This window comes from Panicum hallii, chromosome 2 (genome assembly GCF_002211085.1).
Source record: "Panicum hallii strain FIL2 chromosome 2, PHallii_v3.1, whole genome shotgun sequence".
Lineage (NCBI taxonomy): Eukaryota > Viridiplantae > Streptophyta > Magnoliopsida > Poales > Poaceae > Panicum > Panicum hallii.
Window position 1 is genome coordinate 44,152,275 of NC_038043.1, and position 69,407 is coordinate 44,221,681.

General features: G+C 47.7%; 5 protein-coding genes, 2 long non-coding RNA genes and 1 pseudogene across 9 annotated transcripts; 5 read left to right on the plus strand and 3 right to left on the minus strand.

The window, feature by feature from the left end:
- Window positions 1-12,496: 12,496 nt before the first annotated feature.
- Window positions 12,497-13,840, minus strand: LOC112881103 (annotated as a pseudogene).
- Window positions 13,841-18,165: 4,325 nt separating this feature from the next.
- On the plus strand, window positions 18,166-22,777 carry LOC112880300 (cysteine proteinase 2). The gene is made up of 8 exons (XM_025944850.1): window positions 18,166-18,432; window positions 18,558-18,679; window positions 18,781-18,899; window positions 19,544-19,617; window positions 21,523-21,787; window positions 21,866-21,997; window positions 22,198-22,333; window positions 22,437-22,777. The coding sequence occupies exons 1-8, from the start codon at window positions 18,236-18,238 to the stop codon at window positions 22,475-22,477; spliced, it is 1,086 nt and encodes a 361-aa protein (XP_025800635.1). The 5' UTR covers window positions 18,166-18,235; the 3' UTR covers window positions 22,478-22,777.
- A 148-nt stretch (window positions 22,778-22,925) lies between these two features.
- LOC112880299 (protein GAMETE EXPRESSED 1-like) lies at window positions 22,926-27,013 on the plus strand. 3 transcript variants are annotated; one of them, XM_025944847.1, is made up of 9 exons: window positions 22,926-23,362; window positions 24,077-24,214; window positions 24,392-24,409; window positions 24,443-24,968; window positions 25,054-25,641; window positions 25,750-25,876; window positions 25,975-26,161; window positions 26,261-26,417; window positions 26,536-27,013. In XM_025944847.1, exons 4-9 carry the CDS (start codon window positions 24,478-24,480, stop codon window positions 26,840-26,842), a joined length of 1,857 nt encoding a protein of 618 aa, XP_025800632.1. In that variant the 5' UTR covers window positions 22,926-23,362; window positions 24,077-24,214; window positions 24,392-24,409; window positions 24,443-24,477; the 3' UTR covers window positions 26,843-27,013. The 3 variants fall into 3 exon arrangements, with proteins under 3 accessions (XP_025800632.1, XP_025800634.1, XP_025800633.1); XM_025944848.1 differs by lacking the exon at window positions 22,926-23,362 and adding an exon at window positions 23,829-23,940; XM_025944849.1 differs by lacking the exon at window positions 24,077-24,214.
- A 1,909-nt stretch (window positions 27,014-28,922) lies between these two features.
- Window positions 28,923-32,314, minus strand: LOC112882450. Its single transcript, XR_003226671.1, has 3 exons — window positions 31,442-32,314; window positions 31,193-31,343; window positions 28,923-29,197 (listed from the first exon to the last, which is right to left on the minus strand). It is a non-coding gene; the product is annotated as an uncharacterized LOC112882450 (long non-coding RNA).
- Window positions 32,315-35,878: 3,564 nt separating this feature from the next.
- Window positions 35,879-39,604, plus strand: LOC112881997 (probable GTP diphosphokinase RSH3, chloroplastic). The gene is made up of 6 exons (XM_025946938.1): window positions 35,879-37,034; window positions 37,136-37,321; window positions 37,800-38,260; window positions 38,362-38,520; window positions 38,599-38,950; window positions 39,045-39,604. The coding sequence occupies exons 1-6, from the start codon at window positions 36,354-36,356 to the stop codon at window positions 39,339-39,341; spliced, it is 2,136 nt and encodes a 711-aa protein (XP_025802723.1). The 5' UTR covers window positions 35,879-36,353; the 3' UTR covers window positions 39,342-39,604.
- Window positions 39,605-42,108: 2,504 nt separating this feature from the next.
- Window positions 42,109-44,036, plus strand: LOC112881411 (protein transport protein SEC13 homolog B-like). The gene is made up of 2 exons (XM_025946072.1): window positions 42,109-42,264; window positions 42,812-44,036. Exon 2 carries the CDS (start codon window positions 42,884-42,886, stop codon window positions 43,799-43,801), a length of 918 nt encoding a protein of 305 aa, XP_025801857.1. The 5' UTR covers window positions 42,109-42,264; window positions 42,812-42,883; the 3' UTR covers window positions 43,802-44,036.
- Window positions 44,037-44,580: 544 nt separating this feature from the next.
- Window positions 44,581-48,236, plus strand: LOC112881412. The gene is made up of 8 exons (XM_025946073.1): window positions 44,581-44,990; window positions 45,936-45,987; window positions 46,075-46,123; window positions 46,657-46,752; window positions 46,950-47,003; window positions 47,082-47,147; window positions 47,328-47,406; window positions 47,502-48,236. The coding sequence occupies exons 1-8, from the start codon at window positions 44,748-44,750 to the stop codon at window positions 47,577-47,579; spliced, it is 717 nt and encodes a 238-aa protein (XP_025801858.1). The 5' UTR covers window positions 44,581-44,747; the 3' UTR covers window positions 47,580-48,236.
- Window positions 48,237-49,291: 1,055 nt separating this feature from the next.
- Window positions 49,292-50,452, minus strand: LOC112882718. Its single transcript, XR_003226701.1, has 2 exons — window positions 50,245-50,452; window positions 49,292-49,703 (listed from the first exon to the last, which is right to left on the minus strand). It is a non-coding gene; the product is annotated as an uncharacterized LOC112882718 (long non-coding RNA).
- Window positions 50,453-69,407: the final 18,955 nt, after the last annotated feature.

A 69,407-nucleotide genomic window follows, 5' to 3' on the forward strand; every position in this document is an offset into this window, starting at 1 on the left:
GAGATCATGTTCTCACTGTCAGCATTACTTGGGTCTGCGAGTCGTCCCCTCTTCTCTCCGCTGCCTGCGACCTCACTCTTCCAGGAGTTACCCTCAGCAGTGCAGTCTGCCGGCCTCCCCGTCGTTCCACAGACACTACCTTCAGGGGGAGGAGGAGAGGTCTCTTTGGTTCAGCAGTCGTCACAGCCGGCAGCATCAGCACTCACTACTTCAGATGTTGTCACATCCTCTGCTGAGCCGGCTACTACTTCGACGGACCTTCCTCCAGGCAGCGCCAGCACACGAGCCTCCACGACAGCTACTCCTCCGGTCAGCTCAGCACCTGCCGGCAGCTCAGATCAGCAGCTTCCTTCTGTCACCGAGGATCCTCCGTCTGACGACGACGATGATGATGACCCGGATCGCTTCCTCGCCGTCCCTCGTCACCCGGATCAGTAGCTTTCCTTTTTGTGCTTTGATGCCAAAGGGTGAGAGGGAGTGAGAGTCAGGGGGAGGGTAGCATTAGAGAGAGCTCGATCAGGACTTTGTTGTTTCTTATTGTATTATATATTGTATCATATTTGGTTTTAGTTCATGGATATGTACATTTGTCATTTGAGCATGCTGAGCTTTTGAGACATATCTATGGATTTCGTTTGAGTCTTTGAGCTCTTTGGTTCTTTTCTTTCGAGTTTGCTTGTGTTTATTCGTGCCACATCTTTCTTGCTCTCTTGTTATCTATGTCTGTGTTGTCATCAATCACCAAAAAGGGGGAGATTGTAAGCATCTAGGCCCTCAAGGTATGTTTCGGTGATTAATGACAACCATTATTGTGACTAATGAGTTTGTGCAGCTTTACAGATTATTATCGCTCATTTGGTTATATGTCAAAAGAGGCCCCTAATTTTCATTATTCAAAAAGGCGATCTCGGCATTCAACTTAATAATGTGTCAAGACTAAGGATCTTTCTAGTCCTAAGTGTCATAAGGCTGAGAAGGACACTTAGGTTAGCATAGGTTTTATAGTTTTGTAGTGATCGCACTATTAAGAGGGGTTTAGGCTTAGTAACTTGAGCATGGACATGGTCATTTGAAAATGGATGCACACAATGGTCACTCAGGTTTCTAGAAGCTCAAATAAGTGGTTCTCAACTTATATCTCAAGAATATTTGGATTTCATTCAAGACTCAAGTCAGAAAAGGCAAAATCAGAAAAATCCTTAACACCGGTTTAACCGACGCCTAAAGTTTTCTATACGTCGGTTAAACGAGGTCAGCAGGTCTGGACAAGTCCATACACCGGTTAAACCGACGTTATTTGAAATTGGACGTCGGTGCAGTTGTCCAGAGACTCGGTTTTCAGTTGATCAGTGGACAACTACACTCACCGGTTAAACCGATGCTATTTGAAATTTGACGTCGGTGCAGTTGTCCAGGGACTTGGTTTTTTCAGCTGTTCAATGGACGATTACATTCACCGGTTAAACCGATGCAACGACGGTTAATCTTTCCAAACAGTAACGGCTAGTTTTCAAAAAGGGCAGTTTACATTCACCGGTTAAACCGACGATGACTATTGGAGGGACGTCGGATTAACCGGCGCTACGCAGTTTTCTGGCAGCTTTTTCTCCAACGGCTCTATTCGTGTGAGCTGCCCATATATACCCCTCCAATGGGTCATTCTACCACTCTTGACACCAGGCAACATCCAAACACACATACTATAGTCAAGAGCCACCTTGAGCTTCAACATTTCATACACTTGTTCATTCAATCATTCAAGAAGCAAGATTAAGGATTTGAGTAGAGAGAAGCTTGTGTGCATCCATTCTTGGTGATTGGTTCTTGCTCAAGTGAAGGCCTTAGCTTGTTACTCTTGGTGATTGGCATCACCTAGGCGATCTTGGTGATCGAGGTGATTCTCGCGGAGCTTGCCAAGGATTGTGGAAGCCCGGAGAAGAGATTTGTACGTGGCTTGATCTCCACCACACCGGGATGGTGAACGGAGACTCTTAGTGAGCGCCCTCGTCTTGGTGACTTGGGAGGTGACAATACTCTTTGTGAGTGTCACAACGTGGATTAGGGGTGTGTGCCAACACATCGATACCACGGGAAAAAATCCGGTTGTCCCTTGTCCACTTTACTTTTTCAAGCATTATCTTTCATGCAATTCATTCATGTGCTTGATTTAAGAATCACTAGTTAGCTCTACCTTGCTAGGCTTTATCTCTTTTCATCTTAACTAGCTTGTGTAGGTTGTTTAGTTATCCGGTTGGTGAATTGGAGCCTTTCTAGTTCTTGCATAGGTTAAGGTTGTTTTATCTTGTTTTAGAAATTGAAAAAGGCCCAATTCACCCCCCCTCTTGGAGGTGAACCTCCCATTCAACACTATTATTGGCAAACCGGCTCGGTACCGGCCATTGCCCATTACGGGTATTTGGTCCTCAAGATGCCGTCCCCTGCAGGAGTCCTCACCGTGCAGGTAACCGGACCGCTGCCGTAACGGCAGTAGAGAAGCTGCACGCGCTGGCAGCAGGTCTCGCCCCGGCCGCCAGCGCAGAGGGGTCCGACCCCTCACCCTCACGCGTCAGGGCACCAGCCAGGGTGCCCAAAGTTTGTCTGTCTGATACGGATGATGTCCCCGTGAAGACCATACAGGTTGGAGCGGAGCCCTCCCAGACCACCCGCATCGGGGGGAACCTGGAAGAGAAATAGGAAAGCGCGCTCGTCACCTTCCTCCGGGCAAATGTCGATGTGTTCGTTTGGGATCCATCGCAGATGCCCAGGATCCCCAAGGAGGTGATTGAGCACCATCTGAAGATCCACCCCGACGCCAGGCCGATGCGACAAAAGCCACGGAAGCAGTCCATCGAGCGGCAGAACTTCATCCGTGAAGAGGTCCGCAAGCTGCTGCAAGCTGGCGTCATCGAAGAGGTCCACTACCCTATGTGGTTGGCCAATCCGGTCGTCGTCCCAAAGGCCAACGGGAAGCTTCGGTTGTGCATCGACTACACCAACCTCAATAAGGCATGTCCAAAAGACCCCTATCCACTTTCATGTATAGATCAGATTGTAGATTCCACTTTCGGGTGTGACTTGCTATCCTTCATGGATGCCTATTCTGTTTTTTATCAAATTAAAATGGCTAAGGCAGATAGGAAGTATACAGATTTTGTAACTTTGGATGGTCTTTATTGCTATGTTGTAATGCCATATGGACTGCTTAATGCCTTGCCCACCTTTGCTTGCGTAATGAACATTACATTAGGTGATTTGGTTAGAGACATAGTTGAGGTGTATGTTGATGATATCATTGTCAAGACTAGAGAATCGAGTTTCCTTCTAGAAAATTTAGCACGGGTCTTTGACAAACTGCGCGCAATGTGCACAAAGCTTAACCCCAAGAAATGTGTCTTTGGCATTTTGGCGGGGAAGCTCCTCGGTTTCCTGGTGTCCCACCGGGGGATCGAGGCAAACCCGGATAAGATCCGGGCAATCGAAGCAATGAGGCCGGACGTACAAAAGTTGACGGGGTCCCTTGCAGCCCTCAGCCGCTTCATCTCGAGGCTGGCGGAGTGGGCTCTCCCTTTCTTCAAGTTGATGAGGGGGTCCGGTCCATTCACATGGACTGAGGAGGCAGAGCAGCCTTACAGGAGATGAAGCACTATCTCACATCCCTGCCAGTACTGGTAGCTCCGGATCCGGGTGAGATGCTGTTTCTGTACATGCAAGGGGGCCCGCGGTCCCCTCTGTAGGAAGTGGTGGTCCGACCTCCTCCAATGTGACAACCGACCCAGCTTCGGGGGGTCCAGCCGGGTCCCAGCCCGGGAAAGAGCCAGAAGACCTGGGGTCCGGTGCATCCCCAGCTCAGGGAGAAGGGCCCAGTTCCACTGCCAAAGTCAAGACCGTATAAAAGCCGGTCTACTACGTCAGCGAGGTCCTACATGAGGCAAAGACCAGTCGGAGAGCTGAAGACGCTCCGCCTCCAGCTTCTCCCACTCCCGCCGGAAGCCCGCCTCCGCCTCCTCCATCGCCCGCTGGGCCTTGACCAGGAGGCAAGGAAGAGGGACCTCCACCTGGCTCGGGAGGAGGCGCCGCCCATGCACCACCTCCGGCTCATCCCCCCGTGCGGGCTGGGGGCCGGAGCCGGGGGCGCCTGCGACCTCTGCTGTGGCTGCCCCACCGTCGCCGCCTCCACTCGCGTCTCCGCCGCAACCTCCTCAGCAACCGGCTCTGCAGAGGGTGCCCCCGCCGCGGCTCCCGATGCGGCCGCCATGGCAGACTCTCCGCTCGCCGCGGTTGGAGGGGTCACCTCCATTTGGGGAGCGGCCTCGGCCACTGGAGTTCTGGCCCTAGCCTCCGCGGCCGTGGGCAGGGACGGTGGTGCTGTCGGCGATGCTGCCGGCCTCCCAGCAGTGGTGGAAGAAGCCGGCTGGGGGCCGGACCTCCCGACCGAGGAGTCGCTGAAGGAAGCGGAGGTTGTGGCAGGGCGAGTAGTCTTGGCAAACATCATCAAGATAAGGATCCAAAAAATAAATAAATCAAGAAGACATGAGGAGTTCACCACTTATGTGGAGCTCCGCACTCCCCATCCTGCCTGGAAGACTGGGGATTCCCTCCCTCCCGAGGATGATGCCCCGGGCGACCGGTGGGGCTGCTCCGCCGTGGGCGTCTCCGGCAGCGGCGGTGGGGCCTGCTGCTGCTGCTGTGGTGGTGGTCGCGGTGGGCCCTGCTGCTGCCACTGGGGCAGTGGCGGCGCCTGGCGCTGCTGTGGAGGCGGCGGCGGCAGCGATCGCTGTTGCGGCGGAACCCGCCGCGGCTCCACAGGCCTCCCCTGCGGCTTCTGGCGACGAGGCGGCGGTGGCGGAGCCCAGGAGCTACTCTGCCCCCCCCCCTTGACTCCGTCATCCTCTAGCACTTGGGGGCCAGCTCCCCCACGAAGGATCAGTCGTCATGGCGGAGTCTCCGCGACCTGTCCTCCTCGCGGTCCCGGCTGCTCCGCGAGCTAGCCGCCTCCGGCACCTTCTCTTTCCCGGAGGGTGCTGAGCCTTCATGGCTGGACCAGACAGGGCTTGGATCGGCGTGCTGCTGGCTGAGTGAGGTGCCGGGGATCCGGATCCCGCGATTGGGGTCACCCCTCACCTGCCGGACCACCAGGCCACCCTCGTCCAGGGTCGGTAGCAACGCCAGGACCGCCATCCGCATCGCCTGGTCCTCGCACAGGGCCTTGATCCCTCTCAGGAGCACCAGCAACTCCGGGCCATACGTCTCGCCGGTCATCGCTCGAATCAGGACCTCCAGCTCCGCGCCGGACAGATCTGAGCCGGCCCCGCGCACGATCCTGCTGCAGTCGTTCCCCCCGGTGAACATGCAGGCCATCCTGGATCGTTGTTGCAGGGGAGCGATGCGGCGCCTCAGGAAGTCGCCCAGCACCATCATGGATGTTAGGCCGCCCCTCGCCAGAGCCTTGATCCGGTCCAGCACTGGGTCGAGCTCCGCCGGTAGGGACGGTCTGGCCTTCCAGCTGCTGTGATCGAGGAGGGGCCCTTCAGTCGGCAGCTCGAGGTGGTCATTGGCATCGGTCATGGAGATGACCTAGTCCATGCGCCAATCCTCCCACTTGGCGCTGGAGAAGGCGTTGATGTAGGAACTGGACATCCCGTGCCGCAGCTGGAAGTAGTAGGCGCCAATGGCGCACTTGCTACTCCCAGAACCAACCAGGGCGTAGAAGTGCCTGAAGATGTAGACGCTGGGCCGCACCCCCACGAACATCTCCACGAAGTGGACGAAGACGGACACGAGGAGGATGGAGTGGGGGGTGAGGTGCTGGAGCTGAAGACCGAACTCCTTCAGGAGTAGAACGAAGGAGGAGATCGGAGGGGCTAGCCTGCAGAAAATGTACGCGTTGAAGAGGACGAACTCCCCCGCGACCAGGTCGTTGAGGGAGCTCGATCCTGCCCGGATCTTCCCGGCGAGCTCCGGTGTGGTCCATCCCAAGAGGCGGCGCACTGAGTCGAGCTGTTCCTGATGCTGGAAGCGGCGAGGATGGCTAGGAGGAGACATGGTGGAGATTGCTGCGTATGCAAGGGAAGGATCGCAAGGATGCAGGAAAGGAAGAAGGCGCCAGGCGCAAAGAGCAGATCGCAAAAGTGCGAGTGAAGATGAAAGGGCGCTGCGGCGTCTGGAGAAGGCAAGTGCGAAAAGGTAGCCGATCCCTGCGGCACATGCCTTTAAATAAAGCTGACCCCCCTTGGACTCCACGGCGACCGAGGAGAATCTGAAGAGTCGTTCGCACCAAGCGCCTGCCTCTGACCCCCTATGATCGGTTGGCCCGGGCCCGCCGGTCAAAGGCGCGGTCGCTGGAGGCAGGAGGAAAAGGTGCAATCCGAACCGCCAGTATAGCGGGACGTGTGCGAATAAGACAGGAAGTTGAACCGCCTGGCGCGCAGAACGCGGGCAGTGGACGACGCCTCAGAGATCTCGCCGGAGGGGAAAGTCCTTCTTGCCCCTTCGCAATGGGTGCAGGCTGTCCACCCTGCGCAGCACAAGATTATGGCCCCACCTGCGGGTTCGTACCTCGCCCGAGGTGGGCCCGGAGGCCTCTGTCGGTACATATAGACAAGCGTACTCCCTACTAGTGTGTCCAGCCCGAGGGACGCGAGGTTATCCGTAACCTCGCACTAAGCCTTTGGGCGACAAGAGCGTACGGCCCGAACCTGACAACTGGGGGCATGGTCTTTGGACCTCCCCTCACGCTCTAGCAGGTCCGGCGCCTCCACGTGCCCGCGAGGACAAGATGCTTAGGAACAACTATCGCGGACCCGTACCACCGCGGGGTGGTCTTGGGCCCCTACGTGTGGAAGCCAGACCCCCAAGGGGCGTGAGCACCTGGGCCAGCCAGGGAGGCCCGGACCTCCCTTCCCACGGGGGGAGGTCCGGTGCCGCTACGTGTCTTTGAGGAAGCGGCCGCTAAACCAGCACTGCCACGTGTCCGGTGGCAGCCAGCCTTCTACGGGAAGCCAGCCCAACTACCGCATTAAATGCGGGTGGTTGGGGTGCGCGTGCCCGAGACAGTGCATGGGCTGCCCACTGACACGTTGGGCAGGTATGCTGACACCACGGTAAGCCCGCCAGTTACCGAGGCGGCGCGTCGCATCACCGCACCACGTGCGTGGACGAGAGGCGTGTAGTCACGTCCCAACGCCGCGCGCGTGAGCGTAGGGTTATTATGACCTGCTGCAGAAAGGCCACGGCGTGCGCTGTTACAGGGCACAAAGGCTACACCGCGGCGGGTCAAAATAGCCCCTTCGCCTATCAGCGGGAGCTAACTCTACAGCGACAACACGACTTCCTCAACGCATGTCATTGGTAGCAGACCCTGTGCTAGCGAGACGGCACATGACCATACCCTGAAGGAGGATACGTATGGGGGCCGAAGAGGACGATTTCCGAATCTGTGGCATTAAAGGCTCCAATGTGTACGTTATTTAATATGTCGCCGGGTCCACCTGTCGGGATTCCGCTCAGTGTACGCGCTCCCCTTGAGCTTATAAAAGGGAGAGCGCGCATGTTAGAACATAAGTTCCATGAACTCACAAGCTCTCTCAATCTTCACAAATTCACACACAAGAAAGTTGACACTCACGCGGAGTCAGTCATTTCTTACCAAAACAATCAATACATCTCACGGTGGACGTAGAGTTTTACGCTTCGGCGGCCTTAACCAACCTAAACCTCTTATGTGCTTTCTGTGTACATACGTCTTTTGATCGCATTTCTTGACTTCACCAAACTCGTTATAAACTAGAATTACGTGGGTGCACTTCGCCACCCGACTGGAGAAATCCTCCGATAATTTCTGACCACTCAAATCTATCACGCGCTCGTGATGCGAGCAGTGCTGATCGCTAGCTAGTTCTGAAAAATCAAGGATTCGAGGTACTGAAAGGATTAGGATCGGAGCTGCTCATACCTGTGGCTGCACGACCGGATACTATAGTTTACGCTGGTCAGCATCATCCCATCCGCAAGGACGCAACATGGTACAGCGGCGACCTGATCGAGCTCCGTTGGTAAACTGCCAACTGGACCTGCAGTGCGGACGAGGCGAGAGTCAGACCGTGCAAGTTGCCGAAGAAACCCCCGGGAAATCGCGTCACTCCTTGGGCAGTTTTTGCTGCGCGATGCGCACGAACGCGCCGCCGGCGCCGGTTGCGTGAGCGGCTGGGGCAGTGACACCATGCTGAGTTGATCCTCTTGTCACCGTACAGGAGCCCGCTCTTGTCCGGAACAGGGGTTGAGATCACCGGTTGCTTTCTGTGTCTTGCTCTTGCGGTTTCTTGCGGGGAGCTGGAAGGCGAAGCCGATCAGGAAGACTAACCGTATAAGGCAGAGGACGAATCAAGGCTCGGTTTGACGAAATTTATGCATGTGGGTTGCGGGATCTTTTTGGAGCAGATTTGGTGACTGGGGACACGGTGATCCTGATCAGTATGAAGAGCGCTAGTGTGTACTTGACCACTTGCTGAACAGTCACTTCGGCTTCACGAACTGGAATCCGCACAGGGATTACGCGAGTTCTGAGGATGGATTGACGACAGCCTCAACCCAAATATCTAACTCGTTTTTCTCTTAATTGTAAACACGGACCGGATTAATTGTCCCGTGGTCAATGCTGTCGATGGACTATAATCCGGACCTGGATGATGAGGCAGGTGGTCGAGGTGAAGTGAGAATGATTGGGACTTCGTTCTGAAGTCTACCACTTGGCATATAGAATGGGGGTTCGAGAAGTCCATGGGATGGAAGCCTCGTTTGGGAACTGGGATTGAGCCAGTACCTCGACAGGTCAGGACTTCAGGAGGGAGCGGGACGTTTTGTTCGTTTCCTCCGATCAATATATTAGCTCCAAGAGCTGGATGAGGAACAGAGCATGCGGGGCCATTCTTGCATCGGATCTGCCCGCAACCCGGCATGCCCTGAGAAAGACGTTCGCGCACATTAGAAATGCAGGCCGCAGCCGTAATCTGGTGAGTTTTTTAAAGTGTAGTCGCTTCGATTTCTGTGTCATTTGTCTGCTTTGATTTGTTTCTTCGCCAGCTCTGCAAGACTGCAACGCTGTGCAATTTCTTGTGTTTCACACGCCAGTTTATGCTATCACCTCGTCCAGTCGTCCGGGCTGGAATGCATGCTGCATATTTTGGATTTATATCATCCCGGCCGTTGCATCACATGGAAATGGGAAGTTATTTAGAACTCAGAATAATCAGGCGCAGAAGAGTCTAAAATTCTCGCGAAGTTTGTGCTGGGCTGTAGAGGAAAGGCATGGTTAGGGACGGTTTCAAAATCAGACCCGTGCGCTCGTTGTTTTTTTTAATTATATTTGGTGCGTTTGTGCGAAAGGACAGACTCTTACATGTGACTGATTGACTATCTTAGAATAATCCTACGCAGGTATGTATCATGACGTCCTGTGTATGTGTAACTGTTTTTTTGAAAAGGCCGTATGATAAATTTTAAGAACATTGAATGGCTTTCATATTTAAACATTGTGCGTTTTCACGTGAGTTGTACTTCCACGTGAGATTTCACGCGTGCACAGATAGTAGCAGGCGATCTTCATCTCAGCCCTGTTTGTTGAGCTTCTCGAAGCTTTTGTAATGTCCAAAACTCAAATACTTCCAAAAGCCAGAAGCTGGAAAGCTCATCATAGGGTGCTTCTAGCTTTTAAAGGTATTTGACTTTTGTAGATCTTAAACACCAATGATCCAAAAATATCAAGAAATTGAAACAAACAGTACCTTAGTCTCCAAGGCTCAAGATTGCGCAACACTCTTTTTTGTTGAGTTCGAGAGAGAGAGCAAGTGGGCATACGTTTTTCAAAGACGATTCAGGCCTACTATATTTTCAATTGATTTAGGCCCATAAACTTAGACGTGAAGTGACTGGGCCAGTAATCACCGCAATCACTTCATGCGCCGGACCACAGGTCATGAAGTGATCGGGCCGAAGGCCATAAATCAGAATGGGATAGCGGCCCAACATAGATCCTCCGATCAATATATTAGCTTCAAGAGCTGGATCAGGATCAAAGCATGCGGGCCATTGTTGCATCAGATATGCCCCCAACCCCCGCATGCCATAATCTGGTGAACCTTTTTTTTAGTGTCATCGCTTCTTCTTCTTTTTTTTGGAGAAGCGCTTAGTTACATATAGGACATTGCTTCGTTATATATGTCCTTTTGTCTGCTCTGTTTTTTTAATAACTGTCTTCTCTGATTTGTGTCATCGCTTCCAAGCACACCCTTTACGTGTGATTGACTGACTGTCTTAAAATCCTATGCGTAGCGTAACGTTCTGTGTATGTGATATTTTTTTTGAAAAGGCTTTCATATGAAAATTTTGTTGCCATTATTTACGAGGCAACTCAGGGAAGAGGGCTCTTCCGATAACCTCTCATCAAGAGCCCTCCTCCCATATTATCCACCGACGAACTGATAATAAAGAAAAGGAAAATTATGCTGGCACTTCTTCCTCCACCCGCTCAGGCTCTCCTGACGAGCCCGCCCAGCCGCCGACCTCCCCTCACCGGTATCGCCTTTGATGCTGGTGAGGACCGCCCTCCCCTACCCTCGCCCTCCTCCCCGCCGCCGCTGCCGACCTCCACTACCCCTACCTCTCCTCCCCGCCTCCGACCTCCCCCTCCTCCCCTGCCGCCGCCGACCTCCCTCTAGCAGGCGTCGCCTCCGACGCACAGGCCAAGACCGCCCTCCCCTACCCCTACCCCTCCTCCCTCTGTTGCCCCAATGACTACTCCCTCACTCGGTCTAAGCGTCGCTGCAGTTGCCGCCAAATTCCCCCGCCACCAGACCCGCCGTCCTCCATCACCGTCCGGCGGCGCCATCACCACCCACTACCCGAAACGATCGCTGGGCTTGTCGCAACTGCCGACCATCCCTCTAAATCCGCCGGCCATAGAATCCAAAACTGAGAAACCCCCAAACCCTAACCCAAATCCCTCCTCCGCCGCCAATCTCCACCGCTGTCGCCCGCAGGCAGCGACCCACCGCCAACCGCTCTGCCCACCTCCCGCAGGACCCGGAACAGGTCGCTAGAGGGGGATCGTCGCCCATCATTTGAGCCCTGCTATGTGCCCACGTTCCTACTTTCCTCCATCTGTTTGTTACTTTGTTCGTCTTCTTTCCTTTTCAGTTGATCAAATTTGGGGGTCTCTCCATTTAAGCCTAAATGGAGAGGTCTCTTGATGTAGATTACAGGTTTATATATTTATACTTGCATTTTTCACGTGATTTTTGGTACTAATAGCAGTAGCCCATGATCAATTCATCTCTTAGTTTCCAAGGCTGAAGATTGCAGAGCAGTTTTTTGTGTGGGCGCGCGCGACACCAACAGGGAGGGAAGGGGACAACCGGACAACTAACATAATAACATGAGATTTTCTTGTTGGCTTCCCATCCAAGGCATAATCAATTTTGTATTGTTTCATTTCTTTTGTGTATAATTTTGTTGTTGTACCTGGCTCAGCACATCGGTTATTATTTATTTGTTTGTGTCACTGTTGACTAATTTTCAGGTTTTAGTCTTCTCGACGATCAAGAAAAAATCCACTCAGATACAAATATTGCATGCAAGTTTTAAAATTTAGAAAAAGTCCAGTTTACACATTCAAATTATCATAAAAGTTTAATTTTTAACCTTCAACTATAAAACCGGGTAACTTGGACCATTCAACTATTGAAACTGGCAAATTTGGACCCTTTTTCATTTTGTGAAAATTAAAAATATTCAAGTTTAAACTAAAAGATTCATAAGTAACTGATTATAATAAAAACAATATGAAACGGATGCCATGAATTTTCTAAAAGTGTAACATATCTATTAGCGCAGTAGCACTCTATTTGTCAGTTATTCAGATCCCTAGTATTTATTTACTTCTAGTTATGCCTGTTATTTTCAAATAAATAAAATTCAAACAGAGCACCAACAGCTAGCTTACATTGTTAGAAATATTTTGCTACCACTTTCATGTTTTTCCAATTTAAAATAAATTATTTTTGATTTTTTTAGATCCAAGAAGATTTTTTTTATTTTTAAAAAAATATAAAACCACCTTTTTGAAACCTTTGGCCCGTTTCGGCAGTTGATATCCTTCTTTATCTGATTTTGGTTTTGTAGATGAAAGTTGAAAATTAGACTTTTCCTTAAAATTTTTTGGACTGAAATAACACAGCCAACGAAAAAATGGAAAGACTGTTTAGAGGTCCAAAACAAATTGAAAGGAAGCACAAATGTAGCAAAGTGGCCTTGAAAGAAGCAAAAACTGTGTATGGCTACAAATATCTCATATGATGAAGACTGATGCACATAGAGAAATTGTTTCGCCCATAAAAATGTACAAAACGTACAAGCATAGACCTAGTAATACAAAATATAATTAAATCACCTTCCAACGAGATCTCAGGGAAGAAGATTTCGCGAGTCTTCCGCGTGTGCCCGTTTAGGGGGACATGACGCTGGCCAGGGAGTGGAGGAAGCTGTCCCGCTCCCCACAGCCCATCTCTGACACATCTTCCAATAGCTTGTACAACAGCACCTGCAGGTCCTTGACACGCTCCCATGGCTGTGTGTTGCTCGCTGCAGAAGATGATGCGGCCTCCGCTGATTCCTCCTGTGCCCTCTGCACCATCTGCTTCATCTTGGGCGTGAGGAACGCGGCTGCAGGCAAGCCCGTGGTGGTGGCGCGCTGCATCTGGTAGCTCAACACCCAAGAGTACACGCAGCCCACTCCTAGGCCCTGCTTCAGGCTTTGCACCATGGCACCGATGTCGTTCTCAATGCCCTCCAGGTTAAGGACGGACTCCTGTGCGTCTTTCCAGGACCTTTTGGATTTCTTGAATTCCTTCCACATTTCACGCAGTTCGTTCCCCGCCAAGTTCTTCACGTCATCACCCTCGGCCTTTGCCTCCAGGGCATGGAATTCCTTCTGGAATGTGCCCAGCATCTTCAGAACTTTCGTCCGGACCTTGTGCTGCAGGATCATGGGAAATTGAACCAAAGGCATTTCGTTATTGGGCGTGCACCGGCGCGCATAAATCGAAAATCCATCTCACGGCTGCGAATGTCAATGGGCTGTCCACCAGGAATACCCTTGTAGTCACCACTTGGCAGTAAGCAGTGCATATTTGTAACCTCCACTATCCAACGAAGGAACATTTAACTCAAAGTCAACGATCAAGTCTTTCACCTCAACAGCGTAAAGGGTACCAATGGTGATGTTGCAAGAAGTTTCATCCCTTGAGATGCTGCTATTGTAGCCTCCCGAGTTGATTTTCTTTATCTTTGGCTGCCACGTGACAGATTGATTGGCAGTGACCGTGATGACTGTATCAACGGCAACGACGTTCAGGAGCCCACCAAGACAGACGGCAAGGGCTTCAATAATCTTGCTGTTGAGATTCTCAGTGATGGATGAGTAGGTTCCTTTGGATTCTTAGGCAATGAAGCACAATGCCTTTGGGTCGTGAGCCTTACACAGACCAAAGGTGTGGACTGGGTACTTTTTGACGTCATCACGGACAGGGTCATTAGGAGCGGGGCTCTTGTTATTCCACTTGAACTTGCTATTGTCTAGGCCATCTGACAGGAGAATTATGAAGCCTAAACTCGTCTTATCCACTCGAGCATCCAAAATCTGTAATCATTGTAAGTAATCCAAATGTGTAAATATCTTTCTTTATTGAGGGAAATTAAGTAGGAGGAGTTAACACAGCCATGGAGGCTGATAGTGTTCACCAAGTCACAAGCATGGGATTACAGTAGGAACATATAATGCTGCACCCATATCTAGATCCACCCACCCATCCAAGAAATTCTGTATAATTTGTCTGGCGTTTTCCTAAGGTTTTGGGCTTGTTATAACTACATATATTCCTACCATCCACGACATATGAGAAATCATCCTTTAATACGCACTATATCCTTCCCACGAACTACCCTTGATCCTAATGGTGTATATCTGAGCATTCATCCTCTACGGCAATTTCTATAAAGATCCGATTAATGATTATCTATATGATTCTTGTTTGCAATGGCTCTCCATCCTTTGATCTACGTCCCTTCAGGTTTCATGTGCTCTCAGGACATATCGATTGATTTGCTTCACTTTTAAATTTGAACCAATAATGGAGCCAAATTATCAGTGTGCAATTTGCAGTAAGTGGAAAATTGACTTTGGTTTGGTTTTGCTGCCCCCAATTGTTCTCTTGCTTTGCTAGGTTCAAGCTCTAATCGCCACAGTGGTGTAGAACAAGAACGGTGCTCTGATTTATAGCAAAAGAACTTGACGCCACAGTTATAATGAAAGAGATTTGTTTCTCGATGGAAAATTAGAACTAAATAAAATCCAAACCCTAATATGGCGGCTGTTACTGAGTTTATACCGAAGGGAGAATGCCCTAGGGTTGAGGGCGACCAGGTGGGGGCGTCCTCAACCTGGGCTTAAGGCTCGACACGATACAAGGCCGACTTAGTCCTAAATAGGCGAAGCAGCATCTTGTCGTGGTAGTTGTACGAGTTGTTGAAGTAGTCAAAAGTAATCGTACGAGTTGTTGAAGTAGTCAGAAGTAGTCGTACGAGTTGTTGAAGTAGTTGATCAAGCTTCGGAAAGTAATCGATCGAGGCACCGAGTAGTCGTATTTGTTGAGAAAGTAGTCGTAAGCAGGCGACGAAGAGGTACGGGTGATGATATCGATGGACGGAGTTGGTGCGCGGGGACTGATGGTGAACAAGACCAAATCTTGGACGTGAAGACCAAGTTGATGACGACTTGTAACTCGTAGAAGATCAAATCTCGGGTATATCCAGCACGGTGATGTTCTCATCAGACTGTGGCTGAGCCAAACCCTAACATTTTTCTTGTAATATTTGATGAAGTCTAATAGCAATTTGGTAATCCACACCATAGAATCAGCGGGATTTTCTCCAAAGCGGTGCGGGGGATAATTCCCATGCGCTGTTGTTTTACCGATGGTCATGGAATCGATTTTTGTGACAGTTGCTCGGAATCATGGCATTTGGGGCTCTCTGCTCGATTGTTTCCGGCAGAATCGCCCAATAACTGTAAACAAACAGGGTCCTACACGCTCTGACTTTCTAGGGTTTTTTTTTCTGAAAACCCACTTTTTAGGGTATTGAAATGAGAAAATTTCTTATATGGCACAAAATAAAAATCAGGTTCCTCATATGGCACTATAAAATTTTATCTCCCTTATTTGATACTGAGATTTAAATTCCACTCCTTTCTTGACCCTTGAGTTATATCCATTAGGAACTTTCATCAAATTCACTCTCAATATGTTAGATATTTGGTATGTGGACCAAAATACTCCTGATATATGGAAAATTTCATTGGTTCATTGAATAATTATCTAATTAAAGTATTCAAAATTGGCAAACACAATGTGCAGCTTCATATTGTCCTCTGGATAATTCACGGCAAATTATTCAATTTCATTATTATCTTTCCAGTGAGATATACCAGCCAAACTAATGGAAGTATCAAGAAAGGGACAAAAAATATGTACTGATGTCAAATAAGGAACATAAAGAAAGGAATGAAAAATAAATCTCAGTGTCAAATAAGGGAGGTAAAAAAAAGTTAGTATCATATATGGAACTAAATTTTTATCCAATGCTATATAGGAAATTTTCTCTATTGAAATCCGGTTCCTCTTGGCAACCTCGTGAAATGGTTGGGCCAAAGGCCATAAATCAGATTGGCAACAAGAGCCCAACATAGATGGCCCACTCTAGAAGGTGGCTACGAGGTGTTTTTTTTCCGTTTTCGTGGGCTTTTTGAGGGAATGAAAGTGGAATTTTCTTTTTTTTCGTCCCACAAAAGCTTTCGCAGAGGTTTCCCATTCCATCTCCAGGTGCACGAGCCTCAAGGACGCTGCAGTAGCAGACCTGATGAAGTGAAGAATCGTGCTTGATTGCCTGCACCCGCACACTCGTCACCTATTCCTCCTATAGAAAATATACTTGTGGCCAACTCGGATTAATGAACAGTACCAATTTAATTCAGTGCAATTTTCATCCAAAAAAGAACATAGCGCGACGATAATAACATCTCCTTACGGATTTTTACAACTCTTTAACGTCCGGGACAGATAGCAGCTCCTGGGACTGTAGAATTGTTTTCACTATGCCTTTCGTGCATAAATTGAACTGCTCAGCAAGATAGATAGCTTCTTCCCCTCGGCAAACAATCGGACCACACCAGGCACCAGCAGCCATGGCATGAGCCATGTCGTGCGCAGTAGAAAATCCTATCTATCTTGTCTTGTGGGACCCAGTATGATGTTTAGGTGCCTTTTCCCTCTCAAGAGAAAAAAAAACATTAACTGCTCTCCAAAGAAATGGAACGACGCTGACACTTTGATTGCGACCTTGTATCGGAAAGTAGTTTCGGCGTCTCAGCAGCTGCGTCTGCGTGACGTGCCACTCAGCAGATAATATCTCTGCCATGGCTACGGAATATCGCCGTCCACGTGTTCCTCGCAGCCCGATCGCACAGCACAAAACTCTCTCAGAAGATGCACGGAAGAGAATCCAGTAATCCACCACCTTGCCAAATGCCAATCCAGCGGAAAACTGCAGTGTCGCTTGCAAGTCGTTGCACAGCCATCGTGGGGCCAGAAAACAAACAAAAAGGAAAAATCTGCCCCGAAGAGGATCTGAAACCGTAGGGAAATCCGAGATGGCCCGTCGTCTGCGAGGACTGAGGACAGGGACACACGGAAGAAAACGCACATCAGCATGGACACCTCACACTCGTAGATGGTAGTGCCCGAGACGGCGCTCCATCCCGCTCCGTTGCCATCCTCTAACGCCTAGTGCCCCATTCCATTTGCGACGACGTCATCGCGCACGGCCAATGAGCCAATCACGAACGGCTATCCCCTCCAACGGAAAAAAAAATATCTTCGCCATCCCCTGGAATGGAACGGATTCACCCTGTCGCGTCATCTCGTCTGCTTCCTCCACTGTCCAATCAGCATCCCCTTCCCCCGAGCGCGATCATGCAGTCGCCTCTCCACACCAAGCGTCACCAATGGCGTCACGGTTGCTTTGGTTTCATGTAAATGTAGAGGTTCCCAGGTTCAAATCTTGCTCAACACGTGCAGCGGGGCAAGGATTCCAAAATTAAAGACAACGCCAATCGACTGGGATCGTAGATTTGTGCTTCGTTTGGAACGCACGAATGTTTCTGAATTTTCATAGAAATTGGACTTGTTTACCACGAATTTATTTTTTGGTGCTCAACACGTGTAGTTTGGCTACGGGTGCGTTTGTTTTCTCCCCTCTAGAGTTTAGACCCGTCACATCAAAAAGAATCTTGCTATTTAGAAGTATTAAATAAAATCTATTTATAAAACTTTTTCACAGATGGGTGCTAATTCGCGAGACAAATTTAATGAGCCTAATTAATCCATAATTTGCCACAGTGATGCTACAGTAATCATCCGTTAATCATGAACTAATATACCTCATTAGATTCGTCTCGCGAATTAGTACTGGGGTTCTGCAATTAGTTTTGTAATTAGATTTTATTTAATACTTCTCTTTGATGTGACCCCTCTAAACTTTAGGCCCCATGAAACGAGCACACCCTAAGGTCCTGTTCGTTTCCTACCCTCTAAATTTTAAACCCATCACATCAAAGAGAATCTTGTCATTTAAAAGTATTAAATAAAGTCTAATTACAAAACTTTTTCACAGATGGGTGCTAATTCGCGAGCGAGACAAATTTAATGAGCCTAATTAATCCATAATTTGCCACAGTGATGCTACAGTAATTATCCGCTAATCATGGACTAATATACTTCATTAGATTCGTCTCGCGAATTAGCCCTAGGATTCTGCAATTAGTTTTGTAATTAGACTTTATTTAATACTTCTAAATGATAAGATTCTCTTTGATGTGACCCGGCTAAACTTTAGGGCACAGTAAACGAACAAAGCCTAAGTTAGAATCAAGCTGGCCATGACGTACTTATTTAGATATCGGCACAAGTTAGCAGAGTAGGTTAACGTGGACGAATTATCCAAAAATGAAGGGGCCCAAAGGTGTATATAAGACCAGGCACACCCAAACGTGCTCGCGCCCGCCAGCCGTCCAGCGCCTATCTCCCGCACGACCAGAGCCAGTAAAATATTTGCCCATTCCGCCGGCGAGATGGCCCACCGCCGCCTGCTCGTCCTCGCCGTCCTCGCCCTCGCGGCCGCCGCCGCCGCCGCCGACGAGCCCGGCTTCGCCGAGTCCAACCCGATCCGCGCCGTCACCGACCGCGCGGCCTCCGCGCTCGAGTCCACCGTCCTCGCCGCGCTCGGCCGCACCCGCGACGCGCTCCGCTTCGCGCGCTACGCCGTCAGGTGAGCACCCCGGCCACTCGATCCGACGGGCGACGGCCCACCCCGCCCGCGGTCCGCTCTCGCGCTGCGATTCTCCCTAACCGCGCGATTCGACCCGCCGCCGCTGCCGCCGGCGCGTGATGCAGGTACGGCAAGAGCTACGAGAGCGTGGCGGAGGTCCACAAGCGGTTCCGGATCTTCTCCGAGAGCCTCGAGCTCGTCCGCTCCACGAACCGGAAGGGCCTCCCCTACCGCCTCGGCATCAACCGTATGTCCTTGGCCGCCTCCGTCCTCGTCGTCCCAGTCTTCAACGCGCGCTCCAGCGCGTCTCGGGTTCTCTCCCGTTTCTCACCCGTGGCTGCCTTGCAGGCTTCGCGGACATGAGCTGGGAGGAGTTCCGCGCGACCCGGCTCGGCGCCGCGCAGAACTGCTCCGCCACGCTCGCCGGCAACCACCGGATGCGCGCCGACGCCGCGCTCCCGGAGACGGTAAGTTACCTGAACTGCTCGTCACAGAAAATCCTCTATGTAACGTTGCGGTTTGCTCCCAAAACGGCGGGGCGAGTAGGTGGCAGCCACGTCGGTACTGTGATTTGTAACAGCATGAGTCACATACTCACATGGGAGACAGGGCCTGCCTGGGTTCAGTTTGTTTAGGCTTTACAATGGAGTTTCTGGTATGAAGCTTGCGAGTGGCTGCAGTATTTGCCCATTGCTTTCATGCTGTGTGGTGTCTGGTGTGTAGTGTTTGGCTATTTGCTCAGCCGGCTCCACCTCGAAAGCAACCTTGGTCAACTGAACTTGCCTACATCAGTTTTGTGTTTCCAAAAAAAAAACTGCAAAACTGTTTAGCGGTTAAGTAACTACTACTATTGTACCGGAATGGGGTGGAAGTAGACTTCATACTTGTCACTTGTTATTTATTATTTTGAAGGATGTTAGTGCAGCAATTCCATCATGCATCATACATGTAAGGTAGTGGTCATTGCAGTTTGCAAGGTGTTATGTTGTGTTGTTAGATCTGGGCCATGTGAGGTAGATACAAATTAAACAACTTCAATTAGTGTTGGATGCTGTAAATTTTGAACATTTCTCTGTGAGATGTGTATGTGATATTGTTCTGGCTATTGCAGAAAGACTGGAGGGAGGATGGGATCGTGAGCCCAGTGAAAAACCAGGGCCACTGTGGATCTTGCTGGACCTTCAGGTAACTACTGAAAAACCAGCATCCTCTTTCCCGTTCTTTCATTTGGTATCATTCTTAGACAAAGCTGGTGGGGAGGGTTTGCCATTACTGTTGTACCTTCTTCCCAAAGACGCTAAAAAGTAATAATATATGGGAATTATATCAGTGATAGTTGTGTTTGGTGCATGCTTACTTTCCCAGTAAAAGGTGCCTATGATATCCGACAGGAAGTACCAATTGGAGTCTGCATGCAAATTTTTTGCATGGGCCTCATGGCCTTTAAATCGATCGTGCTCTTGAAAGTAATCAGAGTGGGGCACTTTCAAACCATTCTGCTTCTAGTAAAGAATTTAAAACTACTTTAGGTGTGGTCACTGGTCAGGATGGGTACTGATAGATATATCTGTTGGTGAAGCTGATTATTGCTAGCTTCCAAGAGTAGCAGTTCAGATCTTTCATCACAGAAACAATCATGAGCCTATATAAAATATATATTTTGTAATGAAAGAGATTATTAAAAATGTTCAGCGTGGGGATTAAACTATTGCACTCGTGAGACAGGCAATCAATTAAATAACTGGATCAACCAACCAACCAACCTTAACTGTTGGGCTACGCTTTGCTTTCAGATCTATTCCAGTAGTCAACCAAAGATCATTTTTTGTAACTGTTCATGTTTCCGTTTTTTTAAAAATAGATGTAACTGTTCATGTTTCCTGCCATCTAAAAATTCACTTGCAAATAATAGTTTTAATTAATATTTTCAATGCATTATGAAGTTTTATATGCACACATTCTAATATGTTATACAGTACTATCCTATAGTGCAAGTGCAGAGCTCCATGGAAGACTTTGCTAATAAATTACACGAAAAAATAATGAATTAATATGTAAGGAAAATTAATTTGCTGCAATGCAAGTTTGAAATGCCAGTTGATTTGAATACTTTTACAAATTAAAGAAAGGTGCCACTCTGATCCCTTGTAAAAGTTTGTGTTCATGGATGGCATCCTTGAGAGAGTGTATTCATAGTCAAAAGTAAAGTCATTACCACTCTAATTTTGTGCTTTCCAACATTTTCATGTCTATACTCTCCTTTTAGGCCAGACAAAAATCAGCAAATCACAATGCAAATCTGGTAGATGCAATGTGATACTCTTTGTGCCAGAGCACTGTAAACTTCCAAGGTTACTTTGTTTGATTCCTCCTTTATTCAATTTATGTGACAACAAACTCAGGCTGGAGGTCTAGACGAATAACATAAAGTTTTTTATTCAGAGAGGTAATTTGTATTTTGGAATTTTTGTGATTGATTGTGGTCTGTATTTCCCTTCTGCTATTTCTGAAGCTGAATAAATATTATTTTTGCCATTGGATTTTCTTACCGACATCCAGTTCCAAACAGTAGCAATGATAAATGATATTGTACCACAACTTCGTGGTGAAAATGAATCCATCCCAAGAAAGTGTGTGTTAGCACTTATACATTAATTCTAACGTTGCCTAAAATCATTTTATCAGATATATGCCTCACAAACAAAGAGGCAAAAAGAAAACTTATGTAGGAAAAATTCATAGAATGTTGAGGCACTGTAGTGTCAACTTCTTCTAAACTACCCAAAAACAAACAATATTGCAAGGAGATACCATAATGGCCGATTTATATTGCTAGCTTTTGGTGATGTTTTTGGATGGTCATGTTGCAGTTAGAAAACAAGAGATAAACTTCTTAAGCATTTGAATATAATTCAGATACCGTTTTAGCTGTCTATCAATAGCCATTCTTATATTTCCTATTGCATGTTGTTTATGCACTTTTCTTATCTGCTGTGCATAGAAATGCCCATCTTAGCATGTTCTCTGAAAGTAGGAAAAGGGGGTCGTTCAGACAAAATAATTAAATTCCTCTGATGCTTATTCTGGCAGCACTACTGGTGCACTTGAGGCTGCATACACCCAGGCAACTGGCAAGCCCGTCTCTCTTTCTGAGCAACAGCTTGTTGACTGCGCTGGTGCATACAACAATTTCGGATGCCACGGAGGCCTTCCGTCCCAGGCCTTTGAATACATCAAATACAATGGTGGCCTTGACACTGAGGAATCTTACCCTTACCAGGGTGTAAATGGAGTCTGCCATTTCAAGGCTTCAAATGTTGGAGTCAAAGTTTTGGACTCGGTTAACATCACCCTGGTGAGAACCTAGCCCCACTCTAAATTCGTTTGAGTGATACATACAATAGTTTATACTTATTTCTGTTGTTGTGGTAAGGGTGCTGAGGATGAACTGAAGGATGCTGTTGGTCTGGTTCGCCCTGTTAGCGTTGCCTTCGAGGTGATCAATGGTTTCAGGCTGTACAAGAGCGGAGTTTACACTAGTGACCACTGTGGAACTACTCCTATGGTTAGTTACAATATCCTTGTGTCATCAACCTACGTTACCATTTGATTTGCTTATGTAGAGTTTGTCTTTCAATTGCTCCTATCCAATAACGTTAGGACTTCTTTTTTTAGACGAAATAAGTATGACTTAGCAAATCACGTTAGACTTCTGGTTATCCAGTTATTATGGTCTGAAATTATGAATCCTTTTGTCATTACTAGGATGTGAACCATGCTGTTTTGGCTGTTGGCTATGGTGTTGAAAATGGTGTCCCCTACTGGCTCATCAAGAACTCATGGGGCGCTGACTGGGGTGACGATGGTTACTTCAAGATGGAAATGGGCAAGAACATGTGCGGTAAGTATTCCACATACTCTTCCATATCCTCACTTAAAAAACAGAGATCGTGGGCTCCAGAGTGTGGTGCCCTTCGATATTAACCTGACTCCAAATGTTGCAGGTGTTGCTACTTGTGCATCCTACCCTGTTGTCGCGGCATGAGGCCCACAAGGATTGTTCCATGGTTTGCTTGGCGTCAATAATACATGTTTAGCCTGAGCATGTTGATGGGTTATACAAATACCCTGTTGTGAATAGACAATCGTAAAGGGAATGAATTAGCCCCCGCTTGTACGTCTCTCCCGTATGGTCGTGTAGGTAGATTGTCAGTTGGGGCTCCAAACTACTCATACGTGTCCATGCTATTCTATTGAGGTGAAATTGTAAACATGGTACCACATGCAGATTACAGACGGGACATTTTTATCATATAATAATGCACCATATTCAGATTATATGTCATCATGTTCATATCTCTGAATTATCTTCAAATGGGTTGATCTCTGCATTGTTTTTTTGGTTGTTCCTTTACATTTTTTTTTGAAAAATTAGCTACCATAGTAAGGTGAGGTTGTGTGGGTCCTTGGATGTAGATGTCCCTATATAAATCTATCCCAAAATTTTAATAAAAATTTTCATAATAATAAAAAACCACAGGTATGACGAATCTGAACCAGCAAATATGGTATCTTCTGCATTTCGTCACCCAATTGACATGTCTGCCCATGTGAAACAGTAGCTGAACTATTTTTGGTCTATATTTACGCATCCACTTAACGAGCATTACGAGCGACCAAATTTGGAACCCGGTGTGAACAGAAACACGCAGCGAACCGCACCCCTGAACGGATGCCTCTTCACCTCCGGCTGTTCGAGCCTTTCCCACCGAAGAGCGCGTCTTTTTACCGCGATCTTTTTGCCACTCAACCACGGCCAGCGTCCCCTGCATATACGCCATCTGCGGCTTGGTTTCATCATCTTGGCACCGTCGTCGCAGTTCCCAACAATCGACGAGGGGACCCGCGCTGCGATCCCGCAACCGAACCGGTGAGTTTCTTGATTCCTCCAAGTCTCTTTTTCTCTTGGCGACTGAATTTTGCTAAGTTTCTTCCGTTAGTTCTTTATCTGAAACATCCATCCACTGCATTGTGGCATCATCAGCCAAGCCAGTTTTCGTGATACAGTGTCATTCGGTTGAGTTCCCTTTGAATCTTTTTCTTTCTTTCTTCTCTCGAACGAATTCCCTTTGAATCTTGGAATGTTGGCAGTTGTTCATGCTCTGATTGGGTTGACCATACTTTTTCAAATCCTTACTGAACTCCTGATGTCCAATGCGATATGTGTCCGACTGACATGAGCCCATAGACGAATTTTTTTCGACTCCCTCCCTGATGAGGCTGGTCCCGGCCCGCTGGGCCTGCGATCTCTGAGCCTTGCGGCGTAAGCCATCGCCACCGCCTTACACTAGCGCCGACTTAACCGCGATCAACTGGCTGCTTAACTAGAGCTTCCTTGGTGGGAACGGCACCAGGCCTATAAGACGGCAGGAGATCCTACAAAGTCTGATGAACTCGTCGGCTTCGATCCCCATTACCTTGTTAATCACTCCATTTGCGCGTGTCAGTGTGAGTTGGGGTCTCTTTCACCAGTGGTGTCAAAAGTCCAAACCGACTCTGTTTTTCTTGGAAACATTTTTATTCTTTATCATATCCCCCGCGTCTGATGTGATGGTTTCCTCCGGATCTCGCTCTTGCCGTGCAGGAGAAGAAACGCAGCTGTGACCGCGACTACTTAACAGGAAGCCATTCACGCCGCAGGGCCCGAGTTAGCAAGCACTCAGTTGCGCCACCATTGCCTTGCCTGTTCTTGGACACTTGTTGTTGCGGCCAATCGCTTTAGGTTGTTACTAGCATCGATTTTCGCTGGATTTTTTGTCTGAAATAGTAACTGATAACAAAAAAAATATCTTGATGATGTGATATGTTTGGGTTTAATCTTTAATTCGGAGCTTATATAGTGTAACAATCTGTGTCGGATGAATGGGTTTTTGATGCTTCCCTTGTTCGTTCATGGCAGGGACTGCGATTATTAGCCCCTGATTTTGACCTCCCACGATCAAGATCACTTGTTGCCCGGTGCCAAGTTAAGTTACCGGTTGAATCATGACAAGAAACGCGTGGTCCGTGCTGCTGATTTTGATCTGCTTATGGGTTTGCCCTGCGAGGATCAGTGGGTTCTCATGGAACATCCTCTCCTCGTCGTCGGGCTCGGCGGCGGTGGCTAACCAGCGCGCTCCGATGATGGAGCTAGAGGACGCGGTGGCCGACTTCGACATGGACGACGCCAACGACCCGCGAGGGCTGAAGCTGCTGGAGAACGCGCGAAACAAGCTCGCCGGGCCGAGGAACTGCTGGCAGGAGGCGTACCGCAAGCTGTTTGCCAGCTGCGGCGAAATCATGGCGGATAAGGAGAGGCAGTCGCGCCTGGCGTGGCACCTCAGCAGCTGCTTCCAGGAGGACTCAGGGCGGCCGCCCTTCCCGTCCTGCGCCGACGGCTCCAAGATGGTCCATTGCCGCAAGCAGCTTAGCGAATCCGAGGGCAAGGTGTTCCTTGAGTTCTTTCTCGAGACCAACACTCTGTGCCACCAGTTGCAGTAAGTTTTGTTTCCTCCTAATTTTCAATTGCAGATCTTCAGACGTTTTCAGTGATATATTTGACGGTTTGGTTGATTTGTTCAGGGCTGAAGCGTTCAAGCACAACACAGAGAGGCTCGTCAATGACCTGACAAGGACATCCAAGTCTGCTAAGGAGAAGCTTGAGGTGATCGAGGAGAGGTCAGACCAGATCATCAAGGAGTCCTGCAAGGTTCATGACACGCTGTCATCGATCGAGATACAAACCGACCACCTGGCAGAGACGTCGAAGAACGTCAGGGAGCAGATCAATGACACGCTGGCTCACTCGAAGGCCGTCTTTGAGCAGTCTAAGGAGATCGCCGCGGCTCAGGTTGCCCTGAAGGAAGGGCAAACGGAGATGAGGGAGAAGATCGACGCTGGCATGGCGCGCGTCGAGGAGTCGTATGAGAGCCTCGGCAATGGGATGGATAAACTGAAACAGGAGACTGGGTACATTCACAGGGAAATAAAAAGTGTTGGCGATTCAATATCTTCAAAGATGGAAGGTTTGCAGAGCAAGGCTGATGATATTGGGAGTGTGGTTGGCAAGTCATTGGAGAATCAGAAGAAGCTAATTGATGGTCAGAGCCGGGCCATGGAAGGATTGAATAATCTCCACAACTTTCAAGCACAAGCTCTTGAAGAAAGCAGGTAGTGTGTATTTGTGGGTACTGCTCATTTTTTACTATTGTTCTTGGACAAGTGCTTGATTTACATCTGAAAGAAAAAAAAACATTCTGATTAGATGAACATTTGCAGGGAAACAATTCAGAAACTTGCGCAGTTTGGCCAGCGGCAGCAGGAAGAGTTATTGGCCCGGCAAGAACAAATCCGACAAGCCCATGATCATCTCATCCAAAACTCGCACTCTATATTGGAAGCACAGGTTCCTATCCATTTCGTTCCCAAAAGAAAAACTAAATAATTTTGTCGCATTTGGGCCTTCAAATCCTTCTCATATTTATTGACTTTTTTCACCTGCAGGAAGAGTTCAGAGCAAAGCAGGCCAACATTTTTGCTGCTTTGGACAAACTGTACATCCTGCACAACGCCATCCTAGCCGAGTCTCGCTTCATCAAGGCATTCTTCTTCTACTGCTGTATCGTGTTCCTCATCTATATGCTCACCAGTGCAAAGCAAACGTTCAGCATCAGGGGCCAACTCTACTTTGGTATGATTTCATCCCTCTAATTATTTACAACTTCTGTGGCAGAGTAATTTCTACATCAAGTGAGAGTGTCCATTTCGCTAACATGTTTGCCCCCGGTAGGTCTATGCATCACACTCGTGCTGGAGATCGGGCTGATCAAGGTCGGCGCCGACGACATCGACAAGCAGTTCTGGGTCATGTCCAAGGTGTTCCTGATCAGGATGGTGTTCCTCGGCGTCGCCACTGTCCAGATCCTTCACTCTATATTCACCTACAGGTACGTGACAAACACAGCCCTCCGCAAATCTGCTAGATTACACTCTGGATCTTCAGAATTTTCAGTGGCCTGCTGGCCCAAACCGTTGCTGCAATTTTTAACTTGCTGCATCCTTCAGGGACTACGAAGCGCTGAACCACCGGCTGCTCCAGACGCTGGTGGAGAAGGTCCGGGCGCTGGAGGAGACCGCCGGCGGGCGGGCACTGCCGTACGAGACGGAGGAGAGCGAGGGGAGCATGAGAGATTACTCGTGGGTCTTCGACGAGCTGGCGGACGAGGTGGACAGCAAGATGGACCCGAGCTACGCGATGCCGCCCGAGCGGGCGCCCCGGCGTTGCAACGAGGTCGTGTTGCCGGAGGGGTTCGGCGAGAACTCCATCACGACGTCGGTGGGCCGGAGGTACAATCTGCGGCCGCGGAAATAGGAAGGCCCGAATTAGTAGTTTCTGAGTAGGGAGGAGGCCTCTCGAGTGCCACATGAGGATGTTGACGAAAATTTGTTTACACGATGTTTTAGCATATTGTCGTGATGAAGCTACAATCCCTAAATATAGTTACACTGGAGTGAATATATTGTCAAAAATTGATTGATTCAATATGCTGTTCTAGATGTTTACTAGAAGCACAAGCCACCATAGAGGTGGCCAGTCCAAATGGCAATAGATTAAGCAGATTTGCGACTATTGGCAATAGATTCAGATAAGTACCAACATTATTTCTGGGTTATCTGTGTTCGTCTTTTTTACCTGTGTTCATCTCAACAGGAATGGTACACATTTTATCTTTTTCATACTTTGTGATGCGACCTGTTTAGGGTTAACAAATCTGCAGCAGCAACAATCACAGGACACAGGAGAGGCAGAGAAGATGAGCCTTGCTCCATTGCACCGTTGCAGATCAGCATATTAATCAGTTGTATTTTTAAGTGATACAGGTTGATAAGCATGCTCGTCTGTCAGCACTGTAATATTCTCTTTCTGGATTGGGCACTAAGTTGATCATGTAGTTATTTATCTCATCTACTACCTCATTGGTGATTCCTAATATAGCACTCTGTTTTAGATACTCAGGTTCTTGAAATTTTGTAGTAATATTAACCTGTCCTATTTTATAGCCACGAATCAGTCTGCTTATCTGAGAACATATCTTCCTGTTTCATGGGGGGGCGTTGGTTTTAAGTGAAACTCCTGATTTTCCAATCTCACAGTAGCGCTGCACTTATCAAAGAACTGTGCTACCGGCTCATAGCCATACTCAATGTTCGTGCACACAAAAACAAGCAGGGACTGACAGGCTAATCAGTATAGCTCAACGTGATTTCAATCCAACAAAATATTATTTACATATTGCAAAGCAGGGTACTATAGGATATCACCTGGAAGAGTACAAGGTAGGCGGTCCCTTGCTGCATAGTGGTAAGTTGGTGACCATCCCATGGCATTCAGCCTATACAGGTCAAGTACACGACTGGAATTAAATAGTAAAAATGACATTAGACTAAGTAGGGAATAATCAATGCATACGATTGGATTGCTTCATTATTGTAAATAGAACACTCTAGCATGCCTTTATCCGAAGGAAATTCAGTTCAGCATCCGACAGACTGAATGACGTTCATATGCTGGGAGCTGAAATATAATGGTAGCAAGTAGAAAAGGCTACAAACTATCGCTTTGTCCAATTCCAAATTTGAATTGATCTTAATGTAATGCAATACTCAGATAAGCATTCCAACAAACACCTAATGTGCGTGACACTGTGTGCAGATTGCCTGCACAATTGCAGAATTAGCATATGGCTGTGAATCGTCGTTTTGCTTGCTTCAGGAGGATACGGAATGCCTCCACCAGGAACGCATCAAGAGCGAGCAAAGCATGGGCAGGTATCTAGCGTAAGATACGGATGTGAAAGCACATCCAGATACTTGTAGTTACAGCGGCCAAATTTTGAGCGCAGGGACGATGATCAGTACCAGACCTCATGTTGCCTCCGGACGACCAACTCGCGGGCCACAGCGCCCTCCAGTGGAGCACTTTGCGGTGGCATCACTGTCGCGTCGAACGCGTACGCGTTGGCTACGTCGATACGTAGCTCAGCGTGCGGACGGACGGAGTCTCCGTTTTGTGAAGAAGAGGAGGGTGGCGTGGTGGGGTGGGGAAGGAGGAGTCAGTAGTGGAAGTGTCTCTGGTGCGAATTTTGTTACTAGAAACATTCGACGCGCTTCGCGAAGCGCGTCCTATCATGGTCATACATTTTAAAATCTATAGAGTACGCAAAAGAATAAAGAAATAAACAGAAAAACCTTGCTGAAATAAAATCCCGTTAAGCTTTTACATCGTTTTCTATTTGGATTTTATATGGGATTATATAGTTCTCTAAATTGATGGGAAGTTGGTGCATGATGAACTGGGAAAAAGAATCAATATTAAGTATTTAAGGTTCATAGATAATTCCACCTATCAATTCAAGGTTGGATTTGAACAGCAAATAATCATGGTAAAAGGATTAATACACCAAAGCAAATTTTAAACTGAGTTGAGGTATTCCAATTGGCTCATGTGAAAGGACATTCACAATTGGTTCGAGAAAAGCACATTCGCAATTAGAAAATAAAATATGCATTACATTTTCTTAACACGAAACATCCTGATGGGATGTGATGCACGGAGGCTACTCAAACTTAATAGTCAGTGGGGAAAGAGGACGAGAAGCTTTTGCAGCACTCCATAACCTTGATCAGCTCCTGGTTGTTCTTCATGCTTCTGCCATCCTTCTTTGAGCTATTTAGTTTACATGCCATGTGTTCAAGAGTAATAGAAGAAAATATGTTAGTTCAATAGGCCTAAGCTAAATCGTGGAGGTCTAAGCTTGGCCGAACCAAAGAAACCCCAACATCATAAGTTCACCTAAACAAATACAACCATGGCAACGTTTATCTGAATCTGTAAAGTAAACAACATTTGGTATTGGAGAAGCATATTCAAAATTAACTTGACACCTCTCTAATTTCATTCAACACACAAGCATGCACGACAGAGATCTAAATGAAAAAAAGCTGGCATGTACCACTACGGTGGGTCGTACATTGCATATGATTCTAAATTGTATACCGGTAGTGTTTCCAAAAGAGCAGGCATAGAATCCAAAGTTATTGTAATCTCATATGCTGGAACATGAGTATCAGCATGACCACATTGGGTAGCATATTCCATATTTACAATCTAAACTTAGCTTTGTATTTTAAATAAGTGTGCAGGCTATTTACTTACACATGCATCTTTAATTCCTGCACAAGTATGACAGATCAAAATAGTATAGAACTCTAGAAATGTGAAGATAAAATGGATATCAAGATCTGTATTGGTCGAAATGTAACTGGCTCCTGGCTGGTTTATGACATTCAGTTTCAGATGTCTTCAGTTCAGTTTACAAACTCAAAGTGATGCAACCAAGCAACTGAGTAGTGTCATCATAGTTAATGGCATGCAAATTTATAGGTTGACCATTAAGCTACATACTGAATTCTTTCTGTATGTTGACATAGGCTAACAATGAAAGATCGGATCAAATGCAATAATCTTTAACCTTAATAGTGGCCAATTTTTTTTTCTATTTTCTATTGATAGGAATCCCAAATAGTTATTTTTCTTAAAAACCGTAAAAGCTGAAATTCTCTTATAAATAGATAGACCCTGTGATATGTATGGATCAAAATCACATAGTTAATGGTTTACACAAATGGAACAGCTATTTATGATTCAGTTCTGTACCGTCTTCACCTAAACGCTAAACGGTAGTTGTTCAGTCACCCCTCGAATAGCGAGTAGGCCGTGTACATGTCGTGTAAAGTGTGTACACAGGCTATACAGTGTGTATGGTAGAAATAAAATTCATATATTTATGCAAGTGAAATTCAGAAAATCTAATATTTTATCAACCAAATATTACAGATTACCAAGCTTAATTGTTAAATAGACCAAACATGTAATTATATGCTCCTTATCAATTGATCATTCTTATGTTATGTGACAAATCACAATTTACAAATAACAAATGTTGTGCTGTTTAAAAAATAAGGCATAGTTGATACTTATCTATAGCCTGAACGTTGTTTTAAACGGTCTACTCGTCGTGTAAAACCGTGTAGTCGCCGATTTTTTACACCGTGTAGGCTGTGTAAACCTATTTTTCATCGTGTAAACGGTTGGATCGTGTAATCACCGTTTAAGGCCTAAACTACACGGTAGCTTGTCAAGTAGTGTGTACACGGTTGTTTACAGCAACATTGGTTCTGTAATACCCTATCTTTATCTGATACAAGTACTACACAAAGGTAAATAGAACAACATTAGGAAGTCAATTGCAGGAATTGACTGCCATTCCTTCCGAGATCTAAATCCTAAACCAAGAAAATCCATCCTAATAAGCATCAATTCAGAAACCAAAATTTAATGGCTAAATGATTCTTATCTTTTCATATCGAATATGGAAATTAAATATTATTATGTTAGTCCATTCCTAGGATCAGTGGGACTTATCTTAACATCATATATAGTTGTTTTCTCATGCTCAAAACATTGCTGCTACCCTTGCTCCTGTCACTGAGCTGCAAAAATTATGGCTAGCACTTTTATAACTCTGAAATTTAAATAACAAACATTGTTAGAATGCCTTCGCAAGCATGCTCAAATCTCATCCGAACGCAAGAACGGACCTAGGATAGCAGGTGGAGATAAGGACGGTAGGAATGCAAAGAAGAAGTTGCTCGGGAGTACCTCATCTCACATTGCTGCCTTGCCACCAGGCTGTCGCTCCGCGTGCACATCAGTTCTTTGCTCGCCACGGTCATAGGCCAACGCCGTAGTTTGTTGTCGGAATGGCCGCGCTACTATACCGTTGCTTCCCCTTCCCCACGGCTCGCTGGATCTTGCGAAAGACGGAGAAAGAAGAAAAGGAGACATAATTGGATGAAAGACGAGGGGAAGAGATAAGGTGGGGACCACCATGTCGCTAGGCTGGCGCACCTGCTCTTGTTCCGAGAGCGACGTGGCCACATGCGAAGGGGTGAGCCGGCACGGCCGTCATCTGGAGGGCTGATGCCTCCTCGCGCACCGCAGCAGCCGCCGCTTCCTTTGCTGCCTTGGCTGCCCGGCGCCGCGCTCTCGACGTCACCGAGCCTCGGGAGGAGACCCAGGAGGCGCCGGGGATGGACCTCGACGCCATGCTCCTCCGCTACCCGATCCGCGTCGCGTCGCTGCTGGTGCTGCCAACGCACGCCCCTCGCCGGCCGCGCCGCTGGTCCTCCTGCACACCCGCGCCGCGCCCGCCTCCTGGCCTACGCCACGCCGCTGCTGCGCGGCCTCTGCTCCTGCGCCCGCTCTGCTCCCGGGCCCGCCCGACCGTGCCTCTGTCACCCGCACGCAGCCACTGCGGGCCGCGCCGCGAGCAGGACCCCCGCATCCATGCCGGCCCGTGCCGCACCGAGGGGTGAGGGGCAGGAGGGGCACAGCAGGGAAGAAGGCGCCGAATCCACGCCGGCCCGTGCCGCGCGTAGGGGTGAGGGGCGCCGCCGGGAAGAAGGCGCCAGGAAAGAGAGGAGAGGAGGCGCTGCTGGGGTACAGTGAGAGAGGAGGCGACGGGGTTGGGGTTGAGGGCGGCGTGGATCCCGCGGGAGCGGGCGGTGGCGACAAGAGTAAGAGGAGCGGTGGCGGGAGGGGCAACAGAGGCAAGCGGAGAGGGAGAAGGGGAAGGGAGGCGACGACGGGGAGTCAGAGATCAAAGAGGGAGGTGGCCGGAGCAGGAGAGGGAGGGAGAGGGCGGGGCGGTGGAAGGAGAGGGGGTTAGGGTTCGGGGCTGTGGAAGGGGTTTATTGAAAAATTGCATAGCGGGGGGTTTTCTGCAAACATGACGGTATTATTGAATTTTTCCTTCTTTGTGTCAAAATAAACATTAGTCTGAGGTTCTATTTGCAAAATATACGAATGTGAGTATTGTGCGGTCCGGACGAGCTAAATTTATTTGTGATTATTAGGAAATAAGAGATTTTTTTGCAAAATAGGCAGATGGGAGGGGATTTTAATCAAGATGATGTAGAGATCGCAGTCCTCTCCTTCTTATGGTCGGTCCAAGGAAAGATAGAGTTTTCTCAACGGCCCAGAAATGGAAAGGTCGCGTCCATCATTGCAGCCCAGAGACACAGCAGCCGAGTTTGCTGACCAGTGGTCGGTCCATCATTGCAGCCCAAAGACAGAGCAGCCAAGTTTTACATAGGTCCGTTTCCTGTCCAGAGAGGCCCATCACGACAGTGAGCTTTTCGCCGCCACCTACCACGGCTGTCTCTGTACACAGGTAGAGTCGTGGAAGAATACCATACCATCTTGGGAAAAGTTACAGCCGGTACGATTACCACCTTGATAATCCAACCGGGCCAGTCAAAATAGTTGACCCACGCCGCAAGGTGAACTGCAGAACTGAGCCATCGCCACGCCCCGATCCCCATCGTACGCTGGTATTCCCCACGCGTTTCCCCGTATGTACGCCGTGGACGTACACGTCTTGGGTTGCTGGAACGCCACGCAACACGGCACGTGTAGCTGCTAGCCCCTGGCCAGTCGGCAGCCGCCACCTCGCGCCTGGTCCCCCGCCACCGGCCACGTGCCGCCGCCGGGCGCGGCCGCTCCAGGAGCGCGCGCGCCGCGTGCCCGAGAACGAGAAGGGCAGCGGCCGCGCACGCGCCGCGAGGCTCCCCCGCCGGATTAGGGCCCTGTTTTTGATGCACTCCAAATCCTAACTTTTTACATTCTCTTTCCATCATATCAATTTTAAGACATATGCATAGACCAGTAAACATATGTAAAAAACTAACTAATTGCACAGTTTAATTGTACATCATGAGATGAATCTTTTAAGCTTAATTAGTCCATAATTAAATAAAATTTATCAAATACAAATAAAAGCGCTATAGTTTCACTGTTGCAAAAAATTTGCAATCTAAACAAGCCACGGATCAGAGTAACCATACCGAACAGTTTGGTCTCGCGATCCTCTTGCCCGCCGGAAACGGAAAGTACATTTCTTCTTGCTCCAGGACTCCTCCAGGTTCCGAGAGCTCAAAAGAGAAGGAAAAAGGACTCCTGGTTCTGGGCTTCAGGTTTCCGCCGCTCCTCCTGTCCTCCTCCCCTCTCGTCATCAGCGAGAGAGAGAGAAATTCTCGCATGATGCTTCGTCTACTCACTGTCACACGTCACACTGCAATAACTACTAATATTTATTTCGGAGAAGTAATTAAGTGCGCCGTTGCCCTCTTCGCAAGAAAAATACAGCTTGAAAGCAGAGATTAGATTAGTGGTTTATGATGATTGGGGTTCACTGTTTCAGTAGGGGCCAACCAGTTTATTCTTTAATAACGCCTGTTTTTCAGATGGGGAAAAAAGCAGCCCTCCAGAAAAAAGGACGAAATAAAAATTGAGGCGACCACAGCAGGCAGCTGCGCACTCAAATTATCAACAGAACTCACTCCCTGCGTGATGGGGAATTTTCGCCGTCCGAATCTCCGGGGCTTCTGCAACTGCCTATAGGAGTTTCCGGGCGTGCAGGAACAGTGGATTAGAAAATGACCACCACGCCACCGCACAGCCGGCTTCTTCTAGAGGCAGTGGAGTGGCACCTTCTAGAGAATCCTTTTCTCTTTTTTTTTCTGGTATTTGCTTCGCATTGCTTTTATCGCTATGGTAATGGCGTATTGGCATCACATCGGCCGTCATTAGCTGCGGCCAGAGGACGTGAATGAAGTTTTGGATAGGGCAGACTTTAACAAAGACGCGTCTCGGTATGTCCAATGACTTTAGGCGTAAAGTAAGTTACAGTAAACACCAACATGGATGTCATTGCCCATTTCTTTTCGATGAAAAGCAGTTACCCGACTAGGCGTCTAGTCGACATCCCTACTTTGCAATTGCATCACTGGTAAGGTTTTCTATTTTTGGCTCCACCAAATTTCTTTCCTGACCTAGGCAAAAATCGTGTCAAGTTGAATACTCCCTCTATCCTGTTTTCAATAGATTAACGAAGATTGAGTAAGACGTGTGCGTCCTCACTAATCCAGTTTAAACCAATTGAAATCAAGGGAAAGCAAGAGCTGGTACCTGTAGGGAAGAATTTGAGAGAAGTTTATTGAACTTATAAAGGAAGAGGGTTTTTTTTTATTTATCAACAATTTTTGGATACTAGGATCTCTTTGTATTCTACGATGGAGAAAGTCTTTGATTTATGATTGCTAATTGACATGCGAAACAGATACTACCACCACTTTAGAGATACCACCGTGAGTACATAGGTCGCAAAAGTCAGATAAATATTAGGTGGCAAATATTCTGTTGCACTGAATCGAGTGTTAATTTTGCGATGAGTACGTGTACTGACTAATACTACTAACGAGCAAAGATGAGGCCGACCCTGCATCAAATCTCTCCCAGCTCAATCAGTTTTGTTGAACTCGAACTGGAACTCACTTGCTGGCCTTAAGAGCAACTCCAGTAGAATTTTAAATTTGCAGGATAGAAAAAAAAATATACTCCAGCAGATCTTCTACTAACGAAGGTCTTCAAATTTTTTCCTTCACCCTCAGCCCCAAATGGATCTCACCCTTTAGATTAAAAGAAGGTAAAATTTAGAGGCCACTGCTAGAGTTGATGTTGAAATATAGAGGGTCTGATTCGAGGTCTGATTTGAGGGATACTGTTGGAGATGCTCGTTAGGTTACCAGGCACGCTTACGAATCGAGTTGTAATAAGTTTATTGAGCTAAATTTATATTGCAATGTCAACTTTAGCTTGCTTGAGTTTATACTGTTATGTTTTAAATTTTGAAATAACTTTTTTAAATAATTAAATTTTGAAATCTCGGAAAGTTCAGGAAAAACAACAACTAGAATCTTGGATCACTCACAGGCCGAGAGGAACCAGCAAAATAAAGCAACTAAGGCTGATCACAATGGAGGGTTTCATATCCTGTTTCTAAGAATGCCACGTCAGTTTGGAGGATGAATGAAACACTATATCTTAATGGAGAGTTTTATTTCACCGTTTTCAAAGCTAATCAGTGTCACTGTTTTCAAAGCTAATCAGCGTAATTAAATGCTAGTTGATCTAGTGTGGCATGAGAGGCGCACGGGATTCCCTATGAAACAACGACGGTTACAGTGATCGTTTCACGCTATTTTCAACGTCTTGAAAACCAGTTAGCAGAGTGTCGTGGGGATGAAACTGATTTCTTCTCTTCTCTCGTTAAATCAGTATATATCATAAAAATAAATAGTAATATGTTATGATAATTAATGGCACGAAACTCACTATTAAAACTAAACGCCGAAATTCCGGCAACACGATAGAAGATTCCACAGGGAGGGGTAGTTCCGGCATTTCTAGGCAGCCGCCTTCCTATAATTAGCGAGGAAGGGGCCCAGATTCTTTCTCTTCACGCACACGCAGCAGCAGAAGCGACGCAACGCTAACCCAATTTAATACGCGAGGAGAAGAGATTTCCCCATTCCTTGGCTTTCTCCTCGCTCGTCCCGCGAGCGCGCGCCCCCAATTCGCCCGCTTGATCGCGCCGAGCTCATTTGCCGGCGTCGAATTCGCACTCTGCAGCTTTGATTTGCCCCCAATCTCAGCCGATTTCCACCTCCTATTCGTACAGTTTTTTTTGTTCGATTTATTGTTGTAGTGGCAAGCAGAACACCAAATTCGTCGACTTCATCTCGCCGGGATCAAAATCTTGGTATCGGATTCTGTGCTCCACCACGCCTTCGACCCCCAATCCCGTCTGGTTCCATCTCGGAATTGTCACTCCGAACCGTTGGACAATTTGTGGTAGCTACAAGGAGTTGTGAGTTTGCGCGCTTCGAGCTTGTCGGAGGCAAACCGGATTCCGGCGGCCATGTCGCTGTCCGCGATTTCCCTGTACACCAGTCCACCGGGTGCGGTCTACTCTTCCGAGTTCGACCCGAGCTCCCGTGGTTCGTCGCCGTGCACTACCGCTGCGCCGCCACCGCCGGCCGCCTCCCACCGCTTGCCTGCCGGCGGCGGTGGCCTCTCTTGCCTCTTCTCGTCGCCGGCCGCGGCGGCTGCGCCGCCCCGCACTCCGGCTCACGACGAGCTCGGTGTGCTGTGGCACGACAGATCCGACGACCTGAGTGTCGGCGGCGCGGGCAGCTGCTCCTACTCCCACTCGTCCTCACCGCTCAAGTGGCGGGACCTGCACCACCACCACCACCACCACAGCCCCGTGTCGGTGTTTCAGGGGCCATCCTCCTCGTCGCCGTCCCGGAGCCCACCGGCTTCTTGGCTCGCTGGTCGCGACCGCGACCGCCTCTTCGCTGGCTTCGTGCGCAACGCGCTCGGCTCCTGCGTTGACTACGCACCGGCCGCCAGCCCTCGGCCGGAGGTCGGGGCCGGCGAGCTCGCGTTTGAGCTCGATGAGAACCTCGCGGAGGCAAGCCCAGCCTGCGAGCCGTACGCCCGAGAGCTGCTCGCCAGTGCCCAGGATCGCCACCGCATCTTCCACGAGGAGCTCGTCGTGAAGGCCTTCTTGGAGGCCGAGAAGGCTCACCGTGGCCAGGTCAAACCACAAATTCCAACCTCTAGCTGGAAATTGTCCGTTCCTGAATAGATTTGTGCGTTAGTTACTGAATCTTGTTTCTGCTTTCGTTCTGTCATTAGACGCGGGCGAGTGGCGATCCATACTTGCAACATTGTGTGGAGACAGCCGTCCTACTGGCCAAGATCGGCGCAAACGCAACGGTTGTATCAGCTGGGCTTCTGCATGACACCATTGATGATTCGTTCATTGACTATGATCACATCTTCCACATGTTTGGCGCTGGGGTTGCTGATCTCGTGGAAGGGGTACGTGTTCCTTCTTCCTTGGATCTTGATCATTTGTTTTATTGGTATTTCTGTGTAATCAAGTTATTGGCTGAATCAATTCCAATTATTTGATCTCAATTATGATGATCTACTTCCTATATATAAGTCAATGATGATATGCCGAGTTCATTTAACTTTATTATCTTATAAGCACTTAATGAAAATTTATCCATTTGGATCAACCCAATGTGTGACTTTTGGTGATATGATGTGAATTATTTAGCTAACTACTATAGCACATTGTTTAGTTCCTTTCTTAATAGTTCTTTATTTCTTTCCACAATCACAACTTTCCATATATTTTGTCAGTTTTTGCTGAGTTGCCTGCATTATTTTGTTGACATGTTTATTTGAGAAGTTCACTTTTATCTGGCACTAAGCATTAGTATGATTTTAAAGTTGCTGTTCCATTCTCTTGCTAGCTCCATTGTCCTAATGGTTTCTGTGATCTGTTCAGGTTTCCAAGTTGAGCCATCTGAGCAAACTTGCTCGGGATAACAACACAGCAAGCAGAACTGTTGAGGCAGACCGCTTGCATACAATGCTTCTTGCAATGGCAGATGCACGAGCTGTCCTAATAAAGCTTGCAGATCGCTTGCATAACATGGAGACCTTAGAAGCTTTGCCATTGACCAAACAACAAAGATTTGCCAAAGAGACCAAGGAGATTTTTGTGCCTTTGGCTAATCGATTAGGGATTGCTAGCTGGAAGGACCAGCTGGAAAATCTTTGTTTCAAGTATTTGAATCCAGAAGAGCACAAGGAGTTGTCATCCAAACTTACAGAGTCCTTTGATGAAGAACTAATTACATCTGCTGTGGATAAACTAGATAAAGGTCTGAGAGATGCTGGTGTATCATATCACAATCTTTCTGGGAGGCACAAGAGCCTATACAGTATTCATTCAAAGATGCAAAAGTATGTCAAAAGCGTATTTTTTCCCGTCATATAATTTGAACTGATTAATAATGAAGCATTTTTTGTGCACATTTGCTTACTGAATTTGGTTAAATCATCAGGAAGAACTTGACAATGGAGGAGATACATGATATCCATGGCCTGCGTCTCGTGGTTGAGAAGGAAGAAGATTGCTACGGAGCACTTACTGTTGTTCATAAATTGTGGCCTCAAGTTCCTGGAAGATTCAAGGATTACATATCACGTCCAAAATTAAATGGGTATGCAAAGACAAAAATTCAGTGTGTTCATTTGAATTTTGCTTGAAAGGGCACCACACTGATTTTTGCTTGCTATAGGTATCGATCATTGCACACCGTTGTCATGAGTGATGGCATTCACCCATTCGAAGTCCAAATTCGCACAAAGGAGATGCATCTGCAGGCTGAGTATGGATTCGCGGCGCATTGGAGGTACAAGGAAGGTACCTGCAGACACTCCTTTGTGCTCCAAATGGTGGAATGGGCAAGATGGGTTCTTACGTGGCAATGTGAAGCAATGAACAAGGAACGGACCACGTCACTTGGCAGTAGTGATACCGTGAGGCCACCTTGCCCGTTTCCCCTGCATTCGGAGGACTGCCCTTACTCTTATACCCACCAATGCAACCATGACGGACCCATATTTGTCATCCTGCTGGAGCACGACAAGGTCAGCCTAGTCTCTGGTTTATTTTATACATGATTCATAACAAATGTTTATGTTTGGACCAGTTATCTGACAAACTTTGGGCCTGCAATTTCAGATGTCTGTCCAAGAATTCCCTGCAAACTCAACTGTGATGGATCTTATGGACCGTGTCGGCGCCAACAGCTCAAGGTGGAGCCCCTACAGCATTCCCATGAAGGAAGACCTGCGGCCAAGGGTGAACCATGAGCCCATAAACGACCCGAACCGGAAGCTGAGCATGGGGGACGTGGTGGAGCTGACTCCGGCCCTGCCTCACAAGTCCCTCAGTGGGTACCGGGAAGAGATCCAGCGCATGTACGACCGTGGCGGCTTCGCCCTTGCCACCCGGGGCGGTGGCTCGAGGCGCTGCTGACAGTAGCAATGCAATGTTAACCTGTTGCTGCATCACCAATTCATCAATGTACCATTCAAATTCGTTGTAAATATGTAATAGACTAGTAGTAGGTCCTGCAGCCGGGCGGGTTCCGAAATTTGTGGCTGGGCTGTGGTGGATTTGCACCCTGCCTGGGACCCCGGAGGGCTGCAGCGTGTAAGTAAGAGTAGAACGCTGTGTAAAAGCTGTTCAAGTTCGTTTCAGCTTCTCCCAAGATCTGTGGAGGGAATGTCGTGGCTTCAGCTGTCTTTGTTGGGTGATCGTTTCAGCTTCTCCCAAGATCTGTGGAGGGAATGCCGTGGCTTCAGCTGTCCTTGTTGGGTGATCAGATCCCTGTGATGTGATGCGACGCCCTATGGGCGGCTTGTGTGAGTGAGGGAAGCCGTGACGTCAGGTTTCGCCGGCGGCGCCTCCACGCACGGCGTCCAGGCACGCGCTGTGTGGAGCAGAATCCCGCGGTGTCCGCTTCCGGTGAGGTGTGAGTTTCCGAAGAATCTTCTGGTGCGGGGGAAGGGAGGAAGGTCCGGTGCGACTGCGACTGGGATCTCCTCATCTCCCTTGTGGTGGTTCTGCCCTGAATCTCCCGCCGTGGGAGCCACCGCGGTTGCACTTGCACGCGTGGTGGTTCGGTGGGGCGCCGCCCGGGGGGTTTGTCTCCGTCCGCCGCGAACGGTTGGTGTGGTGGCGGCAGCGGCACCCGGCGTTGAATTGAACGGGCGACGGTCTTGGCTGGCGCCGTCGCTCACGGCTCTGCCGAATCCTACAGGCAACGGTGGACTCGTCGTGGTAGCTCGTTCTGGAAGCAGGAGCAGGATGCCTAGTGGCAGTTAAGTTCGTTTAGTGGTGTTAATCTCACTCTCAGTCCTTCCATGACTGCACATCAAGCAGTTCATTAGCGATCAGGTCAGATCTCCACTCGGATTCTACAGAAAGTACACGATTCGATCTCGCCGAACCTGTACGGCAGATCGTCGGCGCCTAACCTGTTGCCAAACAAAGTATCCTGAAACCTGAATAGTACCCAGTCAGCGGATAGGAACGGTAGCGGTCGGCGCCCCCTCGCCGGCTACTTGCCACAGTTGAGGCGTAAACGTCTCGCCTCCACGCCCGGCTACGTCTCCTCCGGTCCTCCACGTGGAGACGGACGGGGGCGGAGCCAACTGGCGACCCCCGGGGCCGGGGCGCAGGCCGCGTTCACTTGCGCTGCTACCACTTGCGGATGCCGCGCGCGACCGCGGCCACGTTCGTCGGACCCGCCGCCCGCCCGGGGAGGTGGCCGCCGGCCGATGGGCAGGGAGAGATCTCAGATCTGGGAGGGAGTTTGTCGCGTGCTGGTCGAGGAAATTCGTGGGAAAGCCGCGCGCGCGGGTGCGTGCATGTGCCCCGTGCCTATTCCTACTACAAAACGCACGCGGCACGCAGGCCGCAGCGAGTTGCCGGTAAACCTGGACGAGAGTACGAGACGATCCTCCTGCCCGCCTAGCGCCAAGCTTGCTGTCTTGATCGGCTCTTGCGTTTGGGCAAGTGTACAGGCGTGCGTGCGCGCAAGGCCCGGCTAGGGAGTCTGCACTCGTCTCTGCTTTGCAGAGATGTGGAATCGTCAATCGTCTACGGAAGTCAGTCAGGTCAGTGCAGGCTGGGGGCACGACGGCCACTGTACGACAGTATCATCGTATACTGATTTTGTTCTGGAAACGTGCAGGACAGGGCGCTGGCTGCACCTGTACCAACCGTACCCGCCACTCTTGAACTCAAAACTGTACTCTAGTGGCCCCAAGGAAAGAAAAGGTGCGGACCTGAAATCAGAATTCCGCTGCTGCTTTTTCTAGAGCAGAAGAGGAGAAAGTTTGAAGAAATTGTACTCGATGCAGGTTGCGCAGGCAGCTCCAACCACGTGGATTGGGCCTCGGGGTACAGCGTCCTGCCTGCTATCTGGGATATTTACTTGGGCTCAAAAGCCCAGTTTGTAAGAAAACTTTTGGGCTAGCAGTAAGTGCAGCGAGAATTTTTTTTTCTTTTTGCAAATATACGAACGCGAACCTGCTGTCAGCTGCTTAAGTAAAGTTGATAGCCTCTCGGTGGGTTTGAAGCTAAAATTGTGTTTAGTACACATAACTATGCATATATAGATTAAAAGAAGATGTTGCAGCAATTGCCTCGCTATGATAATAAAATAAATCGAGCCTTAATAATTTACAGCAAAATGTCCAATAGTGTATCTTCGAGGACACATTATGCGATGTGCAAGGCAATATTATTCTGTGTCTTCGTGCTGATGATTTTTAGCTTTGTGTAAGACACAGCGTCTTCTCATGCACGTAAAGATGCAGCTCACATGCACATATATCAAGCCATAGCGGATGATATTATCATGCAGTTCTAGTAGAATGTTGAACCATGTATTTTAGAATGCAGACTTAATTTCTGTAAATATTGATACTTGATAGATGTTAGGTTAATCAACTTATTTTTTATTTATAAAAAAACAATATTTGTATTTTGTTCCGTACTATATTTCAATATAATGAGTATAAATGTTCAACATTTTTGATATAATGCTTCAACATTTACATAAAATGCTGAAATATTTTATCCAAAATTTTACATTAATTTTTAATAGACGCTCAATCTTATATTTTAGAATGTTAACTATATTAATTTAATATTTCACGAGATCTTTAGAAAAATAACAAGCAGAAGGGGGGAAAAAACGAAGCACACATGCCTCCCGCTGCGTTCGTGGGCTTGTCGTGGGCCTCCCGACGCGCGGCGGAGCGCCGCACGCAAGTCCCCCTTTCTCTTCTCCCCTCTCTGTCTCTCTCTCTCTGTCTCTCTCTCTCGGCCGCCTTCTTTCCAAGCGGCGACGACACGGGAGTGGCGCCGCCCTTCGCCGGCCGACGAGGTATGTCCGCCCTTTCCCTTCCCTTCCTTTCCTGCTGTGCGAAATCTAACACCCAAACCACACCTAATGTGTGCTACTTGTATTCGGATCTGACCATGGATTTTACCTACAAACTTCGATTTTTTTTTGCAAAAATTATTGGGTGTACATGTGTACACTCGTGTCCTTTACAAGGTTCGCCCCTGCCATACGAGATCTGGTTTTGTTCCGTTCCGGGAATTTCTAGAACTCGATAGAGACTACCAGCGGATTTTCAGATCTGATATTGAGCACCATCCGATTTTTCCACTTGTTCGATAGTCTATAGCGTGATCTAAAGAGTTCCCTCGTTTACGGTTTGCACAAACTAGCGTTGTTATCCCGCACCGTTGTTGGAGCTAAATAGTAGTTTTTATTATCGGTGTTATTGTATTAGGATACTATTTTGACATTTTTTTCAGTTCTTGTTTAGCGATGGAATCCAGTCATATTTGTTCTCTACTCCTTTCTATTTTTTAAGAAGGCATGGACGAAAAAGTTTAATGTGTTTGTGGTTTGTTTCAATCAGGCAAGAGGCTGCAGTCGACACAACCCAGAACAGAGAGATTTGGGCGTTGCTAGGTTTCAGCCCATTTGCAAGATGCCTCCCCACAAGATCGAAACTGGGCACCAGGACGTGGTGCATGATGTCGCCATGGATTACTACGGTAAGCGCATCGCGACAGCCTCCTCGGACAACACCATAAAGATCGTTGGCGTCAGTGGCACCTCGCACCAGCAGCTGGCCACCCTGAGCGGGCACCAGGGGCCGGTCTGGCAGGTCGCGTGGGCTCACCCCAAGTTTGGCTCATTGCTGGCCTCCTGTGGCTACGATGGCCGCGTGATCATATGGAAGGAAGGGGGCAAACCTGATGAGTGGGTTCAGGCGCATACTTTCACTGAGCACAAGTCCTCTGTCAACTCCATTGCGTGGGCACCTCATGAGCTTGGGCTCTGCGTGGCTTGCGGCTCATCTGACGGGAACATTTCAGTATTCACAGCTCGTGCTGATGGAGTTTGGGACACCACCCGCATTGATCAGGCGCATCCAGTTGGCGTAACTTCAGTTTCTTGGGCTCCAGCAATGGCCCCTGGTGCTCTGATCACTGCTGGAGCTTCTGGTCAGTTTGAGTATGTTCAGAAACTTGCATCTGGTGGCTGCGATAACACAGTCAAAGTCTGGAAGCTGCAAAATGGAAATTGGAGGATGGATTGTTTCCCTGCCCTGCAGATGCACAAGGACTGGGTGAGGGATGTGGCCTGGGCTCCAAATCTTGGCCTACCAAAGTCTACCATTGCCAGCGCGTCTCAGGATGGAACTGTTGTGATCTGGACTGAGGCGAAGGAAGGTGAGCAATGGGTAGGCAGGATTTTGCATGATTTCAAAACCCCTGTGTGGAGGCTGTCATGGTCGCTTACCGGGAATATTTTGGCTGCTTCTGATGGTAATAACAATGTAACCTTGTGGAAAGAAGCTGTTGATGGTGAATGGCAGCAAGTGACGACTGTTGAGCCATAGGTGTTTGGAGCTCGGTGTTGCCAGTAATAATTTTTTTGTTAACTCCAGTAGTATTGAGATTGTTATCTAATTTTGCTGTATGATGGTTTCCAAGATTTGGGCTTCACCAACATCATCAGTGCTCTCTTTCCTCCTTTCTTCGTAATTGCTGTGCTGCTATTGTGTCTAGTAATCTGTACCTTGGATGGTGAGCACATGTCTGATATGAATGATATGTCCAGCAATTGTTAAATCTTATGTGACTCCATTCCTAATTAATAGATTGTAACTATTGTCTGAAGGTACTAAAAGATGGAATGAAAGTTATCCTACCAAATTTCAAAGCGGGCAAGGAATTGAAATTGGGGCACAGGATATGATGACTCATCTTTATGTACCAAATTTGTGAATCAGTCTTGATTTAGAATCGATGAATTAACCTGAAATTGGTTCTGATATATTCATAGTTTCATCAAGACGTCATGTAGCGTTATGCCGTGTCGTTTCCAGCCCCTTTTTCTGGCGTTACACTAGCCTGTATATGCGGATGGATGATTTGTTTGCTTGCAATGGTAGCACATACCAATAGTTCTGTTTACAGTTTTGCCCATTTGCGTGGAATTCTCACTGCGAAATTCTTCTAGTGTCCCTCGAGTTACCAAATCATCTGAAGAAACTCATTGACCTGCCGTAAAATCTCCTGATTGCCGAAAGTATCAAGCTAACACACCGTGATCTGGAGGAAACTGGAACGAGGTGCCAACACCGAATTGGTTTGAGCGTCCATCCGACTCCAAAATCCAGACAATTTTCCACTATCCCCCCTATCCATCCATGGGCGTGGGCGGGGCGCGCCAGGGCGCCGCCTGACCTCACTGTATCTGTATGGAGAGGGAGACAGCCAGACAGGACACTACCCAACGAGAAAGTTCTCTTCGCTAAACCGCGGCGTTACCCGGCGCACAACATGTCATCGCCGTCGCCTCCGTCGTCGGCGCACTTCGCCACTGGGCTCCGGCCAGCACCGGCCGGCGTGCGCTCCTACACCATTGGCTCGGCCGCCTACTTTTCAGCTGTCTCCCTGCGGGGCCTCCTCTCGCACCCCAGCGCCTCTAGGGTTCCCTCTGTCTCCTTCCGGCAACGGCCGTCGCCCCTCGCTGAAAGGTCGCGCCTGCCGAGCGCTGCGCAGAGCTCCGGGGACCCTGGAGAGGTGATTTCCTCTGCATTTACTCGATTTTAATCAGCGGTGATGTACGAATTTGGGTTTCGGCTCGTTGGTTGGGGACAGTGCTCGTTAGTTCTTAACTGAATCTCCAATAAACTAAAGATATACGTGCTTTCCCGTTCGTATCTGTATTTAGAACAAAGTTGATTGCATGTGGAGGACTCATTCTAGGCTCTAGATTTTATTGTGTCGATATGGTCAATCCGTCAATGTGAAAATTTGAATTCATGGTGGACAATATGATTTCTCTAGTTTGTGAAGTCAGAGTCAATTGCCAATTCTTGTGAGTCGAGACAGCATGTGCAATGTAGACTGGTAATAATATGAAGTGTTAAATCTAAAAAGAGATTTAACAGTTTGCTCTGTTACTTCAGTTGTGCTCATATGATGTGAAAATGCGGGGACACTAACTGGGTTTTTTGCTTCTATAAATGTTGTAGCTAATGATTAGTGTGGCATATTGTTAACAAAGTGGTTTGAGTGGTTTTCCAGTCACCATATAATAATAATAATTTGGAAATGCATGTAGTGAGGTTAAAAGGTGATTTTTACAGTGTGATGGGTGTAGAGTCACTTATTGTGCTTCTTTGATTACCAAGGTTACTTCAACTCTTCAAGTTACATTCTATGTAATGAAAAGCATCTTGCAACCTTCGGAATTACGCCGTTGTTCCAAACATATGCAGCACTTCTGCAATGCGGTTTTATCTTTTGTTCTGTACACATTTATGGTGTTCTTGGTAAACTGTGATGCATGCTTATGTTTGTGTATAATCCTGCATACAAGGTTAAATAAACTGTGAATCACTTCCATCAGTAAAACCTCAATGAAGGACTTTTCAAAAGAAACTTTGATGATAAGATATTTTTAGTTTGAGTACATCTGTGTGATGTTATTTAGAAAATAACTGGCTTGCATTTCATTGTTAGATCAATGTGGATAATGCTGAAGGAACTAGGGAGCCACTAGGAAGTTCCACTGGTATGATATCTGTGACATGTACAAACTTAGCTTTATCAATTCATTTCTTCATAGGCCTGGTTTGATCTCCTTGTTTTCCCTTCACAGGTTCAGGAAAGAATGGGAAGGAGTCGACCAAAAGTTTCTCATCTAAAGAGTATTCACAGCTAACTGTAAATCCAAAAACCAGTGATGACAAAACTGTTATTGTTTATGCTGTCTAGGCCTCATGATAACTTTTTAAGGTTCATACATGTAGGGGTTACTGTTACATTAGAAATTTTAGTAGAAATTGAGCTTGCGCATTGAACTAATATCTTTCAAAGGGGCAAAAGGCCTCACAGAACTAGAGAAGTTGGTCTTCTTGGATTTGTCAGGCTTCACACAAATATTAAAGCAATGTTTTAAGTCAAAATTTAATTCAAACAAAAGTTGGATGTGAGCGCTGTTGCTCAGATGGATGGTTGGGGGCAAAAATGTCATTTAGAATCTGGAAGAGTGGAAATAATAATAGTTGACTATGTAAGCAATTTTTACGGATCCATCTTGTGAAGGCTGATCAATAAGAAATTTCAAAAGCCATTCTCTTGAATAGTAAAACCTGTCCAGGCAGTGACATATTCGATTCACTCTTTCAGTCTTATATTTCAAGTGGCATTATTGATCGTGTATTTCTGCCTGTGTTGCCAGGTTGCTAGAAAAACTAAAGAGATATGGCGCTGCCGGTGTTCTGTCATACGGATTACTTAACACTGTGTACTATGTCACTGCATTTTTATTAGTTTGGTAAGGCATGCATGGATATGTGAGATCTTACTGCTACTATATGCGGACGTTTATGTTCACTGAGTACAATAATTTTTTACTACTTCAAACTAGCCAATGCTTTGCTAATGAGAAACAGTCTATAGAACTCATTTAAACAGTCTGCAACTGCATTAGCATTGGGCAGAAAATGAATATCAGAATGATCTGCATTTCAGGTTTTATTTTGCTCCTGCTCCTGGTAGAATGGGCTATGGAGCAGCAGTGGAGAGGTAATGATTGCAAATTATCTTTCCTTTTTATTCTGCTTTACTGTTCCTACTGTAATATCTTTTTACCTACGGAAGCAGATTTGTTAAACTAATGGCAATGGTGTGGGCTGGCAGTCAAGTTACAAAGATTCTTCGAGCAGGAGGGTGAGTCAAATACCCAATTTATACACTTACATCTTTGGTTTACAATTTGTTTCTCATATCGGTGTAGTAAGTCTACATGGAAACGGATTTTCTTTCGCTGGTACCTGGAGGAGCATCTTGAAGCATATCTATTGACATTTCAAAGAATGTAGATTACATGTCCTTCTTGGTGTGTGTCAGGGCTCTTGCACTGGCTCCTTTTGTTGACAGAGGGTTGAGATGGTTCACAGTCAAGTTCAACTTCAAGTCAGAAGGGAGGGTAAATTACTAGAGCTTTGCTTATTTTCCTAGTGGGTATCCGTTCATGTCTGAGCAATCTTGTAACGTGTCGTTGCATTACTCTCACTGCCGCAGGCCTTTGCAACAGTCGTAGGGTTCTGTTTTGCAATTGCTGCTGCACTGTTCTTTGGATTAACAATACTTTGGGCATAGCATGCTTGCTTTGCTGACAAACAATGAGGAATCACGAGGAGATGCTGTGCAGTAGAACCTGATTCCAATCGGTGACGCAGTGGTCACACTACTAATAACCTTACATTGTCAGCTATGGCTGTTCACATCTTGTACGAGTACACCTTGAGCATACTGTATGCATATTCATGTAAGGTCCTAGTAGGCGTGTGTTCAGACTCGACAGTTTTGAGGAAACGGAACAAGTCAAAGCAGCAGCTTGATAAGCTGGCGTCAGGTTTCGCATAACTGCTGTAATCGATGAACTTATGCTTGTGTTCAGTAACTGCAGTCTGCATCGTCTTCGTAAAGATACTAGAAACATGCGCGAGGCAAAGCTGCGCCCTCGTTGGAGGGCACCAGTCCATGGATATCAGCTTTCTAAATCAAGGGATCGTGAAATGGTGCGCAAGTAAACTTAACTTTTCTTCAGGGGTAAAAGAATAAGTGAGCTCAACCGATCATGGTACTTTGATATGAGATATCTTGAACATATTGTGCACCAAATATTTAGAGGCACTATTAACCAGTTTAGGAAGGACCAGTGTCAATTTTTAACGGTGTCAGCCAGGTAAAAGAACATGTAAAATAGAATGCTCAAATTGTAGTGTGGTTGAGACAGATAATGATTTCTAATTATATAGTCTTGCATTAGATTATCTCAGGTGAAAAGGTCATCATAACTATTTTTTTTGGAGATTTCATAATATTGCTGGTAAAAGATACATGGCTGTTTCCCCCATACATGATACTTTTTTTTTTTGCTCGGCTTATCTCATTACTTCCAATATCCGCAGAAGAACTTATATAGTGGCCGTGTTAGATACTCATACATGTATATTGAATTAAATTCGAATTTGATGGTCAATGTAGAACTTATTCCCTATGATACTCCGTCAATGTTTTTTCTTGTAAGTTAACTGTTTATAACAAACTTATAGTCTGAAATTAAGGCCATAACCTATAACTTTGGAATGGAGCTTGTCACGGCCAGGCTCCACGTATAAATATCTAAAGTTGATAGCAGTACCATGGTTTTGGTACGAAATACATAAAGCTGAATCGCTATGCCATCATATTGATATGGTATTGTACATGAGATCTTAAAAAAAAGATAAATCCAATATGACTCGGCACCCTTTGTGGCAGTGTGCTACAGTAACGCTGAGTAACAATAGTTATGAAAGAATAACTCATCTGGGTACGAACAAATACCTTACTGTTTTCCCTTTCCGTGTGAGTGAAGTTCTATTAATGCAGATATCTCTGGAGGTCTCAAATGGGATAAAAGCATCTTAGATGCAAGAATAAAGGCATATAATTTGTATACAGTACATCCGAGTTTATCTGTTCCTTTTTATTTTACCACAGTTACTCCATGAAAGAATAGAACAATACGGGAAAAGTAACTAAGAATTTAAGTGGATATATCAGAATTACAAACAGACCATAGTGCTTTGTTGGGGAGAACTGGATGTAATTACTCATGCTTGTGCTCAGCACCTATGGACAATTAAAGGATAAAGAAGTTGCAAGGGCAAAGTTCAGTGGTTGTAAATTTGTCATCAGAGAATGGAAGACCACATAGGTTGTTCCCTTCAACTGAGTTCTCATTGGAAATCCAATTGAAGGATAGATTTTAACATGAATTTGTTTCATAGAAAGGAAAAACAAGTAACCTTCAGAAACACACAGAGGAATATAGTTGTGTATAGCCACTGCTAGCACAAACATACAGTATAAAAAGTCATGTACAGCCACTGCTAGCAGAAATATACAGTAGAAAAAAGTTGTGTACAACCACTGCTAGCAGAAATCACCACTACTGATGATTTCACACTGGTTATCGATAGTAAATTTACTTTGGTTTCGTACAGCCACTGTTATCAAAGGAGGGCAATGCATAAATCTGTTGATAGAAGAATAAGATAAAACTGAAATACCTACCAACGTATATGTGACGGCTATAGCCAATCTATTTCCCGTCTGAACTGTGTTCAGGTTTAAAAAGGAACCATCGCTCTGACCATCGAGTGCTTCTTTCTCATTGTGGAACTTTCCGCTATAACTGAGATGAGCTTCTTTTCAGCTATCTGAATAAGTTACCTGCATATCATCATTCAGACTGATGCTGTATCATAGAACAATAGTACAAGAATTCATTAAACAATAGAACAAAAACACATGCTGTACCATAGATAGTAATGTTTCAATACAAGTAAATAGCTAGTAAAATGGACATAAAAGTTACTTGTAAATAATTTTAGCAAACATATCTTAAAAGTTAAAACAAACTGCAAGTTCCAAAATGGAGCAGATACTGAGAAATAGGCCAAAATGGAGCAGATGAAGAAATTTATTTGTTTAGGGGAACACAACTTTAAGCATCAGGTGTTTACAGTAGATTTGAGAGAAGTACTAAAATGATAAATTGGAACTAATATAACCGAAACCTATGAACGTCTATGCTATGTGGAAAATGAACTGTAGATTTTCCACGCCTTGGCATCTCCCCAAGCGAAGGGACACGATCTACCATGCCCGAAATGAAACAACATTAGAGCAAATGCAACTACCACTTCTAACCCTAGCTAGAAATCCTAAGAGCCGATTGGACCGTGCAAAATAGAAATAAGAGAGCCATTACCTCGCACGAGAAGAGGGAAAAACTTGGGGGGCGACCACCAATACCAATCGGGGCCGGACTTGGGCAGAGGAGGGCCGGTGGTCGCCGGTAATGGAGTTGCAAGCTCCCAGCCGGTCGGGTGGAGGAAGAAGACAGTGAGGGAGAGGGAGGGAGGGAGGCTGGCGCGGCCTCTGTATTGCCCCCTGCCGCGCTAGGTGGGGTGGCGCGGCAGAGTCGATGGCGGGCCAGGGGAGGACACGTCAGCAGCCGGGCGCCACTGACCTGCCACGGCAGTTGCAGGCCAGTGGTTTGGCCGCGCCATGCATATTGGCGCGGCTAAGGCTGACTCCAACGGGTGGCAGCCATTTGGGCCATCCATTCTGCTGTTTGGCTGCCCCGTCAAATTTACATTGCCATCGATGGAGCTGTTGTTTCCAATGGAGCAGCTAAAATAGCTGGACACGTTGGGGCCAGGCTAGTTCGCGCCACGGAAAGGAAAGTGGAAGGCGGGGGTAGGGGGCGCGGCGGCAGGGGCGCGCGGGGGGGGGGGGTGCGGACGCGGCGGAGGTGGAGGGGACGCGGCGGCGGCGGGCTTCGGGCGGGGGCCGGGCGGCGGGGGTGGGGGGGGGGGGCGTAGGGCCACGGCGTCGGGCGGAAGGCGACGGGGGCAGGGGCGCGGGGGGGGGGGGGGGGTGCGGGCGCGGCGGCGGGCTGGCGGCGGCGGCGGAGGAGGAGCTCCGCCTCGGGGAGGGGACGCGGCGGAGGTGGAGGGGACGCGGCGGTGGCGGGCTTCGGGCGGGGGCCGGGCGGCGGAGGTGGGGGGGGCGCAGGGGCGCGACGGCGGGCGGAAGGCGGCGGGGGCAGGGGCGGGGCCGGCGGCAAGGCGGCAGGGGCGCAGGGGGGGGTGCGGGCGCGGCGGCGGCGGAGGTGGAGGGGACGCGGCGGCGGGGGCAGGGGCGGGGCCGGCGGCAAGACGGGGGGCGGGCGGCGGCGGGCTCCGGGCTGCGGGGGCAGGGGCGCGCGGGGGGGGGGGGGAGGGGGGCGGGGCCGGTGCGCGGCCGCTGGGAGGGGACGCGGCGGGGGTGGGGGAGGGGGCCCAGGGGCGCGGCGTCGATCGCTAGCGCTACAGTACCATCCAGTTTAGCTGCTTCTCCCTCCTGCCGCTATTTTGGCTGGCTCAATTGGCTGATCCGTTGGAACACCAATCCGAGCGCTACAGTACCCGCGTGGGAGTCATTTTTGCTTTGCCTGCCCGGATGGCTGCTCCGTTGGAGTCAGCCTAAGGTTACATATGAAATATGTTTTGAATCAGTGTTATTTTTATAAATTGTTTTAAAATAAAAAAATTTTCCGTCCGTGCGTGTGCGAGTGCCTTCCTGTTTGACTGCTCTCGGCCCAAAACACCCCAGGCCTTTCGCTGCCTCGTTTGCCAGACCATCTCTCGGCCCAAGTTCGGCCCATTACATTTCCTGGCATCGCCGTCTGGAGAAGGGCGAGAAAAGGGAGGGAAAGGATTCGCCGAAACCGCGGGAACGCGCGGCAAATGGCGCTCCATTCCGAAACCGGCGGCGGAGGAGGAGCGAAGAGGCCGCGATCGGATGCGCAAGGGGAGCAGCGGGAGGCCGCGGCGGCGGAGGCGTCCCCCATCTCGGCGCTGCCGGACGAGCTGCGGCAGCGGGTCCTGACCCTCCACCCGCTCAAGGATGCCATCCGCACGGGGGCGCTCGCCCCCGGCTGGCGCGGCCTCTGGCGGACCCGCTGGGCGCACCGCTCCGCCGTCGAGGTCCACCTGGGTCCCGCGACGCGCTGGAAAAGGAGCCGCGCCCGCGCCGCCGCCTCCACCGCTTCTCCCTCACCGTGGATACCTGCAAGTTCACGTCCTCGCACCTCCGACGCTTCCTCGGCTACGCCGCCGAGTGCCGCGCCGAGGACCTCCGCGTCGAGATGTGGACGGCCTCCAAGCTCAAGTTCCACCTGCCGCGCTCGAGCCCGCTCCTCGCGCGCCTCTCGCTCCGCCGCATCGGCTTCGCCAGCATGTACTACAGGGGCGCCCAGCCGCTCCGCGCCCTCGAGGTCGTCGTGCTCCACTCCGTCTCCATCACCCAGGCGGCCGTCAAGAAGATGCTGGCGCTGTGCCCCGGCCTCCGCACGCTCAACCTGCGCGCCTGCGACGCCGACAGCTTCTTCTACTGGGACAGGTCCGTGGTCTGGCCGCCGAACCTGAGGAGCGTCACCGTCGCGGAGTGCGACGGGATGGCCACCCTGAACCTGGTGCGCGTGCCGAGCCTCCGCTCCTTCCGCTACAGCGACAGCTTCCTCGACGCGCCCTTCTCCCTTCCGCGCGACGCCGCGCTTGCCGACCTCTACATCTGCTTTGAAGAATCCGTAGCAGGAGACTACAACACCCGCCGCTTGAACAATACGCTACCAAATGATCTCTCTGACCTCAACGTTCTGACCATCTGCAGCAATGCCCTCCCGGTATTTTTCTCTCTGTTGGATTTTGTTTCATCTGGCTGTGTAATCATCAAACTCATAAGTTGTTTGATTTTGAGAAAAAAGAGAGAGCAGAACCGTATCACAGTTTCTTATGCTAACCATGAATTTCAGGTTGCGTTTTCCTTGTCTGATGATGGAGCAACTTGCCAATTGCCCAAGCAGAGGAGCTTACACAGTTTGAGATAGCTGCAGCTACTCATGTTAGAAATGGGGCCTTCCAACCGTGCTGACATCTATGTCTTCCTCAAGACTTTCCACTGCCCCAATTTGGAAAAGCTCTTTGTGGAGGTTAATACTAGCCAGGCAGCCATGCCTGCACTCTTATATACCAGCCATGCCTTTCTCAATCTCTGTTTCAAAGCCATTATGTCCTTTTATTTCATCTACTTCTTGGTTCTTGTTTGATTGATTTATGTTTGCAGCTCCCAGATGATCCCAAGGAAGGTTCACATGATGAGGTTGGGGAAGAGCCGCCAGAGGATTGTTTAGACAATGTTAAGATAGTGAAGGTCGTGAACTTCAACTGGCACCACACCGAGGTGGAGCTTGTGAGCTTTTTGTTGAGGAAGGCTAGCTCCCTGCAGAAACTGCTACTAGTTTTTTCCAAGGCTGCTCCACTAGATATGCCTGGTGTACAAAGAGCAGAGCTTTTGCTTATCCATGAAGCTTTGACCAATGACAAGATCATGCTTAGTGAATCTGATGATGTGGCAACTCAACAATATCATTATGAGGTCTTTCTCGAGGTTTAGTTGTCAATCTACAGTTAAATCAGAGCCTCTTTTTTTGAAACGACTAATCAGAGCCTCTTGGACTCTAGATTCAACCTATCGGGGCACTATCCTTTTTGGACTTAGTTTATGAACCTCATATGAAGACATATTACCAGTATTGTCTCCTGAACACATTTTCTTTAATGTTACTAGTACCATGTCAATCAAAATGCTTGGTGTTCCAATGCAAGCTTAATTTCTTGTCCTGCTACCGCTGCAGCATGTCTCTTTGACATATAATCCCTATGGACCGGAGCAGCTCCATTTCATCTTATAGAATTCTGTTTGAAACAAAATTATTTCACAATTCAGTATGAAGATACTACTATTTTGGCACATCTGAAATAGTGGTTAATAGTTATGCCATAAAGATTATTATGGCTCATGTACCTTCTTTTTGGTCTGTTAATTTGATGCATAAGATTTTAGCAGTAGGAACTGTGGAGATACACACTTCCTTATTTGAGTATGATTAATGGACTTTTTCTCATAAGATAAATAAGAAGCCTGATTGATATATGAACACATTGCTGACAGCGATGTTTTTAAGTATTTGATGTGATCATCATGATGCCCCTGGATGTGAATTAGAGAAGCAACGTAGCAACAATATTGGGTAATGCTTAAGTATCTCCCTTTGCTATGGCTAGAGGTGATTGGATATGTTTCCATCATTAAATAGATTAGTATGTCCTTGTATCCCATGCTGAAGGAAATATCATTGCAAAACTTCTTTTTTTACATATACTTGAAAATCCGTGGAGCTTTTATGTTCGTTTCATACGCACAGGCACAGATGTGAGCATGTTGCTGCAAGACCGGCTCTTGAACATTTCATCGAATACCTATAGGGCGCCTCAGCTTGTAGCAAGTGCAGATCCTCTCCACGGTTGTCTCGACGCGAGCGGCAGCGCCACCTATGCACTTTGCGCTCTCCTCGTCGCCGTGACGCTGCACCCCGGCGCCCGGCTACTCCTCAAACTCCTCGTCGAGCCCCCACACTTGGACCCCGGACTCTGTGCCCGCCTGCAGCTGCCGTCGGCTCCTGCAGCGGGTGGGGTCACACCTCGAGCGGTAGCAGGTGGGCCGGGCCGTGCGGAGTGGAATGCGGAAGATGTCGTTGCCCCCGCCGGCGCCGACGAACTCCGGCAGCGCCACGCGGCTGGCGTCGCCACCGTAGTCCGAGAGGACGACACCAGCTAGCCGCAAGGCCCAGAGGGTGGAGGTTGGAGGGCAGCGCGGCAGGTGGAGGAAGAAGGTGTGGATGGCGATGCAGGTGGAAGGCAGTGGCATGGCAGCGGGGAGAGGAGGCGGCGACCTCGGCGTTTGCGGGGAGAAGAGACAGGCCGCGAAGCATCATGAGAGTTCGGGTCCGTAATGAAGCGGGTGAGAACCCAAATAGACCCGAATCGGACGGTCCAGACTGCGAGCTGGGCGGATCTGACGGTTAACAGTTTAACGGGAGTTTCCGTCCTGGCCTTATGCCCCCAACCGTTGTTGGTTTGAGACTACCAAGGATGTATTTGGTTGCATGCATCATATATAGATGATCCTGGGTGGCGTGGTTTAACCAATTTTTTTAAATTATGAGTTGGTACCTTTCACCCAACCAAACCAGAGGATCATCATCTAGTTTGAATTATTCCATGTATGAATCAAATGATATATGTAACAAAAGATACACTAAGTTTGTTGAACTCATGATCTTATTTATGGATTATACTATTCATCATAGCTAAACCTGCATATGGTAGTTGGGTTGGCAAAGAAAATCTTAAAGCGCGTTTGGTTGCTTCCCTACCAAATATTGGCGCACAAATTGGCCGCCCAAGATTGGCTGGAGAAGAGCAGCAAAAATGAACTACGTGCTAGCATCAGAGCTAGGGCCAACCAAATATTGGATGCCATCCAAACAACGCGTTTGGCCATGATCAACTGCCGATATTTGGCCTGGCCGATGAGGGCTCTGATCCAAACACGCCCTTAGAGACAACTTCATTCATAAAAACATCCCAAAGATAGCAGTGACATCTATCTTATAATTTCTGAAACAACATGCTCATCCAGTAGGAATACAATCCATACATGCTTACAAATTCTGAAACCAATGGACACAAGCTCACCATATTCAGATGGTTCTTTGGTGGTGGAATGTGGAATGGCAACTGTTGAAATGAATTACCGTATGAAAAAAATACAAATCAGAACTAGTATCATTTCTCAAGAAATCTATCTATTGTACGTATCTTGCTTATTTATGTTGGATAATAAAGGTCTGTTTAAAAATCAAGTGACTAAAAGAAGTGATTAAATTTTATACCCTGTGTTTGGATCAAGTGACTAAAATGATGGGGAGGGAGTAATAAATGAGGGGTTAGCGGGACTAAAATATTTTAGTTACTTCTTAGTCACTTTGTTTGGAAATTTAATTCATAAAGTGACTAAAGCTTAGTCACTTTACTTTAGGAGCTAGGATCCAAACACACCCTAGAAATGCGCACGTACAAGTAGAGACATAGAAGAGTATATGGGCTGCTCTCCATGGCAATTTCCTAGAACACACCAGAGTCACGAAGGGAACACACCATATAAAGCAGGAGCACATGGTGCCTCCGTATCCAGAATTCACCGCTCACTTCTCTAGCTCATATGGAGCAAAAGAGGGAGGTGAGATAAATGTATGGGATCAGTGTGACAGCAGCAATTAACTCTCTCTCTCTCTCTCCCACGCACACCGAATCACCCATCCTCTAAGGGTCTGTTCGTTTCCAATCCTCTAAATTTTAGACCCATCACATCAAAAAGAATCTTACTATTTAGAAGTATTAAATAAAATCTGTTTATAAAACTTTTTGCACAGATGGGTGCTAATTCGCGAGACAAATTTAATGAGCCTAATTAATCCATAATTTGCCACAGTGATGCTACAGTAATCATCCACTAATCATGGACTAATATACCTCATTAGATTCGTCTCGCGAATTAGCACTGGGGTTCTGCAATTAGTTTTATAATTAGACTTTATTTAATATTTCTAAATGATAAGATTCTCTTTGATGTGACACCTCTAATCTTTAGACTTCAGGAAACCAACACACCCTAGGACCAAATCTCTCATCCTCTAAGGTATTGTCCGGTTACATATAATTTTTATTCCGGACCGGAAATGATAAGTACAACAAGAGACTCGTGATAGAGATTCATGATAGGTATAATAAAATATCGGAATTTATTTCAGGTCGGGAACTGATCGTAATATAATAGACTCGTGATAGATTGAAGAAGAGATCGGAAATCAATTCATAAGTCGAGGGGTGTGAAACCAATCCTGATATCTTGTTGTACCTATTACCAGTCTGTTTCGTTGCCATCAGTTCCCGACTCGAAATAAATTGGATCTCTTATCGTACGTACCATGAGTCTCTTGCTGTATCTATTGTTACCGCCCGGAATAAATACATATGTAACTGAACGAGGGCTAATTGCGCCGTGCGTCGTTCCCCTTCTAATCTTATCCTGGCCGCACAAACGGATGCACTCGCGAGCTCACGGGCACGGCAAGCCGTAATCGACTGGCGGTGGAGCATGTCCCCTGCAGCAGCGCCCCACGGTACACGGCCGCTGGGCGACGGCTAGTCCGTGGCGCTTATGGCGGCCGGCAGCAACGGAGGGGCTCGCAATGGCGCGCGGAGGCGGGCGGCAAGGAACGTACCGACGTGTGGCCGGCCGGCGGTGAAGCGCCTCGCGCGTAGGGAGGCGACGCTGCTCGATGGAGACGGGGAGGGCGTCAGCGGGCTGCGGGAAGCTCCGAATGAGGCACGCTCAGGGGGCGGGCGGAGGCGCGGGGCCGGCCGGCTCAGGAGGCGGGACGAGGCGCGGCGGCGGACGTCTGCGGCGGGTGCTGGGCGGGAAGAGGCGTCGGAGCGGACCTCGGCGGCACAGTGGCTCGGCGGAGGAGCAGAGCGAGGCGGAGGAGCGGGGCCCGCGGTGGAGACAGGGGAGGGCGGCGTCGCGAGCGGCAGCGCGGCCAGCAGCTCGCGGGGGCGCGCGCCCTGTAGGGGCGAGCTCGCGCGAGGCCGGGGCGGCGAGGAGCAGGGAGCTCAAGCAGCTCTAGGAAGAGTTTTTTATTATTATAGGACTCAATAGTAGAGCTTCTCATTTTTTGTACCCACCTAATGGGCTTCTTGATTTTGGTATTTAATACTTAAACATTTTGTTATAATAGTATCAGCCTTCTAATTTGATTCAATTTGATTTCTTTTCCTTAATCATCCATCGGAACAGATATTTTGCTGTCATTTCTTCTCTGCTTCGTTCCCCTCGTCCGACGCCATCATCATCATCGTCACGGATGACTCGCTGCTTGTGTTTGTTGCCGGCATGGGTACGCCGCACGCGCCCGTGCTGCTGCTGCTGCTGTCTCGGCCAAAACGTGACCATGATTTGGGACGAATCGCTTGCTAGTACTACTACTACTGCACAGTAGTTTCTACTAGTTGATTGCTGTTGGGTCTGGTTGCTCCACCAATAATTATCAAGCTAGTACACGATGCAGCCGCATCTTCTTGTGTCAGATCATCAAAACCACATCTCCTTCCACAAAACAAATAAGCAGGCAAACTTTAACTTTGTGCAGCACAAAAACGGAGGAGAATGTATATAATCCAACAATAACCACATCAAAACAGCTTCCACTGAAACCATACATTCAGTTTGATCAAGAAAAAAAATTCAGACCCCGAGTAAGTTTCAAGAAGAATGTCAGACCTATACAACGTGTTCTAAAATAAAAAAACTGAGAAGTACTTCTCTCTAAATTAAAGGAGCTGAGATGTAGTTCTCTCTAAATTTCTCTTCATTACACTTCATATTTGCAAATTTCTCTTGGCCTTTCTTGGAGTCATCTTCTTTGGAGCAGTAGTTCTCTCTAAAGCTTGAGAAGAAGACGCCTCGTGTGATGTGCCTTCTCCCATAAGCATAGCAAGATGCCTGCTCATATGACAATATATTAGTCCATGTTTTTTTATCAACACTATGCATACATGCTGAAAAATATTAATTCCATACCCTCTTGTCACTATTCCAGGACTCTCTTGCATTATTTGCTCCCTTGTATTACTTGGCCTTTCTGGTATCGAATCTTTAGGAATCCACCCTTTTGTAGTATTCTTCCTTGGCCTCCTTGGTATGTAATGTTAAAAGATGTAAAGTAAGTAACATAGGGATGAAAGAAACTAAAGAAGGAAAATAGATCAAATCTTGCCTTTTCTTAGCTCCATTGAGTGGGCATTTGTAGCTGGTTTTCCTATGACCCAACTCACCACAATTCGGACACCGTATTTTGCCTCTAATCATTTTTTCTTCTTCTCATTCTCATTTCCAGCACATTTGAACCAGATTTTGACCCACCACTCCCACCTTCGAGGCAGCCCTTGATCCTATTTTTACTCTGTCTTCCAACAGGCCTTTTCTTAAGCGGTGCTCCCACCTGAAATGGCAACTCCACATTGGGCCACTTTTCTTAAGCGGTTCTATCAACCTAGTATATGCCTGTCTAAATTTCTCCAAAGAGTAGTAGTCATGGACAAAGTCCTCCATCATCACATTTCTGATTTGCTGGGCTGTTGTCAAGGCTAGAGCATGTTGGCAAGGCTTTCCAGTATGCTGCCACTCTTCACATGAACACTCATGAGAATATGCCCTAACCACAAACCTATGGTTGCAATTGTCCCACACTTCAGCAACATAGTTGTCACCTTTGATAACAGACAGGTGTCCCAACCCTCCAGTTTTTAGCTCTCAAGATTTGTAGTACTGCTGGTAGAATCCTCCCATGCAACCTTTCTCCAATTCTTCTTCTCTTATGAAAGAGAACCATAATCATCTCTCTTATTTTGTCAACAAGATCAACAATAGGCAAGACTTTTATATCTTTGATCCAATTGTTGAAAACTTCAGCTACATTGTTTGTGACATAATCACACTTAATTTCAGAATTAAAGCTAGACCTCTGACACTTTTGCTTATGATGCTTCTCCAGATGCTCCTTAAGTGCAGGGTAACCAGCATAAACTGCAGCCATGTGCTTCTCATAAACGTCCTTCTCATATGCCCTTGCTGCAGGCCACATGTGTCCAAGACTTTCACCAGAAGATCTCTTAATCAAATTCTGCATTAGATGTCTAAAACATTCTCTTTGATCAGCTTGTGGAAACTGCATTGAGTAGCCCTTTACATGCATCAGAACAAATGGCAAGCCTAGGAAGATCTCCTACAACCTTGTGCAGCTGAAGCATAAACCAATTCCAATTGTCATCAGTTTCTGAGTCTATAAACCCAAAAGCAACTGGATACATCCAATTGTGTCCATCCACACCAGTTGTGGCTGCTAAATGGCCATTCCACCTGCCATTGAGTGCAGTGGAGTCAATACAAGCCATGGTCTGCAAGCTGATCGAAAACCCTCGATACAAGGCCCAAATGCACAAAAGAACCTGTGGAAAGAAACCTTGCCATCAACCAACTTGATATCAATCTCAATAACACTGTCTGGTGACCTCTTCATGACCTCTGCCTTCTAATTATACAGCAGCTGAAAACTATCTTCCCATATTCCATGCAACTGTTCCAAAGCCTTCTGGTGTCCTCTCCAAACTGTGTCATAACAAATTGTGCAATTGTGATCAGCTTGTAGCTTCACCTGCAGATCCTTAGTACCCATCTCAGAATTTTTACTAAGGATATCAACAGCCTTGGAAGCAACCCATTTGGAAATAGGTGTAGTTGTCCTTCTCCTACTACTAGATGTACATGTGTGTACATCATTCAACACCATGACCTGCATAAACAGTCCAAGAAAATGTATAAATAAAATATGTACAAGTAGATGAAATATAGTTGCTATTCATGAACATGTTAGTTTAGAATTAAGTACTGTAACAATCACACTGTTCGCCTTCTTGAACCCAACAATAGACCAAGGGCAATCACCGCCATTGCAATCACCACCCTTACAGTACCCTCTAAACTTTGACTTGTTTGTTGCCTCAATAGCCAATTCGAATTCCTTATTTATAGCGTACTACCTCACAGCCAATCGAAATTCCTCCATTGAAGGATATATGGTGCCTAAAGCCATAATAGGATTATCCTTATCATACACCATTGATGTCTCCTCTGGTATATAGTCATCCACTAGTATAGACGCACCTTCAGTAGTCTCTACATTATGAACTCTAGATGCACCCATCCTATTCATTTCTTCCTCCCTTTCATCCTCCTGTCTCAAACCCAACAGTGAATAAACGCTTTCTTCACTGCAGAGTTCAATCCTTCCTTCCTCCTCCCTTTCTTCTACAATTTCTATTGAATCCCAATCTACTGCTAGAACTGATTGTTCTACCATTGTTAAGCGATTGTCATCACCCATAATAAGCCTATGTTGGTACGAATTAAGTAAGATTTTGTGTCAATAAAAATATATTAGAGAAATAATAGTCTGAAATTAGAATAATATCACAAATACGAACCATGTGTTGTCCACTTCCATGGTAGTATTCATCTCAATAGACTCTGTTCCGTTCTGTCCCCTGGTGGCCGCCGCCGCCGCGGGTGGAGGAGCCAGCAAGCGCGCCGCCCCTGGTGGCCGCCGCCGCCACGGGTGGAGGAGCCGGCGCGGTGGAGGAGCCGCCCCTGGTGGCAAGCGCGCCGCCCCTGGTGGCTGCCGGTTGGTGCTGCTCCGTCCTGTTCTCGCGCGTGAGAGGAGCGCTCGCGTGAGGAGAGAGTTACGAAGAGGAGGAGAGCAAGGTGGGCTGATCGGTTGTTAAAAAATTATTCGTGATTGGGATTGGAAATCAAATCAAAATCCAATCAAATTAGAAGGTTGATACTATTTTAATAAAAGGTTTAAGTATTAAATACCAAAATCAAGAAGCCCATGAGGTGGGTACCAAAAATGAGAAGCAGTCCACTATTGAGTACTATAATAATAAAAAACTCCTCTAGGAAGGGGATGAGCACCCGAAAAAATTGGATGACATGTGGGGCCCGCGCATGGCTGTTGCTAATAGACATTCATTCTATCCTTATAAATCTCTCCAACCAAATAAAAAACTTTGTTGGAACCATTTCTCTAACCAAACACTATATGTGTTGAATTCACGTTGAATCCAACCTAAAAATAGGATGGATCTGACCTATCTCTAAATCAAATACATGCTTGTATTCGACTCCTGGTCTACCCCCGGCTGCTGATGCGAAGTTTTCACCTGAACCGGTTTGCTATTTGCAAATTGAGAACCATTTCAGGATTTCTAACCTGGGCAATTTCCTAGAGCTTTGCTGCCCAGAGCCAGTTTGGTGGCGTTGTCCCAGTCTTTGCGGTGTTCTGGTCAGGTCCTTGTGGAGAAAAGTCGCGCAGGTTGGGAACAGGCTCCACAGATCCTAGTACATGACTTGCAGGTTGGATATATGCGGACAGCGACGGATTTGCTTTTAGCGGTATTGAAGAGAGTAGGTGTTGGCGTATAAAATCGCTCAGACTACGATGATTTCTCGCACGCAGCGTACTGATCTAGCAGATTTGCTTAGCTCCAGTGTAGATACTTAGCTCTCTCCAATGAAGATACTTAGCTCATTGAGATTCGAGGCATGCGGTCGATGTTAACGAAACGGTGCTTTAGTTCCACATCCAATAGAAACTAATCAGCCAATAATGGTACGATAGAATAGAATAGCCAATAATGGTACGAAAGAGTAAAAGCTGATCCGATGATTAAAACATACATCGGCTAGACTTTTGATTAAATTTAGATGATTAAATAATTAATGATAAAGTAATCCGATAAGGATGGAGCTATTATAAAACACAAGCCATCCGCCATTATTCCGATAAGGATGGAGCAATTACTGAACATTTATCTTGTAACAAAAGAATCCACAAGCCGATAACAATTAATCTATCATCACTACCAATCGGATCGGACCTAACCGAGACAATGTTGGCAACAGAACGATAAATTAAACGCTACATGCTCATGATCTAGTTGTAACAAGATGCAAGTACAATAAAAGCTTGAATAAAGCCAAGGCAAGAAACTATTGCTTAATGAGAGCTAATCTGATGCTTTTATTGATGATATTAATCTTTGGATAGCAGCTAAGCAACATATTCAATTTAGAGCATCAGATTAGCTCTCATTAGGCAATAGTTTCTTACCTTAGCTTTATTTAATAGATCTAAACAAGACCAAGATAACTGTAAATAACTATAATTCTATCAGATCTAGCAAGAGGTCGAACGATGCAGCCTTATAGAATATTATAAGAATCGATAATGGTAGGCAAGTATTTCAACCAAATAGGAGCAATCCAAAAGATTGAAACAATGCAGTCTTGAACAACACCAATATAGCCGATACAATTGCTAGGGCCGGTAGAACTTAGGGCTTACCCTTCCGCGGAGATTGATACGATGCACCCCCGCGTTAGGTGTCAAGTCCTGCCGATGATAAAACCTCAAAAAAGAGGATGGCTCGTGGGTGAGTACCCCAAGCAGAGATTCGTGGGAACCCTCGTTTAGAGATTCGGCCAAGGGTGTAACACGCAGTAGAGTTCCGACTATGTGACGATCAGGGGACAAGAAGGTTTAGATAGGTTCGAGCCGCTATGAGCCTAACACCCTACGTCCTGTGTGGAACTGGTAATCGTCTTCAGTTGAGTATGATCGCCTTTTACACATTGCCCATCTATTCTATTTATAGTCTTCCCCGTGGGCCCCCAGAAGAGACGTATCGCTTTGAGTGTGAATGCGGTGCCGACCTGCAAGTGGCGCTCGCCCTCCAGACAGGGCCCTGCACCGTAGGCCAGGACTGTCGTTGCTGGGGGTCCTCCTTGGGGGACCCCGGGATACCCTGAGGTCTCTCCCAGGCCCTATGCATCGCCTGGGGCTGCAAGTATAGCTGTGCATCGGGCCGGGCCGGCCCGGCCCGGCTCTTACATGGGCCGTGCCACTCTATAAAATGCCAGCCCGGCCCAGCACAATTAAACTAACGGGCCGTACCGTGCCACCCATCGGGCTGGCCTCTCGGCCCATGGCACGGCCCGTACACTCTTAAACGGGCCGTGCCAGCCCATTTAGCACAACAGCCCGTTAGACCCATTAGGTCTGTCGGGCCTTTACAACCCGCTCATCCAACACATGATTTAATTATTTAAACAACAGAATAGAAGATGTATATAGAAAATTTCAAACATATAGCACTCAACTCAACCAGAAAATATTACACAAATACACAATCAAACCATCTAAAATAGATCACCAAATAGTTTAAGTGATACAAATTGCCCAATTCAGTTATGGGTTGCCTTAATGTTTGGCTGCCTCATTAAAAATCTTTCTAAGTAAAAACTCATATCAACTACATGAGAAAACCTTAGAAAGGAAAAGAGTACAGCCGACAACCCACTCTCACTTGGGCTTAAGACGGCGCTTCGTCGATGTACAAGTCCTTGAATCCAGAGAGAAGCTCCTCATTCTCCAAGTCATGCTGCTGCCGAGATGCTCCAAGCTCCCAGTCCTTCAAACATGAAAGCATCTCCACCATCTCGCATGTCAAGCTTCGACGCCGCTCTTCAATTACCCTGCCAACAAGAGAAAAGGTAGATTCTGAACTAATAGTAAACACAGAAACCGTCATAATATCTTTAGCAAGGATAGATAGTACCGGGTATAAGCGCCTGTGATCACGCCACCAGCTCAAAATGTTAAAGTCATCATCAAAATCAGAAATAGGATCACTATCAAGATATGATGACAACTCAGATGACTGAGAGGCAAGCAGGGGGGTTGTAGCAGTAGCAAATGTAGGTGAAGGTGAATCAGATGCATTAGTACAAGATGATGGGGCTGAACCTCCACCAACTGCATCAGAACCAAAAATCTTCCCCCAAACTTTCCTCTTCTTTCCAGCAGTATTAATTTGAGGTTGACGATGCGACTGAGTGTTACCAAATTTCTGCTCATACTTAGCAAACACTTTAGAAAGCTCAACACGAACAGATTCATAATACCAAGAGTAATCATGATTGGTAAGCTGCGAAATAAGAGAGAGTGCCTTATGAAAGCCTCTAATCTTAGCCCTAGGGTCAAGAATAAAAGCAAATGAATATAACATAGGAATAGTCCTCCAGTACTTAAACAACTTAGCTTTCATAGGCAGTATAGACTCCATAAGCAAAGGATCATTCTCATATTTATTCAGATGAGTAGCAATCTCAATAATATGATGCAACATGATAGGAGCAGTGGGATAGTAAACACCAGACATCTCAACGGTAGACTCATAGAATAATTCAAGAAATGAAAACAGAGTTTCAGCAACATACCAATGATCTTCAGTGAGAAGGGTCTGACCCATAGCTTGCTTATAGTGAGTATGGATAAAAACAGAGAAGGTACTCTTGTAAGGAAGAAGGTGCTTTAACATGAGATAAGTGGAGTTCCATCTCACATCCATGTCCAAGCCAAACTTTCTAGGACGGACACCCATAGCAATACAATAAGATTTGTATGCAGCAATCCTTTGATTAGATGAATTCAAGAAAGATATGGCAGTTCTGAATGCTTCAAGATAAGGTTTCAAACGTTTCAAACCAGATTTAACAATCAAGTTTATAATATGACATGCACATCTTTGATGCAAGAAAACAGAACCAATGTATCCAGAGAATTTAGGAGTCAAAGAATTCATGGCATTAGCATTAGCAGATGCATTGTCAAGAGTAAAAGAGAAGATCTTATCAGTCAACTTCCACTCATCAAGCACAAAACCAATTCGCTCAGCAATATTAGAACCAGAATGAGAACAATCTATAAGACGCAAGCCAAGCAACCTCTTCTCTAGTTCCCAACTAGAATTAACAAAATGAGCAACCACACTAAGATAATCCTCCTTAGCATTACCATTCCAAATATCAAATGTAATTGCAACAGAAGAACATGCATTTAAACAGTCCATAAGCAAAGTACGAGATTGATTGAAAAGCTTAGCAACATCTCTAGTGGTTGTCTGCCTAGAAACAGGGGCAAACCTAGAATTATGAGCACGTTTGATATAATCAACAAAAGCATTATATGCACCATTGCCAAGAGGCAGATCTAACCTAGCAATCATACGACATAATTCGGTACGAGCAAACTCAGCATTGTACTCCCAATTTCTAAGAGAACCATCAGAACTAAACTGAAGCACAAATTGAGACCTTGCAAAACGACCAGCCTTCTTACTACATGAAGCAAGATGCCTAATTAAATGACCAGTACCATTAGTAGAAACACCAGTAAGAACTTTCTTGCAGAGGGTGCATTTAGCACCAGAACATACCCTCTTACCATTCACCTCCTCAGAGATCTCCTCGAAGTTGTTTCAAACGTGCGAGGTGCGTGCCCTTCTCCTACCCTTGCTCCCCTGCTGCGCTGCCATGCCGGAGGTCACCGTAGCAGACGGTGCCGTCGGTGACGGCGTCGGCGTGGACGACGGGGTCGATGTGGACAAGGGCACTGAGGTCGGCGAACTCGGAGGGGATCCATCGGCATGGTCGTGGTCGATGTCGGACGGATCGTTGTCGGCATCGGCAAACGTCATCCGCGGTGGCCGGAACCGGGGTACAGGAGGAGGTGCAGGACGATCCCCTGGGCTCGGGTTGGCCCGCGACCTCGATGAAGAAGCCATCCAGGGGCCGCGGCCGCGCGGGGGGCCACTGGTGCCAGGGGGCGCGGGGGGCGGGGCCGCCGGGGGGGCGCGGGGGCCGCCGCCCGCCGGACGCCGGTGCCCAGGGGCCGGGGCGCGGGGGGCCGCAGGGGGGCGCGGGGGGCCGCCGCCCGCCGGATGCCGGTGCCCAGGGGCCGGGGGCGCGGGGGCGCGGGGGACGCCGGTGCCCAAGGGCCGGGGGCCCGGGGGGCCGCCGGACGCCGGTGCGCGGGGGGTCGCCGATGCCAGGGGCGCGGGGCGCCGCAGGGGGGACGCGGGGGGCCGCCGGGGGGGGGGGACGCGGGGGCCGCCGGGTGGGAGGGACACGGAGTGTGCGGGTTAGGGATTTAGGGTTAGGGTTCTGGGAGTGGACGGAGGGGGGTCGCGGCTTATGTACCACACGAGTTTATTGGGTTGGGCCGTGCCTTATGGGCCGTGCCTTATGGGCCTTATCGGGCTGTGACGGGTCACAATTAACCGGGCCGTGCCGTGCCGCCCATCGGGCTGTCTTCTCGGCCCATGGCACGGCCCGGCCTTTTCTCGGGCCTGGCCCGGCCCATCGTATATCGTGCTGGGCCTTTTTTGGGCCGGGCCAAAATCACCGGGCTGCGTGCCGGCCCATTTAGCCCGACCCAAATGTACAGCTATAGCTGCAAGTGACGCCTGCCCGCCAGACGGGGCCCTATCTTGTGTGCCGGGACTGTTGGGACCCGAGATCCTCCTTGAGGGACGTTGGGATGCTCCGAGGTCTCTCCCGGACGCTGTGCATCACCCGGGGTATTTCTTGTTCACCGCTTGGGGTCGTCGGCGCTCTCTCCACGCCTGCCCGATGTGATAGGAGGCGTAAGTGGCGCCCCCACTGTCCATTGCTAGACGACGGGACATGACCCGGGAAGGGGCTCCCTCTATCCTGATCACCGCGCCGTCTGTGAGCACGCCTCCCACATAATCATGTTGTTTTACTGAGATGGCGTGTTGCCCCTGGTTCTCGCACGATTGTAGCAGGGCGGGTGCATTAAATGCGCCGACAGGCGAATTCCTTCTCCACGAAGGGACCGCCATGTTCAGGGGAGGCGCTTGGCCTCCCGCGGTCTTGGATCCTCTAGAAGATGCTTCAGTTTAGCCTATTACTGCTAATGAGCGAGGAGTGTTTTTCGGCCCATTTACCTTTGGTTGGTCCACGGCTAGGGGGACCCTCGTTCCCGTGGCGCTGACAATGGCGATGTGCCGAAAGTTGTGTTGTATTGATCGATAGATAGATTTACATGATTTGGTGGTGTATATTTACTCCTTTCATCCCATGAAAAATACAATCCTGCGTTTGAAAAAACTTCCACAAAGAGTGCAATTCTATAAATTAGATCTCAACTACCTGCCTAATTAAGTGGCCAAATTTGATTTGCATACCAAAACTAACTCCATATGGTAAACAAATGAGGGCATGATAGTCTTTTCACGTCCCACTAATCTGTCTGAAAAAGCTATCTCTTCATGAAACGAAGTGAGTATACTCTAATCTAAAGAAAAACTCCTAATCAGTCACGACCCGTTAACCGTCACAAACTTGCTAAATAAAAAAATTTAAAAGGAAAAAGATATTAAAATACACGGACTCTAGTTTTTTACTTGTAGAATCCTTGCCAGTGGCGGAGTACCCGGTAGGCTAAGGTATGGTAGAAGTCAGATCTCATATTTTGTTTTGCTAGGAGTACACATGTTCAACTTTGGGCTGAATTACTTAGGGAAGATTTTAACTCTTCTAGGCATGAGAAAAAATGTTGTATTGAAGCCGCCGTACCTCGATTGATATGTCTTCCTCTACTCGTGCTTGCTAATAAAGCTTTATTGTACTCCTATTCTCTTTTGATAGTCTATTTTCAAAATTGAATTAGGGTGTGTTCGTTTGCCATTAGAGCCCTCTAAAATCTTTAGAGTGCTCCCCCCTCTAAAAAATCGCAGTTTTATTAGAGGCCGAATTAGAGGGCTGTTCGGTGCCGGACCTCTAAAGTTTAGATGTTTCGGGTTTTAGAGGGGTGAAACGAACACACCCTTATTCTCTTTTGACAGTGGTATTTGGGTTGATATCTTGGGAATAGCATAGATAACCGTTCGATTCCATTTCGATTCCCATGCAGAGTAATTTTTTTAGAAATAAAATTGGTGCATATGCATGATAATATCGAAAATGAGAAGTCATAACTAATGAGATGATAAGTAAGGAATTCTTCTTGGTCACTGTACTAAGATGAAATAGACTATTAAAAAGAATGGAGAGAGTATTTTATCTGGCACATGTCCTTTCTTGATATGCATCTTGAAATCCTCGTGTCTTTAACTCAATAGGCTTCGCTCTGTGTACTCCATTGATCATAAAATTATTAAATTTTGATGTCAGCAGCAGGTCAGATCAAAAGCAGTCGGTGCCATCGGAAATCAGATTTGATGGATTTGCGCGTTGCTGACGGAGTTGGCAGGGTCGATTCGAAGAGCACCTCACGCTACGAGCATCTGGCTCGCCAAGGCGCTGCGCGACGCCTGGACTAGCGTCGGACTCGGTGCGGGAGCCGCGCGCAGGCACATGCACATGCGCACGCGCCCTCCCGATGCGAAGAGCCTGTCCCTGACCGGCGACCCCGGGACAGCGCGCCGCCCACCCGTACGCCGGCCCCGTCTCGTTGCGCGGTGCCGCTAAACCCGCGCTGGCGGTGAGCGGCCGCCGGTCCCGGCGGCGAAGGCCAGCGGCCGCCAGCTCTGACTTTTGCCTAACGCGGCTAGCGGATTCACAGCCACAGCCAGGAACGTGCGCCCCCGGCCGTACCCCGCGCACACACACTCTCCCGTGGAGCCCAGTCGGCCGTCGACCAAGCACTTCTCTCTCCCTAGTCCCTACCACTACCAGTATTCCTTCCTTTCGAGAGGTGGAGGTACACCGGTACATTCCGTTGGGGCGAACGGCGACTTGTTCAGAATTTAAAATGTCCCGTCGAGCAATCATTGACCCCAGATACCGGCAGCGCCGGATTCTCGATCGATCACAGTTCGATCTCGTCCAGAAGAACTAGATGTCTAGATCCACGTGGCCCCCACCCTGCTGGATCGTCACGTATCCCCTGCATCCATCCCAGGTTCAACAGGCACAGCCAGAACAAACAGCGCCAAAAGC

Bases quoted from the DNA above. Each gene is read 5' to 3' on its own strand.
- LOC112881997 (XM_025946938.1), top strand. From the start codon at position 36,354: ATGTCGCTGTCCGCGATTTCCCTGTACACCAGTCCACCGGGTGCGGTC. The intron at 37,035-37,135 runs GTCAAACCACAA...TTCTGTCATTAG, and splicing joins AGAAGGCTCACCGTGGCCAG to ACGCGGGCGAGTGGCGATCC. The intron at 38,521-38,598 runs GTATGCAAAGAC...TGCTTGCTATAG, and splicing joins TCACGTCCAAAATTAAATGG to GTATCGATCATTGCACACCG.
- LOC112881411 (XM_025946072.1), top strand. From the start codon at position 42,884: ATGCCTCCCCACAAGATCGAAACTGGGCACCAGGACGTGGTGCATGAT.
- LOC112880299 (XM_025944847.1), top strand. From the start codon at position 24,478: ATGACAAGAAACGCGTGGTCCGTGCTGCTGATTTTGATCTGCTTATGG. The intron at 24,969-25,053 runs GTAAGTTTTGTT...TGATTTGTTCAG, and splicing joins ACTCTGTGCCACCAGTTGCA to GGCTGAAGCGTTCAAGCACA. The intron at 26,162-26,260 runs GTATGATTTCAT...TGCCCCCGGTAG, and splicing joins CAGGGGCCAACTCTACTTTG to GTCTATGCATCACACTCGTG.
- LOC112880300 (XM_025944850.1), top strand. From the start codon at position 18,236: ATGGCCCACCGCCGCCTGCTCGTCCTCGCCGTCCTCGCCCTCGCGGCC. The intron at 18,680-18,780 runs GTATGTCCTTGG...GCTGCCTTGCAG, and splicing joins CTACCGCCTCGGCATCAACC to GCTTCGCGGACATGAGCTGG. The intron at 21,998-22,197 runs GTTAGTTACAAT...TGTCATTACTAG, and splicing joins ACTGTGGAACTACTCCTATG to GATGTGAACCATGCTGTTTT.
- LOC112881412 (XM_025946073.1), top strand. From the start codon at position 44,748: ATGTCATCGCCGTCGCCTCCGTCGTCGGCGCACTTCGCCACTGGGCTC. The intron at 44,991-45,935 runs GTGATTTCCTCT...TTTCATTGTTAG, and splicing joins GCTCCGGGGACCCTGGAGAG to ATCAATGTGGATAATGCTGA. The intron at 47,148-47,327 runs GTGAGTCAAATA...GGTGTGTGTCAG, and splicing joins AAGATTCTTCGAGCAGGAGG to GGCTCTTGCACTGGCTCCTT.